The following is a 70,963-nucleotide window of genomic DNA, read 5'->3' as shown; positions in this document are numbered from 1 at the left end:
TTCAGCTTGAAAATATCGAAACAAAATATAATGATTTTTCCAAATAATTTTCTTCCCTTTTCTCACTCCTGCTCTTTTCTGAATTTAAGTTGTTTCAATTCTTGGGAAAGGAGACAGTACAGGCAGATTTGCTGTTTACAATTATTTGTTCAATCTCTGTCATTTGTCTGAGGTCTCTATAACAGTTCAGTTGAAATATGTAAATCGATGCATCTTGTCTACTTCCTTCTCACTGATTTTTTGCTATTCCTGGAACTGGGCTAATTAAAAGTCCAATCTCCCAGCACATTTAGGCACTGGGGAACACTGAAGTTTTGCACTTGGCTATGTAGTGGCTGACCTTGCCATGCAAGAGCTGAGAGTTTTCAATCTTTGGAAATCTGCAGGACAAACTTCAAACACCACAGCTCAAGCCTTTTGTCTCTTCACTGTTTATGCTTTAATATAATTTTTTGGGCATTCAAATGCATGTGCTCTGTGACCAGCTCCAAAAAGCAATGTTTGGATTTCATTGACTGCTTTCCCACATGTCTGAAACCTGCTTGTTTTTCCCCCAAGAGTGACTTGTTTTGTTTGCTGATCTTTTTTACAGCAATATGCACTCTGTGCTAAGTTTAATGTTACTTATATCCTATAAGACTGACCCACACTTAATGCCAACACTAAATTAATAAAGAGATGCCAGAAAAAGACATAGAATTAGATTTTTTCCCCCCCTTCTCTGGTTAACTTTGTCATCAAAATTACAGCATTATTTTTTCTTTACCAAAGCAGAGGTTCTCCTATAGGAGCATGTAAGGGCAGTGGGAGAAGAAAAGGGGTTATTCAGTGAGTAAGAGGCCTCTTCTCTCCTTCCCGCACTATTATTAACAAAATCTTCAGTGTATGCAAGTGCATCTGTTTGCACATGAAAAACCACCACATGCAATAGTTCAATAGTGCTCTTGCTAATTAATGTGAACACTTACACATGCAAATAACATTAACTATCAGTTTGTGCATGCAATTACTTGATTTATGCATGCAAATGTCCATTTGAGGCCAGATCTTAACCTATTGTAATCTGGCATAGCTCCACTGACTCCAGTCAAGCCATGCTGATTTATATTTGCTACAGAATTATCCCATGGTATTTTTGCTGACAATTTTACATTATTGGCAGTATTATAGATGCAGTTTCAGGCTTGCTTTAAAAAGCTGACCTTTTGCATTCCTAACAAAGGCAGTATCTGACTCTAGTTGTAGCCTGGATTTTACATTTTCTTCAAGTCCTATATGCTGAACTACCTCTTTCTATCTATGAGCTCTGCTTGCTCTATAAATCTTATCATGCCCTACAACCTGCAGCCTGAAAGGAAAGAAGGTCAGCAATTAGCCTTTTCAAAATAATGGCATGTTAGTTGTAGAGTTTTTGGGTGGTCCTATATATCAGATTGACTTTTAGTTACTGATCAATTGAAGATCATTTGTAAGATACAATGAGAAACTAGATAGCCTGTTGCTCTGGGCAAGGTTTATTTCAGGGCTGGAGTGGAGGGAAGGTAACTGCAAAATAAAGGTGTGGAAAAAGTTACATTATTCAATTATTTCTCCAGCCAACAGTGAGCAGACTGCTTTAATGCAGGTGTTGATTTCAGCTGAGTGCTTTCTTGGTGTCATGACAGCAATTATACACTTTTTCAGGGAATTCAAAATGGTCTTGAAAATGCTCCAGGCAAATCTAAAAGGCTTCTTACTGGCTTAAAGAAAGAATTTCAAAGCCATAAAAAATATTTAAACATATGTATTGCAAAGATCATGAAATACAGAATTTCTCAACTCTGGAAAGATTGATATGACCCTAAAGAACACAGAGATGCTCCATTACCTTCACCAGATACAGGAACTGGCCTCTTAAACAGAAGTTAGTTATAAAGTAATAAGAAGAACAGTTTAGCTCTACTTATAGATCAGATGCAGAATCTCATCTGGCTATGGCAAACACTGCTGGGCAGTAGTTGCACAGGAATAATTCTTCTGCAACTTCAGTCTTTCACTTTTTTTTTTTTTTTTTTTTTTTTTTTTTTTAATCTACAGCCTATCTTGGTACCTTGACCATTGCAAGAACAGCCATTCCCACTCTGGGAAATACATGCCACTAGTGCACTGTGAGCACCCTGAAATAGCCTGCTAGACCTGGTGCAAGGGATGGATAAAACTGAGCTTCCAAAATAATCATGAGTTATGGGATAGAAGACAAAGAGATATATAGGTGATTGTGGAATAAAATGGTTGCTTTCAGCTAGAACTTCTTCCTTTTTTTTAGCTGATGGATCTGGCAGCAGCAGATGCGAAGATGCAAGGAGCAGCATGAAAAGCAGGCAGTGGCAGGAAGCCCAGAGGGATGAGGAAGACAAAGCTCAGGACGTGGGTGTGGAAGAACCACCGTGTTTCTCATGCAAGGTCCTGCTTCAAAGAAATGTGTGGCTTTGACACTGAAGAATTCTGAGAAGTGGAAATCTATGCAAGATGCAGTGGAATTTTCTTTCAGGAGCATCATGCAGACAAGGTCTGGGGGATAATCAGCTTGACCTTCTAAAAGATCTGATGGGAAAGCAATTTTAGCATCCAGAGGAGACTAAATATATCTTTCTGCTTCCTGGCAAATGAAACAGCTATTTTGTCCATGAGCTCTGCTTCTTAAAATTACTACTTGATTTACAGCTGTTAAGTCATTTTAAGGATCTGATTAATCATTTGCTCTTGGCAGGTTGAGTTATGCCTGCTAAAAATAAGAAACAATGTATTGTGTCTTAATCAGAGATACGGGGGAAGATGGACAAACAGAAGGGATTCTTGCAAACTTTCTGTGCACTTATGCGTACAATGTGTGTTGGAGATAAACATACAAACACTGACCACAATCTGCTTGGTTAGAAGAGCTGATTATTGAAAGGAAGCTGTATTTCCATTGTATTTTAGTGCCATGATTGGTCATGGAAATTTTGTGAGAAGATAATGCTTAATTGAGAGTGCACTCAGCAAAGCGCTGCTCTGAAATAGGTGCTCCAAAAGCAGGTAATTAGCAACTATTTCAAATATTCATTCTTATCTTGTTACCGTTGAAGCAGATGCATTAAAAGAAGAGGAAAACATGAATCGAGCTATTTCCTATAATGATGCATGTTTGTGTACCTAATACCAACCATACAATCATAGAATGGCCCGGGTTGGAAGGGACCAAGAATCATGAATCTCCAACCCCCCTGCCACATGCAGGGCCACCAACCTCCCCATTTAGTACTAGACCATGTTGCCCAGGGCCCCATCCAACCTGGCCTTTAGACACTATGTGTCTTAACATTTTCCTTTGAATTTCTCACAATTTTTTGCAAATAAATTCCTGAAAGATAATATCTGTCCACAGCCTGTATTTCCCTTTTACACTATTAAGTACTCAATGCTATTCTTACCTGGTATACATAGTTTATCGCAGCAGCTTGTAAGAATAAGTATAAAAACAACCAAATCAAAACTGTTCCATGGCAAACACTCCCACACCTCCCATATATGATTCCTTGGCTACAAATACTAAATCCATCACAGTTTAAACAATCAGTGAAGACTGTTTCTTCAACAATTTACTCTGCTGAGCACAAGAGCTACCAGTAAGATTTAAGCAATTAGCAAAACATGGTTAATGTAATGGAAAAGACACTGGATTCCCTGTTTCATTTCCTACAGTTCTTAGTCACAGTCTTGTTAATGGAATATAGAAAGGTGGAAGCATATGGATGAGTACTTCTAGACTGAGAATGAAGGCTACGTGTAGAATTTTCTGAAACAGTTGTGTTATAAACTGTAGAAGTCCTTGGGATTTAATGTGCATTCTGAAAGAACACCATTAGTGTGTCAATATGGATTCTGTTTGTTCTAACTGCAACAGAAGAAATAAATTTGTGTTGAAGACACAATCTAACCTTGCTGTAACAAATCATCAGCACGCTAGGATAAATATTCATGATATCAGACTGTTCACTGTAATAGGGTTTGACTGCTACATAAGAAAAATGGAGAAACTTGCAATTTGAATTAAACATTTACATATAGTGCTTTCACGAAAATTGTTTCCCGCAGATAAACATTAAGGTGATACCTTAAATAAGAAGCAAAAAATAAATTAGAGCAAAAACGGAAAGGATTGCACATACAACACATACTAGGGAAGACTATGAATTTTAAGATTATTCTAGGATTAACTCGTCATTTTTTAAATCATTCTAACAGACTAATGTAAAATAAATTAACTCGCTGATAGGAATATTAAAGTAGGATATTATTGTGAAGTTAGAAGAATGATTTTGAAAATAGACTATGTTTACATAGAATATCTCCATAGAAAAAAATAACAGGAAAAAGGAATTTTACACAACCTTTGCTTAGATCTGACAGACTGAAGTCTAACCTATGCTTGTCTACATGAAGTACATGTATTTAATACACATCTAGATACATATATACACATATTTCAGCATCACACTGAAAAACTGTATGTACATATGTTCTTGGAATATGCTTGTATGGTTTCTTGACCACGGTGTTGATCATCCAATGCAGGACAGTCTCGCTGCCAGTTTTTGACTTCTGGCTGCTGGCTCAGTCTTTCTTATTGCATAAGTGCTGTTCTACTCATGTTTGAAGATTCTGGTGGACAACATGGTGAACATGAAGAGCAGTCTGCCATTGCAGCAAAGAATAACAAAAGCACAGGAGGCTGTTAGTGTAAGAATGTAGGTAGAAGGTGGAAGGAAATGATAGTTCTCTGTTTGGAAACTGAGATGGTGTCAGGAAGACTGTGTCTAAATCTCATTTTTCTGCTATAAAAATACATTGGCATACTGACATGAGTCCAACAGAAGGCTACAGAGAGAAACAGCTGTGTAAAAGAAGTTATTGTGTTACTGAAATAAGTGGGTTTGTTCAGTTTGTAGAAAAGAAATGTAGAAACAGCTGTCTTTAGCTAGCTAATGGTAAGATAGGGAGAAAATGGAGACAGATTCTTCTCTGAGATACACAGCAAAAGAATGAAGTGCTACAGATACAAAGAAAATTCTGACTGAACAATTAGGAACATACTGTTTACAGTGGGGTGGTCAAACATGGACGCAGGCTGCTCAGCTCACAGGCTGTGGGATCTCCATCCCTGGAGACAACCAGGGCTTGCCAAGATGAGACCCTCACCTAGCTTCAAAGCTAGCCCTTCTGGCCCAATAAATGATTATTAATACTTGCTTATTACAGTGTCTTCAAGGAAATACATTTGGGACAGAGATTTCTATAAAGCAGAAATAAGAAATTCAAATAAATATTTTCTTTTAGCTTTTGTTACTCTAGTCTTCTGTTTTGGATTTATTCATAAGATCAAATGAGCAAGATTTCTCAAAGCTATTGCTGGATGAAACTATAAACACGTCCTTCAGAGGGAAAACTTCATCCAGGTATAAAAGAGAAAAAGCAAGGTGAGAGGGGATGAAGTTGTTTCAAGCTTAAGAAAACTCTGCTTGCTTTCTTTCAGAAAGGCTAATTTTGTGCAATTTTGAAAGATTCCTGCAAGCATTGACTACAATGACAGATGTAATTACTCAGCATCTCTTCAAATAGTAAAGTATGCAAGTAAACAGTATATTTCCACATACACTGACAACTTTCAATTCCATTGTTTTGAATGCTTTGGCAAACTCTTAAGGAAATATCTTTTGTGTACATTTCTGTCAGTATCTGCAGTTTATCAAAGCTTCTAGCAAGGTCAACTAGGGTAAGATATCAAGATTTTTCTTTAGTTTCTTTGTGAGTCCTTCTAGTTCTGGCCACCTCCTCCCCATACAGAAACCCAAGGTAGCTAATTCTAGGTAACGTATCAGAAGGAATTTCTGCCCTAGTGCACTTCCAGCCATGTTAGAACCACATCTATTCAATGGTTCATATGACATTCCTGAATAGGCCAGATAAGTATAAGTTTTAAAGACATTTTACAGAACATAGATTTCAAATTGTGCTTTAGTAACCTCTGGAAATCCAGTCACACTACTTTTACTAAAAACTTTAACTTGTTATGCTGTAACACATTGTAGGTGAACTGACAATGTACTTGGTCAAGATTTTGTCTACTCTGTTATGCTGCCAGCACTTTTCTGTTTGCCAGAGTTGAAAATATCTTAGCCCTCATTAGATGACATAGTGCAGAACCCGTTTACATCCAGCCTCACTCTGTCTTTCCAATGCTACTTCTCATTTTGCTGATGGATGTAGAGAAGCTTGGGAAAAATGGTCCAAGCTGTTCATATGTCTGTACAAAAAAAGGTAGATACCTAGAAGACTGCACCATTTTTGTATCCCTAGTGCAGGCAGTATAGGGGATTTTTCTGTCTTCCCATTGATTTGGTTTTTATTTGGCTCCAACCCAGAAAGTTCCCAGTTACAGTCTAAGCTACTGCACTTGTCTTTAGAGCTCACTTTGAACAATGAAACCTCACCTACACACCTACCTGAGATTATTATAGGCACTGCTGTGTCAGGCAGATTGCAGAGGAGCTGAATTTTGAGAAAAGTGAAGCCTAATTTGGAGATGGCAGTCTGTCAGCACTGACAGTACAGCACAGAAGAGATTTCCCACTGGAAATGAGTCTTGAACCAGTTTGTCTTTTAAAGGTCATCTGAGATGTTCACAAATAAGCAAGGTCACAATGCAGCAGAAAATAATCCAGCATTGTAAAACTGCTGAGCAACAGATGCATCTACGCGTGGTTGTATTTCCATGTCTCACAACTAAAACTGTGCTCAATAGAGACTCAGTCTGTGGTATATCATCCCGTATGCTTTGATTATACAAATAATGCTAGTAATAATAACAAATGTACCTGTGAGGTTGGAAGTGAATAATCTGGCTCCTTTTTCCCCCATCAGCTCTGTGTGTGTTCCCATTTCCACCACTGTGCCATCCACAATGCCCACGATTACACTGCAATCTGAGTGGGAGAAAGCCGATGAGCAGTAATAATAGTAGTTTGACCTCTCCTGGCCTGTAAACAAAATACCCAACTGTAATCCATGTCCCCTGTTGCTTGATGGTTTAGAGTAATTCCTCTAATTTATCATATTGATACGGCTGTTACATCCCATTGATCTCATTTGCTGAACACCAGTACAATCCATAGTTCTTTTACAACTGACTTACAGTACAACCTGTTTCCTCTCCTGACAGGCTGGAGTCGAAACCTGCCTTCTGTTTTGGCTTATTTTCTTGCTTCTGCTTTCATCGGAGTATCTTTTGTTGTTTAAAATTCTATGGGACAAAAAAAGCTAGGAATATTTCCATGGATGCTGGCTTATTGGCAGAGGGCACAACTGTGTTTTACTCCCTTGGGTCCAACAGTGGCACACTCACTGTTTACCACTAGAGAACATTACCCAACATTCCCTCACCAAATTGTTCGCTCTTAATAGGTAGATTTGGGCCTCCACTGCCCCTTAAGACACAGGTTTTATAATCTAATAATTTGTGGAGGAAAGCTATTGACCTCACGCAAGTGCAGAGGCCTTGCAAACTGGTTGGTACCTGAAGCCTATCTGAGTTAACTGTTCTGAGTTAAATATTCAAACAGATAAATTGTTTGAAGTGTTACAGTGAAGGCTCATCCCCTCAGACGGCTGCTGTGTGGTAACAGCCCCCAGCTGGATAAGCCAAGTGGAAGTCATTGTTTCAGTGGTGGTGAGGTGGAAGATACAAGAATATTGCCAGAGAACAGCAGGCAGCCTTTTCTTGCAGCGAATGGGGAAATTACCCATGCAATTTCTACAGATCTGTCACAGACAATGATAACTGTCACTTGTATCCTTTCCCTGAGTTTAAGTTAAATGTATGATTCGGGAAAAGAGAAATAAGGGTTATATCAATGACAAAATACTTTTCCCAGTCCAGTGTGAGCTTGTATCTTGTTTTCTGTGCCTGGAGCAGATGCAGTGTCATCAAATAGGAGTATTTTAGGACTGTACACCACAGCTCAATCAATAGCCATTCCTCATTTCTGACCCCTCCAATTTCTGCTGATTTCCTCTTTCAACAACAGTGGTAACATTTTTCTAAAAGAAGAATACAAGCTCTATCATTTTTGCACTGTGAACAATTACTTTTTAATAGGATATGACCTAAGTGCAGATAAATGGAAAGGTCCCCCTTGATTTCTATGCTTAGTTCAAGCTACAAAAAAAAAAAAAAAAAAAAAGGGAACTAAAAGTAATGTTTTCCTTTCACATAACATTTCCTCCTCCTAGAAACTGAATATCAGTGCAAACTCACTCTCTAATTCAGAGCACTTGCCCACTGACAATATGTGAATGGATCCACTGGCAATAGTAGTGATACATGCTAGCCCCAAGTGACTGTTGTATCTTGGTGTGGCAAGGCAGTGTGTTTACATTATGAGAGCTGCAATTTCCATTTTCTACACAAGGTGGCTGCCGAAAATCACTGTTGGCTTATGCTGTTGCTTTTTTTTTTTTTTTTTTTTTTTTTTTAAATCCCAGAGGGGCAGATGTCACCTTCCTGAGACCAGCATATAAAACTTTCCCAGGTCAAGGTGTCATAGATGTCATTCTGATTTTTAAAAGGCATTTTAATGGTTCACTCAGCCACCTTGCAATTCTGGAATTTGTTCTTCAAACCTTTTACTTTCTACTCCATCTCTCAATTCTTAGTCATTTCTGCATCCCTTACTTATTATTTTAGAGAGATTAGTTATGTTTTATAAATAAGGCCACAAAAGTCCACCACATACATGAAAAAAAAAAAAAAAAAAACCACAACAGCCAGTTTCTATTCAATACCAAACTTTCTGTCAATCTTTTCCTAGAAAGAAATATGTTTGCATATTGTAACTGTAAAATCCAGAATGTTATCATACACATTTTGTTAGACTGTTGCAGATATAAATTCTTAATCATTTTCTTTGTCTTGTCTTACACCAGTTATAGTTATCCTAAAGAGAATAGCTACTTGGCTGACCATGTTGATGAACTGAGCAAAGCATCTTAATTAACATAAACATAACTCCAAATGTAGTTGTCTTCCAGTTTTTCATTCATTCTGTCTGGAGATATCCTTATCTTCTCTTCATTGATCATAAAGGGATCCTTGATGATTAGCTTAGGCTAAAAATCTAACTTCTAGATGCTGATGAGGGAGGAGTGGCCGACACACCAGAATGCTGTGCTGCCATTCAGCAAGATATGGGCAGGCTCAAGAGTCGGGCAAAGAGGGGTCTTATGAGATTCAGTAGAGTAGAGTAAGTTGCATGGGGAGGAATAATTACATGCATCAGTACAGGTTATAGGTTGACCTGGTGGAAAGGAGCTCTGCAGAGAAGAATCTGGCTGTCCTGATGGACAACACAGTGATCATGAGACATCAGCATGCTTGTGAGGCCAAGAATACTAATGGTATCCTGTGGTGTATTAAAAAGAGTGTGGCCAGCAGGTCAAGGGAGGTGATCCTCCCCTTCGACTTGCCTTGGTAAGGCCACATTTAGGATACTGTGTCCAGTTTTGAACTCCTCAGTTCAAGAAAAATGGAACTTCTGGAGAGAATCCAGTGGAGGGCCACCAAGATCATTAAGGGTCTGGAGCATTCCCTTTCTGAGGGGAGACTGAAAGCTCTGGCACTATTCAGCCAGGAGAAGAAAAAACTGAGAGATGGTGGAGACTTCTCAGGGGATATTCAAAACCTCCCTGGATGCTTTCCTGTGCAACCTACTGTAGGGAACCTGCTTTAGCAGGGAGTTGGACTGGATGATTTCCAGAAGTCCCTTCCAACATCTACAATTATATGATTCTGTAAAAAACAGGTAGGAAAATGTTGATTTGAAACATAAGGATGATTAAGGTTAAATTTGAGAAGTTTTATAGGCAGAACTTAAGAAACAGGTGAACACGTTTCCAATATTGCCTGCCTCCTTCAGAGAAACAGAGACTGTCACAGAAACAACAACATCATTCTCAAACATTCTTTAGGTTAACATAAATACTTATTATTAGATCAAACTTTACAGAAAAAGAGCAGGCTCCTGTCACCTGCACAGGGAGAACTTCTTAGCTGGCCCCATTGTAATCATCAGAGTTTTTCACCTATAATACGACGGAGAGAGCAAATCTAGCTTCAGATACCGCTGGGCATTCAGTGCTCAGCTCTACCCAGCAGGATGCTGTTGAAGGAAAGAGCAGCCTGACCTTTTGTTAGGCATTAGCAATCACATAGTGTTTAGATTAGTATTTGGTGAGAAATACTCTTCTCTTCTGCTAGAGATGTCCACATATAGCTTATGATGTTCTCTATATAGGAGTTTGAAATCAGAAATTAAACATTCCATGATGTCACATAATGTGTGCTCGTGTTCACCAGTTAGTTAAATAAATAGTATTATTTTTGGCTTTAACAGGTCTAGAAAATGATTTTCACGGTCACCTCTCACAGTTGAAACTATTTCAATTATCTTAGCAAATATTTACACCAGGCAGAAAAAAACATGTTCTAATATGACCAAGACTGCTTTTCTTTCCTGTCATGCTTCATTTCTGCTAGGCAGCAGCTAGTGGAGATGAAGGGGATAACTTAAGACTATTTGTGAAAAACAAAAAGTGGATGGAACAGACAAAAAGCGTTTGGCTGCTGCATAAACAATGCATTGATTTTGCACAGAAACTTCATACCTGTTACATTACACTAAAAGTACTAAAGTAAAAAGTTCTTTCTCATGTCTATGTACCTGTCTTGACAGACCACAATGAGAGTAAATACTTTATTTTCTCAAGGCAAGATTTTAAAGAACAAAATTACTTTTGCAGGAAATAAAAGCATTTTTACAATCCCTAAGTGATTAATTTCTTTTTTGCCCTTACATTTAATACAGCAAACTTTTAAATCTAACCATGAATCTAGGTTTTAGGTTGATACTTACATGAATGTGTTTCACCTACTGAAAGACCAGTCTCAGCAGCACAATCAAGTCAGGACACCTCTCTGTATAACAAAGCCCCTAACATTTGTTTATAAATAGCTTCCCAGAGCCAAGAAACTCCAAATACTCTTGCTACCAATACTGATTAGGAGATAGTTTTCAGCTGTCATGCCTGTGCTGTTAGAGCCTTACTGGGTACTCTGATATCCACCTGCAGACAAGAGGAAAAAAAGAGAACTTCAAAAAAGGAACAAACAAAACAAACAACATAGTACAATTTTGTACAGGCTTCCTATGTCACTGCTGTTTGCCATAGTGGCAGAAACATCTGATTTATGCTCTCCAGTCTCCTGGTCCTTTACTACCAGGCTGCTCTGGTGCATTAAGGTAGTCTTTTACTGAATGCCGTGAGGTTTCTGGTAGCCCCTTTCATCCAGCTTGCTGTTACCCCTCTGGGTGGTAGCCTCAGTCCTATTCATTTGCCCAGGTTTGGTATCATCTGTGAACTTGTTGAGGACACTGTCTTTTTCACAGTCCAGGTCATCAATAAAGATATCAAATAACAGCAACCCTGGAGAATCACCACTTGCAACTGGCTACTGGCTGTGCTTTGAACCAGGGACTACTCTTGGAGCATTTTACAACCAGGTTTTCACCAGTTTTGTAGTCCATCCACTCGGTCAATATTTCCTTATTTTGAATGTTTCCATATCTACTACAAAAGAAATATAAAATCATAGAGCCACTCAAGTTGGAAAAGTCCTTAAAGATCATTGAGTCCAACCATGACTTAACCATTCTACTCTAACTAACAAACCTCCGCTAAATCATGTCCCTGAGCACCACATCCAAACAGTTTTTAAACATCCAGGGATGGTGACTCAACCACCTCCCTGGGGAGCCTATTCTGTAAAGAAGTGTTTCCTAATATCCAACCTAAACTTACGCTGGCACAACTTGAATGTTATTTTCTGTTCACTCAGAATTATTTCAAAATTTCTTTCTGCTTTATGGTACGGTAATTATTGTCCAAATTAATGGAAACTTACCATATATGATTGCAGAATCCCTATTCCAGCTACACTTGGAGTAAAAGGAACAATTGCTGAAAACAAGAGATGGGAAAATCTACCATATAAAGAAAGATGAAAAAGGACTGGAACTATTTCACCAAGAAGAGAATGGAAAGGACATAATTTGTATATATGGTACACAGAAAAAGAAACTGGAAAATTCTTCGTTCTCCCTGTGCAAGAGCAACAGCATAATTTTAATATCCAAGAACAATAGAACTGTTAGTCTGGAACCCAGCAGGAACACTATACCCATTTCCAAATTTTTTTTTTTCTAGCTGTATGTCTAATATATTAATCCAGGCTGGATGTGGCTCTGGGCAGCCTGGTCTAGTGGTTGGTGACCCTGCCTGTGGCAGGGAGGTTGAAACTAAGTGATCATTACGGTCCTTTTCAACCCAAGCCATTTTATGATTCTATGATTCTATGATATTAGCCTAGACTATACTGTACTTTATGTGCCCTTTTTGTGTGATTTTGCCTTACAAACTCGGTTGCAAGTTCACTATTTATGTATGTACTTTCATTATTCTTCATTAAGAAAAGGCAAATATTATAAATGAGAAATCTGATACAAGACAAATATTTATTGGATACCAAAGAGCTGCAAACATGAGAAATCATGCTACTTCTTCATATACAGAACACAGCTTCAGAGGGCTGCACCAAGGCATTCAGACTTGCCTGAGAGTGTGCAGAAGCTGTGTAACAAATAGCAGATACAGGTCATTTCAAGAGAAATGTTAGTTCAACTGCAACCAATTTTCTGCCCTTTCCCATGGGAGATTGTTTTTCATGAGCCTATTTTTAACTTGGATTATTATTCCTTACTATGTTGTAATAGCCACAGGAGTATTGTTTTCAGTTTATCAAAGTAAATGTTTACTGGGAAAAAAAGAACTTATTCAGATGGTATGTAAAATGCAAAAAAGCCAACAACAACAAAAAACAAAAACGACAACAAAGAAACTCTAAACCACTGAACTCCTTTATTTTAGAAGCAAAAAATCATAACAAAAGTATACTGAAAGCACTGATCCAAAACGTTTTGAAATGAAGATCTCAGGGTTTAGTAAGGAAAACGTGGAGAAAGATCATTTTCCAAGCAAAGTGTAGCTTGTTGCAGTTGAGGTGTTCCACCTCAGGAACTTGCAACTTAAAGCAAAATCTCTCAGCCCACCCATTGACTTTGCCCTGGTGAACAAAAGGGCATGCACATGGATTGCTTCCATGGTCCTGAGCCTTTGCTGCTGATAGTGGTTGAGTGTGTCCTGTAACATTTTAAGTTGGAGCACTGAAGACTTCTCTGAGAGCAGCCTCCTGAGGCCTCACATCTGCTTTTTTATTTTATTTTATTTTATTTTATTTTATTTTATTTTATTTTAATTTAATTTTTTTAATTTATTTATTTATTTATTTATTTATTTATTTTTACCTTTGTTCAACTCTAGAAGCAAATAAGAACATAACACAGCTATGCACTAGATCCGTCCAAATCATGCTGGAATTTAAAGTCTTCCCATTCCACACCAGTTGATACACCTGTTTGAATATCATTAGAAACCACAGATTTCACAAAGAGCTTTCCAGGTTCTGGTGAGAACAATGAGAGGTATGGTAGAGCAAAAGGATGGCAGTATAAAAAATAGCAAGGCATACTTGTTTGTCTGAGATATTCTAGATACAATAGAGACACACTGTATGCTTGTATGTTTCACTTGGCAGAAAGTAGATGTTATAAGTATTTTTGGATATGAAAAAAAACTAATTAGAAATCATAAGTGATTCCACCACATTCTGTGCTTGTGTAAACACTTTACGTGATCTTATTTTTTTTTTTTTTAAATTAATAATATATATAAGGGGAAGAAGGGGAAAGTGTAATTCGTATTCAAGTTTATCATCAGTGGTCTAATCTAACAAACTCTTCCCACATCAGCAAGAGTTGAATTTTAAATTGCCAGATTAAATATTTAGTACCTTTCAATACAAAACTAAGGATTTGTTTAAAGTTCCTGGTTCAAATTTGATCTGTTATTCAAGGGACAAATTTGACCTAAAAATTCAGAAAAGAAATACAATAATTGGTACAATACAAGGCAACATTATGACCTCCATCAGCATATTCCTTTTAGAAGACATGTCAGAATGCAATCTTCCTCTCCTTTAGATTCAGATAGTGCATCATAGTGTATGAAATTCTCGTTTAAGACTGGTGATTTGTTCTATGTACTGCATGTAAAGCAGAAGCTCAGACAAGAAATGGTTATTTTACTGTTCCCTTTATATGGTATTAAGCTCATCTGGGACTGCTGATTTATAAATTACACACATAAAAATACATCATTGCAAATAACACAACACACATGAGCTATACAGTCCACAGCTGCAGCTGAAAATATTAAGCTCTGGTTAGAAATCTGCTTTTATGAAAAATGCTCCTATCTGAAAAGTATATTTCCCTTTCCTTTCCTTTGTACTCATACTCAGTGTATTTGGTAGAATGTCTAGGATTTGTAAGTTCCTCTCTAAACTGTATAGCTTTTGCAATACTTTCTTTGGGCTCTTCCATTCGAGTTACTGCTGTCTCTTATTTCAACCAGCAGTGATGCAAGTTGGCTTTGTGCTGCTCTCTGTATTCATAGAGGAATGATACAGATGTCCCAGCAGCAAACAAAAGAGGGAGGGAATGGCTGTGCAACCCACAAACTCTGAACCATTCACAGCAGTAAAAGACAATAAATGCATTTTTAAATGTCAGCTCTTTCCTCTGCAAAGGATAAAGATTCTGTTGCAAAAAAAAAAAAATAATCATGTAGAACTTCATTTCAGATGAAAGATTCTCTAAACATGCTAACTATATTCAACTCAAAACTGATGTATACCAATTTTATAGTGACTAGTGTTTCCTCAGGGAGAACTCTGACATTCACAAATTCAACAAAATTTCATAATAATAATTATTATTTTATTTAATTTGCACAATTTTAAATATTTGTAATAATAGTATTGCAAATAATAGATTTATATGTGATATATAAAATTTTATATATATATATAATTGTATCATATGTAATAAGATGCACACATTAAATGTGTTGTTGCTCACAACATATTTATACACTGTGCATATCTTACAACATTCTTATTTTCTTTCTGCTGGACATATACATATATATGTTGTTCTGAAAGAGTGATTACAGAAATTTGGGTTAGTTTATGGTATTTTCTTCCTGCATTAATTGATTGATTTTACAACATAATTTATTTTTTAGAAAGAGCTGTGATCAGTTTTACCATGTTGAGTAATTGCATGCTTATAGGCAGAGACACAGTTTAAATTTATGAACGTTATTGTCTTTTTGTATTTTTCTATTAGAATTATAACAAGCTTTATTTTCTTTTCCATACTGATTGAAATCTGACCTTCCCAATCCCTAAGTGCAATGTTCTTGACTCAGACAGTATTTGAAAATTCTGGTAATTCTCCAAATGATACATTTAAAGAATATTTTTATTAGCATCTGATTTGTGTTTGTTGGTGACATGGCTGGCCCTTACACAACCAATAGCTTGCCAAAACATAAGTTCTGTAGGATAGCTTCAGTTTTATACTGAGGCTTTTCTGGATTCACACAATTTTCTTTTCTTTTTTTTTTTTTTAAGAATTTCTACGGCCTAGCGAATTAACAACACAATTCTGATAGAAATAAACATTCCCTACTGTCAAAAGCGAATACAAAACTTACAGCTATAGACCACAAACATCAACTTCTTCCTTGATCAGAAACCTCTAGATGATGGGAAAAAGTATGAAGACAATATGAAGCTTGGATTAGGAAAATGTTCTTCTGAAACAATAAGACCATTTATTTTTAAATGACAAGTCATTTCTCTGTGAAAGTTGCTGTGTTTGGATTATGGAAAGACAAGCTGCATTTTGGAATGGGCTTCTTATTTAGAACATTTTCTTTTCAATTTTCTTTAACTTCAGAAAACTCATAGATGATCACTAACAGAGATAGGCCTTGTGTTTCTGTCTTACCAAAGCATTTTCTTTGCACATATTGCATATTTCTAATATGTAGAACATATTGGCAAAGGCTAAGGAATTTAGAAAAAAAAATACACATCTACCTCCCTAGGCGATACTGTTGCATACCTTTAAGCCATTGTTATCCACACCACCTCTCCAAATTCACCCAAGTATCAGTGTCCATCAAGGCTTCATTTTAGGAACAAAGCCACAGATAGGATTGCTTCCCAAGTCCAAGCTCAAACTAGGTTTTAATAGTGGAGGAATAGACACCAGCCTGAGTTTAAAGCAAAGTAGAAAAGCTGTTGGTCTACTCTTACATTGCATCTTTTCTTATACTTGTTTTAACAACTCTTTCAGTGACTGGTCCCCTTAAGATGCAGGCTGATGAAAGGAGGTTTTAGCAAGGTGGAAGTTGGCCTCTTCTCTCATGTAACAGTGACAGGATGAGAGGTAATGGCCCTAAGCTGCGACAGGGGAGGATCAGGTTGGATATTAGGAAAAATGTCTTCTCTGAAAGAGTGGTGATGCATTGGAGCAGGCTGCCCAGGGAGGTGGTGGAGTCACCATCCATGGAGATTTTCAAGAAGGTTGATGTGGTGCTGAGGGACATGGTCCATGGGCATGGTGAGAATGGGTTGGATGATCTTAGAGGTCTTTCCCAACCTTCATGATTCTGCGATTCTATGAGGAGAGGTTTTGGTGGCTCTCCATGCAATGCTGTGCTAGCCAGCTTCATCATGACAGGACGTATGCAAGACACGGAAGGAGATTTAAGCGTTTTTATAGACCACAACAAACTGTCTCTATGGTCAAATACTTGCAGAAACTTCAAAAATACAAAATTACCTGCAGATTGATTAATATTACAATATTGCTGTAGGCAGGGCTGCTGCCCACTGGATCAGGCTGCTCAGGGCCCTATCCCCAGCCTGGTCTTGAACACCTTGAACATCCACAGTTTCTCTGGGAAGCCCATGCCAGTGCCTCACCAACCTCTGAGTAAAAATGTTCTTCCTAACATCTTCCTTCTTTTAACTTAAAGACATTCCTCTTTCCCCTACCACTATCACATTGTGCAAAAAGTCTCTCTTGACTGATTACAAGCTCCTTTTAAGTACTAGAAGGTCTTAATGAGGTTTCTCCAGAGTCTTATCTTCTCAATTTGAATGACACTTTAAATGTACATCATTCGTAATGTACACTTCTGACACTTGTGCTTCTCCTCTTTGCTTCATGGTTGTTGTTCATCTAAGTACTATGTAACGTTTTAGCTCCTAAAACAGTGACTGATTTCATAATCAAGATCAAGAGAATTCACTTTGAATATATCTTTTGAACTTGTATGTCTGGGTTCGCAAATACAGCCAATGTAATGAGCTGAAGAAAGCACACAGATAAAAGTGATGTTCTGAGAACAGAAAAGGAAGAAGGAAATGAAGCTCAGTGAAAACATCTGTGAATTTGCTTCCCCTTATCTTCAGTCCTGGCTTCAGGGACTCCTTAGTAAGAACAACACCCAGCAGGATGATTGCACAAGAAAAGCTGTGTAATCCAGGAGGCATTATCATGTAGTACATGCATAAGGTTGTTCACCTGGAATAGCAGCAATGCCACAAGTTTCTTGATAGGGAATTTAAACGATGAAAGTCATTAATTGGCTGATTTTTTCTCCTGCATGTGAAAACAAATCACGGTTGAGTGATTTACTTCTGTTTTTAATCAAACATTATCTCTCAGGAGGAGACCTGACTGCTCACTGGGAATTTTCTTGCACTGCTATGCAGAAAAGCTATTCTCTTCTTCTAGAGACAGAATTTGTCTCTGCTTGAGCTCTATTAGTCACTAGCAGTGAATGCATCAGCCACCACTTCTCAGTAGGCAATAAAAATGACTGTGACCACAGTGGAAATCCAGGCTCTTTACAGTCTCTTCCTCCTCTGCTTTTGTTACACAAGATTTCATATTATTCATGATGGGTGATCTTATTTAGCTTGGGTTTCTTTACATGACTGATTTAGATGATATAAAGTAAAAAAATATTAATAAAACCTGACTAGACACCACCTTATTACAAAAGCATTGGTAAACAGCATAAATCAAAATACATTTTAAAATCAAACAGGATATATTTTTTTTCCCAGATCTCTCTGATGTGACCAGGAAAGCAAACCAATATCTTTCAGGTGATGGAGGTAGTCTTTTAAGCTTTTCCCTACACCTCTTTAGAGCCACATGGTGCTTTGTAAATTACTTGCAACTAAAATAATCAGGAATAGCTTCACTGAAAGGCAGGTTAAATGGACTGTCTAGGACTAACATAATTGGAGATTAACTTGACTTAACAATGCCCCTGAAATACTTGAGTACACAGTATTCCAGGGACTCAGTTTATCCTCTTGCATTGAACTGCACAGTTTCAGGTACAATTATGGAAATAGGAAGAGATCACAGGAAGTTAATAACAGCTATTGAACCAAATACTCAGCTAGAATAATTATTTTGGCCCTGCTTTAAGCAGGCAGCTTTAGTTAGAAGCAAACCACCGAACACTGAGAACATGCCACCCAAATCAGAAAAGAGGAGAGAGCAATGTAAAGGGAAATAAAAGAGGGAATAAAATCATTTATTGTTTGCATTCTGGCAACAAGAAACAGATAAGGTCTCTAATGCCCACATTAGAAGGAGCTAGATGACATTTGTCTGCATTTTCACTTGTAAGTGAGCTCTTACTGGGAGAATAATCACAGAAAAATGCCTACTATGCCCTTTCATCAGCCAATCCACTCAGTCCACTGCACACCAACACTGCTGCTCTTCTAGACAAAAGCCAAGAAATTCAGATTCATCCTGACCACTTATAAGAACTCACCCTCAAGACCCTTCCTGAAAGTTCCTCCAACACAGAGTGATTCTCTATGGCACTAGAGACAGAACAACTTGCAGAACCCTGCCCTTCCTCAGAGCACAGCTTTTAACTGTTTCCTTGAGAGCATCTCACTTCTGTCAAAGCACAGAATTACTGAAAAAGAAATGCAGCAGGGGAGCTAACTGATATTTCAGGGGCTTAGATGAAAATCAGTTATGAGCCTCAGGAAACTTTGTCCTGTGGTTTAAACATTGTCTAATTGAGAGAGACAGGTCTGGCAAATAGAGAGGTTTAAAATCACCATGGAGTGGCCTAACCTAAAGCTCTCAAAACTCACTACTCTGAAACAGTTTAATGGGCCAGGAAACCTGGCACTTTTGTCTAGGTTTTCTTTGCATTCTCTGCTAAGAGAAGATCATGAAAGAAAATGTCTTTGACTACTAAAACATCTGTTTTGGGAGTGGTTCTAGAAAGGAGACATGGAGAAAACACGTTTTTTTTTTCATATATGAGACATCCATGTAATATTATGCATTACCTTGCTCATTAGCAGAAATAAATAAATAAAATTACACACAATCTTGATAGCTATGACCTCTGTTAAAAAAAGCTGATCCTGCCCTCTTGTGAGATGGAAAGCAGGGAGGGAGGCTTGCACATGAGCGCTGATATTCTGTAGGGAGGAAAAGTGTTTAAATAGAAAACTAAAAGCAGATCTGATGCTTTTAGTTATCTGACATTATTTTAGGGGTTATCTGTACAAAACAAAAACAAAAACAAAAACAAAACAACAGACTAATTAAAAATATACAACTGCATTCAGGGGTGGACTTTACGACAGGCCCATAATGACCCCAGTCCAATGCAAGAGCCTGCAGGTGCAAGGTAAGGACCTGCAGGTGAAAGAGAGGAGGATTAAAATGGTTCAGGAGTGGCTGACAGCAGTTGGGGCTCTGTGAGAGACTCTGTTAGACCTGTAAGGGAGTGTGTGCTGGCCATAGTCTCTGTGTTGTGGGATAGGACAGTATATGGAAGGAATATGTCTGCACTTACATCCATCCCTTTGAGAAGAGAGAGAGAAGTGGTAAGTACTATACTGGTTGTTGTAGGTTTGCTTGTGATGTTTTGTTTTTTACGTTTGATCATGTCCCGTTCAGTTATCTCATTGACAAACTTGGTGCAATGTGGCCTATTTGTCAGATTTTTATTTTCAAGGGTTGTCAAGTTGAGAATTACTATGAATTGTTTCTGACCTTTTCCACTTGTCATCTCTGTTAAAAAATCAAAGAGCATCTGAGGAAGCCCCGTGTACTGCTGATGCCTACAGCATCTGTAACATGTGCCTCATCTACACACTAGTAACTCCTTCTTAGATGTGTTTTTTTTTTTTTTTTTTTTTGTCTTAGCTTTCTCTGCCCTTACTACTTATCTTCCCTCTTCCTAACCTTGTGTGACAAGCCAGGCTGCTTGGCAATAAACCTGCCCCAGAAGGTGCCTATAGTTTCCTGAAGCTACACTTAACACAGAGCTTCAAGAACTCTGCAGCCAAATATGAAAAACAGTTTTACTAGCTGTCTTTATTCTAATGGTTTTTCTCTGGGACAATCACTGGATTATGAGGGAAAAAATTTTTGCAGTGGGTTCTGTTCTCCTCCCGGACTAACTTCAAGGTTCTACAAGGTTCATGTTTTTGGACATAGGCACATCTTAGGAAGGAAAAAATAAAAGAAAGTTTGTGCGAGTTCACTATGAATGAAGATTTCATGAACAGCAGTTTTGGCTGTGTGGAGAGAGCAGTGTGTTCAGAGTCAAGACTAAATATCTCTGCTCAGGGGCAAGTTATTCAAGAAGAAATTTGCCTTGCAGCCCTGCCAGCTGCTGTGCCCAAGCACGGCAGTGCTATCGCAGTAGCACGTGATGTGCGCTCGCGTCACTAAAAATGTTGTGGTAGAGCACACAGGCAGTGATGGGAGAGGTCTGTGCCGATAGATGTCACTGTTGCATATGTTATGTGGTTCTGTACTTCTGGCAAGCGCTGCTGGATGTAGCTGTGCGAGGAAAAGACTGGGTACGTGTGCTGTGTGCTTTGTAATACACACGCCTGTCCATACGACAGGAAGTAAGTGAACTGGGGCTTCTCCTGGCTAGTGCTTCATTAGTCAGACTGCTAAAAATGTTTAATTTGTCACTTAATGATAAAAGCAGACCTTCACCATAGGTCTGTTTCAATATGCAGACCTGGCAATTAGCAATGCCATCTGCAACACGGTGATAAATAGACATTCCAGAGATAGGAGAAGTGAAGCAGAGAAAGCATGGAGCAGCACAAAGCAGTGCCCAGCCCTTCCAGCCCTGAGACAGCATCTCTTTGGGCACCATGCTGCTTCAGGCACACGTGATAGAGAGGGGCTGTCAGAGCTCCTGGCAGCCTCTGAGGCTGACTCACACCTGGGAAAGTCACCAGAAGGCCTTGCTGCAACACTGGGCAGTGCATCTTGTCTCACCCACATCTCAGCTGAGATGTTGCCAGGAGACACTTTTTGGGGAGGTTTTCTCTCACCAGGAGTTTGCTTTCCCTCCCTTGTTGGCCCATTCATCCTGGCCTCGTTTCATGCCACAGCCCTCTCATGCTCCTGCATCTCTGGCTGCATAACAGGGAAATCACAGAAAATGTTACTATAATTAACATGCCACTTCAGGATCTCGTTCCTGGCTCATGAGTCATCCCCTCTGTTCCTTCCCCCTTATGGCAGTTCACGTGCATCTGTGCCTTTGCCTCAAATGGCAATGTTTTCACTATGTGGCCCTTTGCTCAGTGATGCCAGGTAAAGCAGGCAGTTTTGATCCTACCGACATAACCGGAAAATCTGAAGAGGCTTTTTGGCCTCCTGAGTTTCCTGCATCTCATTAGGCTGCCTGGTGCACATCTGTAACAGCTCACAAGCGGGCCTGTCAGCACATGGCTCATTAAAGAACTGTGGTTGCCAGCTTCTTTTGGCCTAACTCCTTCCCTTCCCGGCCTAGCACAAGTGCTGCTCTGTGCTCCGATACCTCTGTGGGAGCCTGAGGGAGACCAAAGCAGTCTTGTGAGCATCATGCTTTTCTGTGGGCGTCAGTGCAATCTAATGTGCAATTGCCATCATGCTCCCTGAGTGTGGTGAAGTGGAAAATCCCCATGGATTCGTCTCTGACCTGAGGGACTTGCCTTGCCAACTACAGAGAAAAGTCCAGTTGGTTGAGAAGTTTTGGACTCTTGCAAGTCCTTTTGTAACTTCTCTCTTTCCCTGATCATATTGTATTTATGTATGTATTAAAAAAAAAAAAAAGAAGAAAAAAAATTAAGTCAAGGGTATTTTTTATCATTATCTATTTTAAATAAAAAAAAATATTTCTAGTTAATCATCAGAATTTATTTCTTGACCCATATACATATACTATTACAGTAATATATCCATATAATAATACCCAAAGTGCCTCAAGCTTAAGCTTCCACAAAATCTTTGTTGTCCCAGCAGAAAAATCTGGTGGTACAAAGTGAGCATCATCACCTTGCCCTGCTAATGCTGCTCTTTCTCAGGAATCTCAGACATTTCCTGGATTGAGGATCCAGAGAATTTCTCACAAAAACATTACTCAAGGACTATTTTGGCTAAATCCATCTTTATTTATGGCACCTTAAAAATACTTTCAGCTGTCTGTTGAAGCACTAAAAAACACACAGATTTGTATGAGCTTGTACTAAGGAAGAAGGAAGAGGAGCTTTTTATTTAATACTAGCAAAGTGTTGTTTTTTTTAATTAGTAAAAGTATTTAAATCAGGTAATCAAACCAAATGTGAGTGAAATCATGGGTGGCACCTTTCCTTTCTCCAGACTCAATTTGTACCATGATCTCAAAAAGACAAAGCCTGCCTGTTAGGTCCAAACTGGGCTGCCAGCAGCCCCATGCTCTAGTCATCTGCTGTTGGGGAAGAGCAGTGGCAGGGTGTCCCTCCTGGGATATCCCTGCTGAACTGGTGCAGATAGGGGCCATGATGAGTAGGTGTGGAGCAGCTATCCTCATTGTGCTCACTGTGCCAACCCTACAATTTCCTGAGAAGAATTTGTAGCGAGGTAGGGGTTGGTTTCTTCTCCACGGTAACAGTGATAAAACGAGAGGTAATGACCTTCAATTGTACTGGAGAGGTTCAAGTCAGATAATGGGAAAAATTTATTCTCGGAGTGATATTGTATTAGAATGGGCTGCCCGGGAAGGTGGTGGAGTTACCATCGCTGGAGGTGTTCAAGAAACATGTAGATGTGGTGGTGATGGGTGGAAGGTTGGACTAGATGGTCTTAGAAGCCTTTTCCAACTTTAATGATTCTGTGATTCTACAAAACAACTGTTTGTGCTGTGAATGCTCAAAGATGCCTAATGGGGATGGGTGGCAGCTGTGGCTTCCTGTCATTGTCCTGTATTTCCTCTTCGCACATCTGTCTCACCCCAGGCTTCATTTTCTGTAACTCTTTCTGGTCAGCAAGCTGGTGAATACATGCAAGTTGCCTGAGTCCCATTTGAATGAAAAGAACTTTGCAAGGTGCAAGAGTTCTTCCTACTCCTTCCTACTCCACCTTATTCATCTGTTGCTCCTCAGTCACCTTTCCCAACAGTTTCTCCTTGTTGCAGGAGTCACCTGCTGTGGTTGCACCTCCAGCCTAATAGCACCAGGACCAGCTGATTAGCTCTGGATGCACAGTGTATTCAGAAAAAAGGTCAGCACAGGTTAGTTAAAACTATTTGCAGATAAATGTGGAAAATAGTTCTGGTCATGGAAAACTGCTGATAAAGGTGAAGCTATTCATCTCAGCATTTCTAAAACAAAAAATAAAAATTTTTACTTGCAGAAATTATTTCTGATGAAGAATTTTATAAGCAAAAGCAATACTTTCTGCTTTTTTTTTTTTTTTTCCCCTTCAATAAAACGTTCAAAATTGTTGGTTTAGCCAAAATAATTTTTTAGCAGATAGATTTTCATTCTGGCTTCCCCAGCCCAATCTGAGGGAGAACATCTTTGCAGTGGTTTTGCAATTATGATTTGCTAGGGCAGAACATGCCATAGTAGAATTAGCAGGCAGGTAAGGCCTCCGTCCTTTAAAACTTGTACTTTGGTGAACGGATTTTTCCATCCAACAATGGCAGAGAAAAGCAAATGCACTGGCTTTGATCTGAACATAATGAGGCTTCTTAAAAAAAAAAAATAATAAAAAAAAAATGACCTTTTGAAATCCTCCTGCTAATCACCCAGAGAGCTACAATACACAACAGAAATCCTCTTTCTTTGTTAGTTTCCTGTAGCATCATTACTCATCACTTCTGGAGTTTGCTTACTCTTTCTGTGGAACTCTTTGTTTGAGATACTTTATTATTGTGTTCCAAAGTATTCAGGCAGGACCGAAGCGGAGCCATACTGGTCATTTTATAAACAACTCTGGGGAAATACCTCCTCCTCTTCTGACAGGTTTGCCATTTAATCTGAAGCAAGATAGGACAAGTGAATGTTATGAGCTGAAAGAGTGAAGGCCACTTGAAAGATGTATGGCTAATGTTCTTGCAGCACATCATTTACCCCTTGAGTGTCATGAATTATTTCCAGAAAGCACATGCATCTGACTGTGATTTAATTCAGCCTTTAATAGTTGCCAAGATTTTTGGTAGGTTAAAATAGTGCAGAGTCCTGAAGGAAGATTTGGAAATAGTTCTGCTTGCATGTATTCATATAACTATGAACTAAAAGAAGTTGGGGTTTGGTATTATTATTTTTTTTCCTGAATTGTTCTCATTTAAGAATAACTTCAAAAATAGCTGGCAAAATGTTCTAGAAGCAATAGTCTAAATAATAAATATGGTAACAATTATAGCAAAGCCCCTTCTGACTTTGACATATCATCAAACTGGGGCTACATGGAGCATCTGCCTCAGCACTAGAAATTTCCAGATGTCCATTTGATATGGCCATTTTTCTTTTTTCTTCAAGTAAATGAAATGTAGCAAGACTATATTCAAATCTTCAGTGTACCTCTGCTTGAAGGGAAGCATTATTCTGAGCTGTATGGTCCCACAAAGTGAATCCTTGCTAGTCTTATTGAAAGACTGAGCTACCAGTGTACGTTAGGCTCTTAGGCTCTTCTTCCAGGGCAGTGGTTGCAGTTGAGACATTGAGTAACATGTGGGACAATCTGAGAGGAAATGAGCGGGTGAAGGAAATTCCTGTAGATTTTTTGGGGGGGGAAAAAGTAGAAGTATAGATGTGAAAAAAATGTTATTTAGTAGAAATGCAATTTTTAACAGTTATTTACAAATCACATATGATTTGTAAACCCTGTATATGCAAAATTAAAAATCATTTATCGATGCCTTTTTTTTTTATTTTTTTTGCTTGCACTATTTATTTGTTTAAATCTAAAACTCTGTTAGAATGTGACTTGTGTTAATACAGGTTTATTATAAACACATGAGAATACTTATGTGAAAGTGCCAGTCCTGGTGGCATTATGATTGAGAATCCTTAGAGGAAAGAGGATAAAATATGTTTTTAGATATACTGTACTTCTCATAAAGATGAAAACGAGCTGAAGAAGTCATAACAAAAGCTGAACTTGAATAAAATGTATGTTAAATATTACCCATATAGTACAGCTCTTTACTGATTCTTGGCAATAACAATGTAACTATGGCTAGGGTGGTGTGAGCCATGCTCCTGTTTGTTTGAAAAACTTTTTAAGGATGCTCAGTATGGGGGGTTTGGGCCCACACCATAGCACTTCTATGCTGCTTCTGTGCTTATCCACTGAAGGTGCTTGTTCAGAGAAGCACCAGTCACTGCTGGCCCTGTAGTTTTCTGAGAAATAAAAACATGAAGCCTAGATGAAAGCTATACTACTTTTCTGGAAAATAAGCAACCCTCTGGGAAAGCAGTGAGATAAGAGAAGGTTTAATTTTGCATTAAGAAGCTTTTTGTCAGACAAGCTGAGTTTTGTAGCTTTTCACAATGCCATCCTTCTTGAAAGCCAGGGGACAGCTTTGGGGATCCTGAGAGATTTGCTTGTGCTTTCATAAAGTGAGCAGTGTGGGTTTTTCAAGCATATGATGCTTAATTGCTTTCCCAGGAGGTACAGCTAAAAGGCCTAGACATAAAAGCTAACAGAGGTTTATCTACTGAAAAATGGAATAAATCTGCATGTGTAACTAACATTATGTGCACAAAACCAGTATGTGAGTTGAGCGATGACTTGTGTCTGACTAAGAGGAATTAAGAAATTTCATCATCCATTGATGACTGTCCCCCCAAAAAAGCTAGTTTTCGAATCTGAAAGGTTGAACTGAAATGCTGAAACAAATGGAATTTTCCCATGATTCATTTGACAACATAATTTTGATTGCTTCAATGCAAGAAGTATAGGAATAATCTCTAATGCACTTAAACAAATGCAAATGTGTATTTTAGAAATATAAAATTACCACACTGCAACTGATTATATGAGTGTAAAAGAACAATGGCAAAGAATTAAGATCTAAAGAAAAAGGAGAAGAAACAAAGAGAAAGAAAACGTAATTTTGGAGAAGTCCCAGAAAGATTGGCATATATTCATGGAAAAAATTGCTCCAAATCTCAAAGTATGTGTGAAATAAGAAATTGAAGAAACAATCATGTGAGTACTTGTTAGGAAACCTGTTTATCCCAACAAAAAATACTTTACTGGATATTAGAAAGTAAATCATATTACAGATGCCTCTTCATATTGCTCTAGCATCATAAAAGTGACCCATTAAAATTTCATCTTCGTATTCTGCATTGCTCCTATACACTTCATTTACAGTAAATAAAACACATGTAGCAGTTTTATAACTGAGGCTATTAGTGCTGTATAAAGTGATAGCTGTTTGGTTGTTTCCTCTGAAGCAAAACACACACATCACTGCCAGGTGCATGATCATATGGATAGCAGATGTGAAAATGAGTACTCCACTTATCATTTTTAGCATGGTTTCATTAAAAAAATGGACAAAGGATTGGATTGTCAGAAAGACTATTTATTTTGAACCCTGAAAATGTTAACTCTGTTTAAAATTCGCCACATGCTGTTCAAGAGAGAAAAGAAATCCCAACTCTGCTAATTTGCTCATTACTACAAGCCATTTGAATTCTGCAAACTGTAAACTTATTTTCTGCTTATATATTCAGGATAATTAACTCCTGTTTTCTGAACATTCGTCCTTCACTTCAACATTCTTGCACTGCTAATATCCAGGTGAAGAAACTTTCCCTTCCTGTGCTCCAGAAGTCCTTTCTCACCCTCAAAGCTCACATCTGCAAGAGCAGCCTTTGTGGTCAGGGCCTCCTAATGTTATTTGCAGGACTGATAAGCTAACATAACTTCTATGAGAAAGATCAGACACTTAGAGTGGTACTCCCTTTACCTAATGTAAGCATATAACCTGAATGGAAATCCATATTCCCCATTTACCTTTATGGTAAGAAATAGGGACATCTGTTGTGTAGTTCACTGCATTCTAAGACATCTGGAAACAGATGAGTCAAATCCTACGGATGTTTTGAAGATAGTCTAGTTTATTTCTTCAGCCATACATGTCTGAAGCAGAGTGATAAGTGTCCCATTGCACTGTCTCTTTCCCTTCATTTCTTCCTTTGTAGAATATCATGTGCCTCCTCCAGGAGTATGCTAGATCAAATACTGAGGAACCAGGAATCAACAATTATTTGTAGGAGAATAATTATATTCAGGTCATCTTTTAGAATCCAGAAGACTGCAACAAAAGGAATTATTCTACTGGGGATTAATGAAAGGTGATTTTGCTTTGTAATATGTATGATAAGGCAATAATCACAGATGATGCTTGGAGAAATTAAGAAGGAGTGGGATGGTAAGGTGTTACTCTGATGGAAACAGAGGAACTGAAAACACAACAAATAACACAAACATATCCAAAGTCCTACTTTTTGGAGCTAACATGATTTCAAAATATCTTTCTGTGAAAGCATTCAATAAAACAAAAACTGGCAATTTGTGAGAATTACAGGAAGGCTTGGTGAGTTTTCTTTGGAGCATGAGATACTGATGTTGTTGGACTGGCTGGGAATAACCAGAGAGGATGTGTGAGTTTCCCTAAGGGCACAATAGATTATTATTTCCAGACAGAAAGACATACTTCATAAAATAGTTTCTTAATATAACTGCTGATGAACCAGGTAGGCAATAAAAACTCAAGATGATTGCTAGGGTCTCAGGTAGGTAAGAGTTGCTTGCAGGCTATTTGGCGGAGCACACCACAGAGGCAGATGGAAACAATCCACTGGAAATGATTCACTTACTGAGAGCAATGACAGTCTTCTGCTGAGAAATATTCTTGAATTTAGAAAGTAATCCTTTTGCATCTCTATTGCTTTTGGCACTTCCCCTTTGTCTCTGTCTGTCCTTTCACACTGTATCACAGTATAGCATCTGCTGTGCATGCTAGGGCAGGTGGTTGAGGAGAAAAAGCAGCCCAGGTAGCTGGAAGAGCCAGGCAGAGTTGTAACCATGGAAAATGTTGAAGCGATGGGCAGTTTGTGATAAGGCTTATAGGGCAGCTGGAACTTGGTAGAGAATAGCAGTGCATGGGGATTCTTCTAACTTTGAATAGAAAACTCAGTCCTCTGCATGTACCTAGGAATCCAGACTTAACAAATAAATCCCCCAAGTACATTTTAAAAGAAGGAACACATCTGTGCTGCTGATGGCCTTGTTACCTTGCTATTTATCTTCGTTCCTAATAGTCTGGAAGAATTTAGGTGCACCTCAATATCTCAGACCTTATATAAACTATGTTTTTACAGAAGTTTGTCTTGGAGAAGCATGGGCGCACAAAAAGAAGGCAAGTAACATACTGACTTTCACTTACCAGTTCATGTACAACATAGCTACAGCTGTAGTGATTACAAACTCATGTTTCTCTCATACAATCAGAAAAGCTTAGAAAAACAGCCACTTCATTTTCTGTTTTTGGACAGGCACAACCATGACTCCAAGGCCTGTGGGAACTCTTCTGCTTTTGATTGTATTTATCTCTGTATAAAAATGAGCGGGTGAGCCCTATATTGAGAGAGAACTGTAGCACTGCTGTGAAATGCTTTCTCATGGAAGGGAGGGTTGCACAAGCCATCCTGAAAAGCTGTTTAATCTTCAAACAGAAAGCCAAATTCTTTGCATTGGATGTCTGGAAACAAGTTCACTGAAGGTAATGAAATGAGGTTATCAGCTGTGCTATGCATATCTATATGGTGGGATTTAGCAGGTCAAGATCTGGCTCTTTATTACCTTTGTTACAAGGGTAGCAATTTTTCTAGAGCTGACTCAGTCCAGGAAAGCAGTTTCACTTAACACCCTCCAGCAATGTCAAGTGAACAAACCTTAATTATCCTGCATGGTTTCTTAATGTTTCCCTTATTAATTAGTGAAATCACCTGCCATTAACTTTGAAAAAGGCCTGCTCCCAGGTGTGACAGGAATTTTTCTAGTGCTTACTGTGAGCTGTGTCCTGTGAGCTCTCCTTCTGCCTGACACTATCACGCCTGCAAACTTGTAAGTAAAAAGTCATAGGTACAACGTCTATTGATTATAGCAAGGGAAGGACAGGCTAGTTATCACCTGCCACAGTTTAATGGAACTGTGCAAACTCTGTGTTTTGATTAAGCTCATAAAACTAATCCTAGTAAAAAATAGATAAAAGACACATTGGTTTAGTATTTCAACTCATCCCAAAAGAAAAGGGTTGAGAATTGCAATTTTCATGAAAGTGTTCTTTTTTGTTATGCAATCAGGATTATAAAATAACGTCATTATGAGGCTATGCATTTCTTTACAGGTTTTAGATGCCTTTAAATTGAAATCTTATAGGTTGCAGAAGAAAGTAAACATTTGGGGAAAAAAAGCCCTGCCATGAGCTGGTAAACCTTACATTCATTTACTATTTTGCAAACAGCATTATTCTTCAATTGCTGACAGATACTTCAAACTGAAATAGAGCACCCAGAACTGGAAAATGTCCATGCCAACTGGGATCAGTGAGCTCCAATGCCTGTATGAGAACAAATGATTCTTTGAAGCCATAAGGGTTGTCAGTTCCTGTACCCTTTAGTTCACACCTTCTTGTCAACTCCATATCCCATCTCAGGGGCTTCAGTTTGTTTGTTAATAATTAATTTTTTAACTATACAGTCAATTTAAGTCACCATTAATTCATTCTCCAAAATTCCTTATGAATGCCTTCTCTGAAGTCTCAACTCTCATATTTGGAGCACGGTAAGATATTAATTCTCTAGCAGGCATAAAGCAAGTACATGGGCTGAATGCTTCTTATCTATTCATGAACAAGGCCTTCGGTATTTCTTGAGCTGATGTTCTTCCTTCATCACTATACTCATGACACTCATCTTAGGGGCGATGTCCCCAGTGGCATCACCAGCACCTTACTTGAGGCATGTAGCCCCTACTTGTATAGGGGTAAGGCAAATGTAACTCCAGCATCTGGGGTAGATGGCAACATAGTGAGGGGGATCTTAAAATGTATGTTCATAGGCCTTTTTTTTTCCCCATCAGTGCTAATTCTTTTGGTCTTTCTACCAGCCTTCTAGTGCTGAAAAGGTGCTTTTAACATGTATTTGTCTCTGACTCTATATCTACTTTTAATTGGCACACAGACAGCCTGTCAGCTGCATGGGCATAACCAGCTGTGGAAGGTGACATGAACAGTCTGAAATAAACCATCCGAGTACAAAGCTTGTTAGTAATGCCTACAGGCTGAATGTGCTAATCTATTTATAGATCCATTGAATCAGTAAAGTCACCCAGCTTGGTCTGCATTTTTGCAGGCATTCAGTAGTGTGCTATTCTGTCATTCTTACAGACAGCTGGAATTTTGCTCTGCTTCTTGCCCACCACTGTCTCTTTCCTGGTGAGTAGGGCTTGGTTTTGTCTGGTGGTTTTCTCACATCTGCAGATAACTTTTTAAAGAGGGCTATGACATTAGCAATTTTTAATATCCTTGTACTGAGTCAAATCTGTAAAATACATTTGTACATTAAAAAACAATTCACTTAGCATAAATAAATTAATGCTATTTACTTAAGTCATGTTCTCTATTCTCCCTTTTAATCTTCTAAGAGCAGAGGACACTCGAGGAACCTCTGTTAGGCACAGCTCTTTCACTCAGATCCCATGGCCCAGAGCAGCTCCCTCTGTCATGGCAGGAGCACCCATTCCTTTTGGCCCTAGCCAAAAGGCAAGCTCATCTTTCCACGTGGTGCTGCCAAGCATCTCACTTCAAGACCTTTCTTTGTTTATCCCTAAAATACATAGATGGTTTTGAGACTGTCCAGCTACTACAGCATGAGAACGCTCTACATGAACAGCGGTGAGGAACATGCTGAAAGTGATACAAGAGAAATAACTTTTCTTTCCATTGTGGGTAATATTTACCCTTAGAGAGGTCAACAAGGGGAAGCAACAAGCCCCATTAGGGACAGAACTTATTTTTCTAGGCTGACCCTGGTGAAACTGTTATAGCCCCTTCCAGGTCAAATACTGAATATTTCCTTACTCTGTTTGCCCCCATTTTACTAAATAATTCCAAGCTGGAGGTAGGAAGCACATTTTGGATTTTTCTGTTATCTGTGTGGATGCAAATGCAGTATTTTCCACAAAGATGTTCCATTAACCAGTCACAGATGTTAGATGATTCAGCTTAATAGCTGCTATTTCTATTTATATAGAGAAAATAATTTCCTGTTTTTTACTTAATTTTACTTGTTATTTTAGTACTATAATGAATAAGTTTCTGTAGTGCTGCAATTTATTACAACTGTAATGAAAAAACACATACGCATCCAACCCAAAGCAACAATCACCCTTTTCTTCCCCGAGAATGTTAGTAGATTAAGCAATAACATATTTTTTCCCCTAAATTAAGAATTCACTGCTTAATTCCACTGCAGAAATAAAGAAAAAGGGAATGTAACAGTGACTCCACTCCAAAGCAGCCATCCTAGCCCTGTCCTACAAAACTTTTGAAGTGACCCAAATGACTGCAGTTGAAAAGTACAACAGACACTATATAAACTATATAATATATACGACTCTATGGAAGCTTTCCACTATTACAATTATCATTTGAAATACAGCATTGAATCCTCAAAATATGTATGAAGGAGAATAATATCAGAAATATGGCAAGAAGTGTAAAAAACAACCACTTATCTCTAAATGAGATAGAAATGCTTTTATTTCAAATATTATCTGTGAGAATCAACAGCTCTTAAACCATAAAGAAAACTTCGCAGCTGCATCTTGTTGGTGGAAAAAAAAAAACAACAAAAAAAACAGAAGCAAGCACAAGCAGCCTTCTGCTTATCCGTGACAGTTAGCCATTGCCACACTCATGAACAACCCTTGATCTAGGTCAATTCATGTGGGCCAGAGTTTCAGGGGACAAAGATCTGGGTTCTCCCACCTGAACTGGTGGACTGGATGAGACTGCTTCAGGTCTGGCTCCCTCCAGATCACACTATCCCTCCAAATGCCCAGCCCCTGGGCTGCCACATGTACCTATCGCCCATGGGCATACACTGTTTATTCCTCTCTGGGTACATAGGTCAATGACAACACCAGGTAGAGCAACCAGGCTACACACTGCATGGCCACTGTTCCATCAGCAGAGATACAACCAACATTACTTCTCTGTCAGCTTTTCACATCTTCCCAGGAAAAACAAACAAAAATTCTACTAACAGCACTAATTAGAGACGTGTGCATTTACAAGGGCATAGTAGTGTCCTTCCTTTGCCAGTAGCTGGCTGTGGGTACCCTGCTCCACCACCCTGCCATTCTGGATCACCGCGATGATGTCTGCATTCTGTATGGTTGTCAGGCGGTGTGCAATTACAATGCAGGTTCGACCTTGCCGGGCATTATCCAGAGCTTTCTGAACAATCTGCACACAGATGTGAAAATGCTGTTAGCACTTGTAGAGCCTCAGACGTAGGAAACACATTTGATATCTTACTCTTATTATCACCTGAATATATCTCCTATAAACTAAGTACATGAGACATCCTTACTCAACAGGGTTTCTCTCAGTGAGAGAAGTCAGTGACAGTTGGATTCTCAGACATCAAGGTTGTGTCAGAACACAAATTCAGCATTTACTAGCGAATACAACTAACAGAAAAAAACACAGAGTATAATCTGAGCTGGTTTTCTTTTTTTTGTGAAGCTTTTTTTAAATGAAAAAAAATCTACTGCTTAACTTACACACAACTTCCTAACATTTTTAAATTCACAGCCTAAAATGGAAATGTTACTGTGATACACCTGCTTGTTTCTATTTTTCCCCATAGCTGAGCAACTGCATCACATTATGCTGATTTTCTTAAAGTTTTATTCTAGAGAAAAGCAACTTACTATGTATATAGCCATTAATAATTCACATGATGATCATTACTCACCTTTTCACTTTCTGTGTCAAGTGCAGAAGTAGCTTCGTCTAGAAGCAGAACAGCAGGATTACGAACCAGAGCTCGGGCAATTGCTATCCTTTGTTTTTGACCTCCAGAAAGTTGTGTTCCTTTCTCACCCACCCGAGTATTATATTTCTGAATGTTTGAAGGGGAGGAGAAAAAAAAAAAGGCTTGAGAATACTCATAGAGAAAAGTAAAGTTTCACATGTAGCTATAAAAATGTTTAGGTTAGATTCATGAAAGAACAGTACAAATGGTTTTAATAAAGCTAAAGTGTTATAAACACCTCCAGCATGAATGGTTGTATAATAAGCCACCTTTTTATACCTTTACTTCCCCAAATTTACTTCCCCAAAGACTAGAGCAGCTCTTGAATTGTACTGCCAGTGATACAGTGTTAGGTGTCCAGGTGACAACCATCACTGTATGACCATGAGAGTAACCATATATTTAGTGTTTCCTGACACATACATCAAGGACTCGATCCTGTGTTACTCGTAAATAACTGAAGAATCTCAAACATTATTAGTAGCAACAAAACTATAGTATTTTTCAGCATCATGACACCATTTTCAGTTATGAAGAACTACAGTGAAAACAAGCCATCAAAGCGTTTTTCCTTGTTGGAACCAAATTCTTTGCAGGCATGAAGGTTAAATGTCACGCAATTCACTTTTGATTTATTAACGCATAGTATTTTAAGAGACACTCCCTGCACATGCCCATCCAACTAGATATAAAACATTTAGTTTTGTTGAAGTATCGTAGAAAAATTAATCTTAAAGTAATTTGAGAATTTTCAGCTACAGAAGCAAAAATAATATTAAAAAATGAGCATATGAGAAAATGCTTGTACAGTGTCCTTATTTTTCCCCACTCTGCTTTGTCTACCACTACATTCATTGGAGCATTGGCTTACTTGAGCAATTCAGCAGGCATTTTAAGCAACACGTTTTGATGTTTTAAAATATCAGTTATCTTTAAAATACATTGCTCATATAAAGGAAATCATAACTATATGTTTTCATCTTTATTTTTCTATTGCCTAGATCTCTCCATGTCACTCCAAGCATTTAAACTGCACTGTGAAGAGCAGACTGCTGTTTCTCACCTCTGGCAGTTTGTCAATGAAGGCATGAATATTTGCTGCTTTAGCTGCTTCTTCAATTTCCTCCTGACTAACAAGCCTATTGTTGTCTCCGTATTGAATATTTTCAGCGATGCTGCAGTCAAACAAAATAGGTTCCTGTGACACTAGACCCAGCCTAGACCTCAGCCATTGTAAGTGCAAAGACTTGGTATCAAATCCATCTGCTAACTAGAAACAGAAAAAAATGATGTGAAATTGACTACAGAGCTCATCCACAGATACATAACGTAAAGAGGAAACAAGCTGTATCAGGAAACCTGTTAAATGTTAGATTCCTATCTGAAGTCAAGTAAATTTTGCATGCAAGTGGATATTTATTTTCATTATTTTTTAATTTCAAGTGTTTTTCTTTTGTTTTCCAGCAGATAGAAGCATGGAGCACATATCAGAGGCTGTTCCTGCAGTCCTTCTAGCCCTGCAAAAACCAAGCAGAACTGGGATCCTTGTGGGAAAGCTCATCCTTAAGAAGCTGAATTAACAATACGTATTCTCAACTGTTGAGTGAAAAGTCCATCTTAAAACCATCAGGAAGGTTTCATCACATTTTTGATAACACATTAACAGTGAATGCATCAAAAATCTTGTTACATCCTTCTTGCAGCGACACATTGTCATGCTGTGGGATTAGGTTTGTATTGTGTGTATTGTGTCTTTGTCTCTAATGTGTGAATTCATATTCTCAGATGATCTGCACACAGTCAAACAGATGACATGAGTGCTCTGGCCCAGAGTGATCAGGCACTTAGAAGCTTTGAGGAGGCAGTGTAGCCTGAAACCATCACTCTTGGTGGTATATCAGTGCCGTGAGCCAGTGTACTGTGTCAATCCCGTGCATTAGCCACAAATGCTAGTGCTGGGGCAGGCAGCAACAGTAGTCTGGAGATTGTCCACAGCTGCAGCCTCAGTAACCCACAACTCATTTATGAGGCACCTCTCCAGAGCTATAGCCAGGATCATTTAAGACCCCTGAATCCCTAGAAGATGAAAAGGTCTGTAGATTCAACAATTATGAATAGCCACATAAGTCTACTTTACCACTTGTCCTTCCACAGGATCATAAAATCTCTCCAAGAGCTGAATGGACGTGCTTTTGCCACAGCCACTGCTTCCTACTAATGCCAGAGTCTGTCCTTTGTTAACCTTCACATTAAGTCCTTGCAAAACTTGAACTTCTGGTCTTGTTGGATATACAAAATTGATGTTTCTGAATTCAATGTTGCCCTCAAAATTACTCTGAAAAGTAACAGAAAGTTCGTATGATTATATTAGCATTTATTAGCTTTAACTAAAATAAACAGCCAAGACTTAAAAGTATTGAATAAGAAAACTGACACAGAAGTTTGGGACAGTGATTTTGAAATAGTTTTTGTTGTTCTTTGCAATTACATATTAGATCAAGTTTAGTATTGTTATTTATAGGATGATCTCTAGTTGCAAATCACTAGATTTGTTTTGGAGTAACAGTCCTACGCATTTCTCTCCTGTATTTATATTTACTTCAGTTTTCAAAAGGAATATCTTTACACAAACAATATTTTAATATTTTTCATTTGCTACACACCTAATTGAGGCTCTTTTCCTGGTATGATCTATCACATTTGCTCTCCTGATCTCACATTGCAGGTAGCATGACTTGAATGAATACATCACAATGTTAAGATTAAATATTAAAGTAAGAGAGGTAAATTCTTTAGTAGGTAAAATAAAAGCACGTATGACAAGCTGGTATTTTGAAAAGCAACAGCGATCATTAATCAGCCATTCTAGACAGGCAGATCTCTAAGACCAAATGAAAGAATGGGGCAGGCATTCAGACCTTGCCTAATTGCCTGCTTCCTCTTGGTAGGAGCCAGTCCCACATAAAAACTAGCAACGTTCTAGGAATGCAAGCACAACAGCCAATTTAAGGGGCTTGCTCAAGACATGTGCACTGGTTTTTGAGTCCAGTCTAGATTATACATATTTCTATTCAAGTTTTATTTTGCCATAGACTTTCTACCAAATTTTTCCAAGTCTGTGCCTGAGAGCACTGTATCAAAAAGATACACAAAGACCATAATTAAAAAGGTTGAAAATCCTGTGTACGAACTTAACGTTATGGAACGTGGATTACAGTTTCCTGAGCAGGGGCTACTGTCTAACACCTACAAGTGAGATAATTTTTATTTGTATGTGTAAACGTAATCCTTCCACATCATGTCAAGTTTCTGCACAAAATGCTTCCAGTTTATTTGCCAAGATCAGCTTCCTTAATGACAATGTTGGTTTAAAGACGAGACATTTTAAACCTCTGGAGTAAAACATATTATTCATTAGGTTAGTTTTGCCATCCCAAGAACACATTTTCTCCTATAAGAGTTTCCACAGTTGTAAGGGGTGGATTTTCACAAAACTGATCTTTCTCTGACAGGACTACTCTCCTGTTTATCTGCAGAAACAGTAGTAAACCGCACTGGTATTTTATTTCTCCTGTAAACCTTTACACAAAGGCAATGAATTGTGAACTGACATTATCAATGTTTTCCTGAAACCATTTAAAATGTAGGGCAGTTGAATGAAAAATCATTTTAGACTCATTGAGAGCAAACCACATTTAAGGTGACAGACAGAAGGTCCATTAAAAAAAAAAAAAAAAAACTAGCAAGGCGGTAACACTATTTTATACAGTGTCTGTCTTTAGTGATGCTCTACAAAACATGAGGCAGTGCAAATGCAGTTGGAGACAATAAAGCATTACTAATAATGTCATTCAAGGTTTTTCTGAAGAAACTCACCAATTTTTCACCTTCTTCACTGTAACTATCAATTTGAGGTTTTCTATCCAAAAGATGAAAGATTCTTTGAGCTGAAACTTTAGCTTTGCCATAATCTGGTGCCAGGGAAGCAGACTGACCAACATTCATTGCTGCAAATATGACAGAAGAGAAGACTCTAAAAACAAAAGATAAAGAATCACTTGTTTCTGGTGGAACATGCTGCTTTCTTCACATGTAAAATAAACCTTCAAAAATAAAGTTCTTAGTCTCTTTAGATATGTCATTAATTACTATTTTATAGATCAGTAGTAGAGTCACAGTAAAACCCTCTGCTTGGAAGAAACATGAAACAGTAAAGACTCCTCCAGAGATGATGCACTGCGTGTAGACACAAGTGTGTATGTGGGCAGTGGAGCCTATCTTCAAAACAACTCTTTTGCCCAAACTGCTCCCAACTGGACTGCAAATTCGGCAATCTCCACATCCCATTACCTCTGTAAATAGATTAAATAAGCACACACTGAAATCATTATCCCATATATACCCATTTTACCTTCACAAAAAATACTCACATAAATACATTTTCAAAGTTAGTCAAACAACGAGCAATGAGCCATGCCCCAAATCTGAAGACTGCTGCATTAACGAAGTAGTTTGCAGACTGAGCTATTCCATAGGTAAATCCATACAAAGGGGCTTTTTTTAGAGAATCTCTGTGAAAGGAAGACATTTTCCATAAATAATTTGTAAAATAGAAACAACAGACAGTAGCTGGGAGATGACCAGATTTCTGGGTTAAAGTTTTCAAGCAACACACTCTGATCCTGAAAGCATCTTACACTGTGACATAGAGTTGTCCATAGGACATAAAATTGGAGTAATGAGATCCTCAGTTATGCTATCTTGAATTGAGACCTTTGCTTTCCTATAGCAGGGCAGATCACTGGAGCAGATTAAAAAAAGCCCGCATTTTAATAAGCTGGATCATCCAGTTATTGAGAAATGGGCAGGCTTCAGCCCAGCCAAGGGCTGCCTGTAGACTGCAGCCAGCTCTTCCCATCCATGCAGAGACCTCTTATCCCAGTTTGGAACAGGGACATATTGCTGACTTTTCCCACAAGGATTCAGACTAAGCCTCTCTCAATTTGTCTTTCTAGAGACGTTTCATTTGGTGTAGCTAATTCAGTGCACACTGCATCAGCCAGGAGGATGCTGCCCTCATGGTCTAGAATGATCACTAAGGAAATGGAGATCTTCTTTTCAGTCTGAGCAGTAAATCAGAGACCTCTGACAGTCCAGGCAAGCATATTACTTACATACTGGGCAATGCTAGTTTGCCAGATATTGAATTTTAGCACTGTTTTGGATGATGGCAGTTTATGCAGTGCATAATTTTCAATTCCATCTCTTATATTTTTACCTCAAAGAAGGAAAAACAAATCAGATCTTGTTTTGTTTTTAAATAAAATGGAATTAGAAAAATCTGACATCCCTTGCGATTTGAATGTCTTTCAGCAAAGAGATGTCAGTGGCACACGGGCTCAAACAAAGGAAATATATGAAGTTCATTTGAAGTTTCAAAGGCACACAAATAAAATAAAATTGGTTTGTGTTATAATGAGCACGATATGCGAATTGACTGTCCATTCCTTAGTTGATACCAATTAATCCAGTGTACTGAAACTGACTGTCTTACATTCTATATACACACAAAATGATACTGTGTAAAGCATCAGGAAAATGCATTTTATAAAGTATTCAAATAATGAAAGGACAAGTCTTGCATATGTTTTTCTCCACACTGCATCTAAGAAAGCATATTAAATTGTAAGTAGTGAAAAAATTTCACACATATGGAAAAGAATACCCTTCCCAATCTTGTGGGTATCAGATGGTTTGCAAGAAGTGTATTTAAAACAAAGTAAAAGGTTTAAAATGTTTAATGAACAGAATTAAAGAAAAAAGATCCCACCTATATGGACCATTCAAACTGTTTATGTACTTCTCATAGAATGCTTCTTCCCTGGTCAGTGAAGCAACAGTTCTTATATTTTCAACTGATTCGGTTGAAACCTAAATTGGGAGATTAAAAAAGAAATAAATACATAAAATAAAAAAGGTAATTTCTTACAACCATCTATGACATATCTCCCAAATATCTGATCTTCTCTGACATTCATTAGTTTAGATCAGAAAGTATTTACTTTAGGAAAAGAGCTTGAGGTCTGTTACAGCAATGAAGTTACTCACCCCCAGGTCAGTACAAGACAAGGGGAGACTGAAGACGACAAAGTACTTCAGTTTTGAGCCTTTGGGTCAGGACACAGAAAGTGTCAGCAGCCCTTGCCCTGTCCCATAAGTCACAATCCCAGCAGATAAACCCTATGTAATAAGAATAAATCCCAATCATCTAGACAATGTGCATTTTTTCATAGAGCAATTCTGCCTCCTGGAAAAGCACTATCAGGTAAATGAAGGCAGTACCCTAGACTTCATATGTACATAAATAGTTTGCATTTTATGATGGAATTGGAAAAAAAAAAAAAGTTGTGTTGGTGCTTGGCGGCTGAGCCCTGCGACACTTCTAGCTACAGCACAGGCCCAAAACATAGCAGTACTGGGGCTGCTGCTGTTACAGCTGTGGAGGCATTCAAATGCACTTTTATTTACAGATGTTTTATGTTATCTATGTTTTGTTTTCCTCGGGGATATATAAACATTCCCTTCATCCCCCATCCTGCCCTCTCTTCTCTCCACTTCATTTATCTTAGATAATTGAGTCAGCTGTAATATAGCAACAATGTTGTCCTTAAAAGTGATCTCACACCATAACCCTGTAGTTAAAATTGGAGAACTTACTCTTCCAGCCTCCTCCAAAGCTTTTTGATCTTTTGCTGCATGACCAGACACAGAGCTAACATTTGCAGCATTTGCAGCAATAACGAAAGGAATGCAGGCCAGGATAAGCAAAGTCAGCTGCCAGCCGTACACAAAAGCAATAATGACGGCAGTCAGAAGGGTAAAGACAGTCATAGTCATCAGTCCAAGTCGGCTTCCAGTTGCCTAAGAAAATCCCAGAAACCCCAAGATATCCATCATTAGATTTTCTTAGTTATATCACCACTCGAAATTACTATTTACTCAAGGCCAGCAGTTCAGCTGGAAAACTAGATCATGGGTGGTAACATGCACTGACATTGTGCATCTACTTATGTAACAGTTCCTCAACATTCCTCTTATCTGCCAGCATTCAGGCACCTTCAAGTGAGGTTAAGGATGTCTGAAGAGTTGCTCATGCCAAATGTCTAATGAAACACACATACTGTCGTACACAGACCTCTTTCACTAACCCAGGCTCAGGAGACTGCAGCACTGTTGCAGGGAAGCAGGCTGGAGGCCCAGTTTTAGGTTAGCAGAGTTTTGTTCCATTGATAGCCATCCATTAAACCATCCCACCAGCAGCAGTGGAAACCACTCATCCTCAGGTCCTTATGCTGCTCTTTTTCTGGGAACCCAAACCCAATTTGGCCACACTGCAGTGCTTCACCTCAGCAGGTGATGAGTGGAAAAAATACTAACTCATACTGAAGAATTCCTATCTTCTCCCAGCCTGTATAACCCTCTCATCTAGGTACTTCAAAAAGAGACATGATTTGCAGCCAGCATCAGGATGGCTTCTGACATGCAGAAGAAAAAAGGTTTGAAAACAGCCCTGTGGATACAGTTCATCTTCCACAATTTGGCTTGATGGAAAAAACAAAAATCCTTGGGCAGGAAACAACATTCTTTTCCTTTGCCAAAGACTTTCCTGCCCTAAAAAGACTTTTCTTGTTCAACACAATTTAAAATAGTAATAATTAAACCAATGCCAAGGTGAATTGCTGCCATATGTTCCAAGGGCTGCACATAAAGATGGATTTGGAAACTTCAGCCAGCACAGCATGAAGCACGCACTTACTGACATACTGAGTGCTCCAGAGAACACACTAGCCTTGGAGAAAAATTCATGCCCTTGGTTGGCTTTTATAGTCACATGACCCTGCGTACCTATTTTTTCTATTTCTGCCCTGCATGGTGATGTAGTTCCAATTTACTTCAGTGGCATTGAACTTTAAATGACACAATAAGTTTTGTCAAAGCCTGTTAATAATATTAGCCCATAAGGAAAGAGGACAGAAAACAAACAAAAATCTACTGACAATGAAAAATGCAAGGATTAAAAAGTTTTTGATTTACAGGTTTGAAAGAAACAAAGTCATCTTAAAAATAACAAATGTCTCTCTTGCAAGTCCTGTAGGACAAGGAATGCTGATGAAATGAGCAGTAGGTGCTGGAACTGTGCAGGATTTGCCACATTCTCCTGCCCATGTCCAGAGTCCTCCTGTTCAAAATTAGTACCTTGAGTCATCTCCTCTCTTGGGTATTTCCTTCTCTAGTGTTCTTTATTAATGCTATGCCATTTCTTCCCATTTGGCCTCCTTGTGTGTGAAGCATGTTTGGTAAGGGACAGGAAGAATTGTCTTCATTAAGGTCAGTAAGAGTCTGCAGCATCTGCAGCTGTGGCCTTCAAGGCACCCCGATGATACACAGTATATGATACTAAAACCTGGAGTCCACCAATTCTGGTCCTCAGCACACACACAGATTTCACTTGCATAGTGAAATGGTCTACAGCTGTATGTTTAGTTTAAAAGTATGCAAAGGGACAATGAAAAGTCATGAATATCTGCTGCATTTTTAATAGATTTCAAATTATCAATCAGAAATCATTCCTACAGTGTCAACAACATGATTTTTAAATGTACCTGACGGCCTATGGGGGTAGATTTATTACCCTGCATTCTGAAATAATCTCAGCGTCCCTTGCCAATGGCAATTAATATTGGTAAAGAAAAAATACTAAAAAAAAAAAATACAAACATGAAAGAATCAACGTACCCCTTTGACTTGGGAAGCATCTGTAGCAAGTCGAGTTAACAGAACTCCAACAGCATTCTTCTGATCATCATACCATCCAATCTCCTACAAAATAGTTACAAATTTTTGTTTTACAAAGCCACATGTTCTTATAATGTTTCAGATAATCAGGATTACTGTAAAATGACTAAATGTTTCCAGATAATGTAGCATAAATGGAAATGGAAGTACAAATCAGTGATGGATAGCTACTACTACTACTAACCTTCCAAGTAAAGGAAAAAACTTAAGAGTGTGATAAATTAGATATTTCCAGTAGAATAACAATAAAGGTAATGTAAAATTCCTCCAAATGTCAGGCAAGTTTTATTATAATCCCTTTGTACCCAGTCATCCTTTGACTGAAGATGTTAATATATTCTCTTTTTATAGGTTGCAAATTTGCATATTTGTAGATTTGGGTTTTATTTCCTCTTTGTCTTTCCAATGGCAATGGGCGATATTTTTAATCACTTGAATTTTCCCTCACCTACTCCCTTTCAGATGATTCTGTGAACAACCAGGCTCTTGCTGAACGTCTCCAGCAGGTGCATGGTGCATTAAGTTGTGCATTCTCAAAACTACTATGAAGCAACATGAAGTTGCATGAATTGATTAACAGGAAGGCTTTAATACAAGTAACTTCACTCTTCTCAATTAATTCTTGATTCAATAGGGAAAATTGAATTTCTGCATTGAAAATTAACTAGACTGCTTATTTGCTATAGATTGCAATACGTACATTTAAACCTACAGAGTTAAGTCCACATGTTATATACTTGCATCATAACCTTCAAGCAAATGGAGATTAAATTTTTGGTTGTCCTTACAGGAATCTGGCTAAACACAAACAGCTGCAAACCATGTGTACATTAGCATGTGAGAAATGTGCACGTTTGCAGTGACAGTATTTCAAAATTGGACTATTTGCAACAGAGCTGAGTTGTACGTGGAATAGAAGACTCAGGAAAGTTGCATTTTTTCTAAGCTAGTGGCAGAAGAGACTTTTTTTTCCTCTTCAGACTGCACAATTGTAAGCAAACAAGTATAAGTACCTTGCAAGCCCTGCAAAAGCCATCTGGCTCCCATGACACCCCTGCTGCATAATTCATACCTGCTGAAGTAATGCTTTGAAGGACAAAGAACGCAGTCTCATTGTTAGTATTTCTCCAGACTTTCCAAACATGAATCCCTGCAGGGAAAAAACAGTCACAGTTTCTCATCTGATGTTTCATCTCTGTTTACAAAGCCACACAGTAAAAGCAATTACATCAAAAAGTCTCCTACAATCCTCTGCGCATGTGTAAGTCTTGGGAAGAGTGCCATTCGCATTCCTGGAACCTGAAACTGTTTTTCCTCAGAAAGGGAGCAACATGACAAAGAAGGCAGGATCTTTATTGTAATGCTTTCTCCATATTCCTCAGCAGTATCACAAGATAAATCAGCTTATCTAATTGTTGGCCTCTGTTCCAACCACTGCCAGGGCATCCACTTGCCTTGTACCAGTGCACTTTATTATACAGACATCAATATGCAGTATTTCCTGCAAGCTATGAAAGAGTAGTAAGAGGACAGCAAATTATGTGTTTCTTTGTTGGTATGAAAAATGCTTTCTGCAAGGATAAGAGCCTATTTTGTATTTACTTTGCAAGAGTCTGCAAATTGTCAATTAGAAATGTCAGACTTTGACTTCTGTGGCCTGGCCCAAAACCTTTTCAGTCATTCTGAATCCACACTGCCTTCAGTGGAGCTGTGTTTATTTAAACCAACAGAAAACATAGCCATATATTTAAGCAAGTACATAAATACAAATCATGCATCTCAGGAACAGCCCTGGCATTTATGCATGTTTTCATAAGCCCTGCTTGATGCTTCTCAAAGTGCACTGATATGAGTTATACCTGCAGTCTACTGGAGAGTTGAAACCTTCTAACATTTCAGCACAGTGACACTTACTTGGATTATGTATGTTGCTAAGGTAATCACTCCAAGTAAAAGAAACATTAGAGAAAGTACCAAAGTGTTTTTATTCCTCCTTTCTGGATCTTTTTCTTGAAAAGCCTGTACAGGAGAAAAAAAAAAAAAACCAACAACTCAATGAATACATATGCAGTGGCTGCCAGCTACATAAACCAACCTTCATCTCAAGAAACTTGTCCGCTTTAATTTCTCATAGCATATATTCTGGATCTTGAAATGAGACTGCACTCAATTTTCTGTTGAAGGCCAGAAGACATTTCAGCTTTCCGTTTAGCTTACATCTAAGTAAGTCAGTCCACCGGCTCCAGATATTCTTCCTTTCTTCTGTCAGCCAAGTGCAGTCACACTGCACCCCACCTCTAGAGGATCACTTCCAATGAAAAATAATAGTTGATTTGTCTGTTGGAGCAACAGAATCCATCAGCCATCAAGCTGCCTAGAAATCCTACAATTTTCCGTCAGGTTCTCCTCCCAGTCTTCTCCAAGATGGTCACTGTACCTGCACTGGTAAGTTTCAAAGTTCGAGGTAGGAAATGCACAGGAGACTCCCATCCCCTCATAATGAGAAGCAGCAATTTGTTTCCAAAGTCCGTTATCAGTATCTTTCAGAATTATCTGAGCTATCTTCTAAGAATTTAAGTAAAAACCAAAAATAATATCAAAAGCTTTAGGGGCAAGCTTAAGCAAAAGGTGTGAACACCACTGAAACAAACCTGATGAATTTACAAGACCAGCTTGAGGCCTAAGGAGAATGGAAAATAGACAAAACATTTCAATTAGAGAGAATGTATGTAGGTTGCACTGGAAGTAATGCCTCCTATTTATTTCCATGGAAACTCCAACAGATGCAAAGAGCACAATAACATCATTTGATAGAGCAAATTCTCAGCTACAAAACACTAATTTTTCAACAGAGTCACCATCATTAGCTGTGCATTTTTACCAGCAATGAACAAGAGCCTTGTAAAGGACCAGCAATAAACACTGACTTTCTGGGGTGTGCTTGGTGTGCCTCAAAGACTTGTAGTGCAAGGCTACCACCATGATAACCAGTTGAAGGCTGATATCAGTGAGTATGAGATCCTGTTCTCTCACGTGATAGTCTTGCTTTGCAGAAAAAACAACCTACCTTTCCTGCAAGAAAGTTTTTGATTCAAACTTATGATTGACAAACTTGGTATTGCAAACTTGTTTACAGCCTTGGGACAGTGCACCTGAAAACCCAGCAGGCATAAAAGGATGCCTGAGAGGCAGACCATGTCATCATTGTCTTCTTCATGGTCATTGTTGCTGTTTGTTAGTTCCAGACTATGACCTCCAGATGAACGTGCTCAGCCTCCATATGCTCCATGGTCTTCTAAACGGCACGGGGCCTGGCAAGAGAAAGATTATCTTCTCTGGCCTGATCCTGGCAATTGGAGCCTTCATCTTAGTCAGTGTTGCAACGTAGCTGTCAGAGTCAGTGGTCTGTCTAGGCTCCAGGAAATCCAGAATGACTGCTCCTTTCCTATCCCAAAAAACCACAAGAATCACTTTACCCACTGAGGGCTGCATCTTGAACTTCTTTGATGGATAATTCACATGTTGCCAGTCCACAGACTGCCATTTTGACTCTGGCTCGTGGTGGTGACAGCACATCTTGTCACTAGAAATAACGCGATCCAGGAAACTGCTGCCTTCAGTTTCGTATTTGTTCAACAGGTTCTCACAAACTTGAATATGGGGTTCTTTCTGTTGCTGTGTGAACATTCGTGAGATCCATTTGGAGTAAACTGTGCTGCCACAATCATTTCCAACTCACTGAAAATGACACTTAGCTCCGTACACAGTTCCCTGGTGCTAATCGACAATGAACTGACCAAGATGCTCTTCGTTTTATGGTATGACAGCCTTCTACAGCTATCCAGAATGTCTTCCATATTGCTGTTCCCATTCCAGAAATGCATCACCTATCACTTCATTGCTCTAACATCCACCATTTGATCTCCATAAACATTTAACGAGCATTAATAAATGTCAATGGGTGCCACTTTTTCTGCATAGGGGAATACAAATTTGTATCTTTGCATCATACTCACTTTGATGTCAGACACCAGTCTGTCAGACTGCCCCTCTGCTGCCATCTGTCACACATCAACAAAACAGCATGGAATATTGGCAGGAAGGTTCAATGTCTACTGCCATACTACTGACATCCTTCTCTGACATTATGGACAAAAATAATAAAATAGGAGATATTACTATTTTGGAGCAGCATTAGTAATTTCTGTTTTCTAAACAGACATCCAACACCTTTCTACATGCTCCTGGATACCTCAGGTACCTTTAGGAGAGACAAGGGACCTACATTTACACAAATGAGTCTCATCCAACCTTGCATACTGGCAGAGCATGATTGAAGTTAAGACTGCAGCCCATTTGCAAAAACTTACCCCAATGATTTTTCCAAATATAACGGCAAATGCAGGATGGACCCCCCCTGAGACAGCAGCAGCAATCACTCCCAGTAGTACATATAGCCACTCAGGTTTATTCAGAGCCAGGATTCTTGAGTAAGGCACAGCAGGGAGATTTTCTTCCTACAAGAAAGAGAAGACTGCAAGTTTTCCTTGGAAAGTTGCAGAACATGAAAATCCCCAGGCAGCAGGAGTTCATTAGGTTTTGAGTAGTGAACTGTCTTCATAAAGAAAGACTACTGAAAGCCCTCTCTTTGCACTCCAAGTGAACAAGCATGCTGGAGATCTGTAGCTTTGCTTCTCTGTATTCCAGAACTTCAACAGCACAGTAAAAGTTTGAAGACAAAAATGTAACAAACAGCTAAGTTATGAGGAGAGAATGACGGCCAGTACAGTTCATTGCAAGTCAGGATTGGTTGGCATGAATGGCAACTTTAACACTTGCATCATTATAAAGAACTAAAAGTCTTGCTGTTTAGAGCCAAGAAAAAAACCCTCCAGTTCAGCTGAATGCTAGCGGGTTTGCAGTAATACAACTGAGTATAGATGTCATCTATGCATCATCACCAAGAGCATGAAAGAGGCATGTACAACAGTGAGTTAACCTATATCTCCTTTGAAAGTATAAAAATGCCCTGTTCTGCTTTACTTATTTATTCAAGTGCCTGTGCCTTCACAGGAGCAGTTTTGGAAAAGCAAAAACTGAAAATATTGGAAATGGGACAAAATGTAAGGCAGAGTTATGGTAAACTACTGGTTTCCTGGTTATTTTATGCAGTGCTTCAGACGCCAAATTAGGGTGGCTAAAGCCTCAGCCATGAAAGCGGACTGATTTTTTTTTAATAATTAATTACAACAGCTCAACATTTGATTTCTTAAATTTGTGAAAGTGATGAATAATTCATAAGCATGAATGTCCACAACATTCTGAAATGAAGTCTTAAACTATAGTAAATAAAGAGTCTTCTTTTCTGAAGATACGTATCTTCTTGCGATAACAGGAATCAATCAGTTCCTTCATATTGTTTGAAGTATGTGTTAGCCAGAATTCATACTCAAAGGAGAATGAATATAGATACAAAGTAAACAAAGGTTTATAAAAGTAGATTAAATAATCAGATGTTGCTGGAATCCAGATGAAATCTAAAATTTCATGGATTTCCAAGAATTCAAGATTTTTGCTTCAGAATTTCTTCAATTTGAGGGTACTGAAGTTAAAAACAAACAAACAAAAACGAAAAACAAACAAAAACCCCAATTAATAATTAAAAAAAAAAAAATAACACACAACTCCTCTCCACTTTTTCAGTGCATTTTACGTGAAAAAATACTGCAATCCAAGCAGTCAAAATAGGAAAGTTAAGCTTTTTTTGACCTGCCTACCTTTAGTCTAACCCAGAGATCACTAAAACTCTTCTATGAACTGTAGTCAGCAAGCTTTACTCAACTTTGACAAATCAAGGTTTGCTTTTAAAATTTCATGAATTTATACTTATTTGATATTGGTCAATTAAAGTGTACTATTTGAATGAAAATCTCCAAACTGAATTTTGAGAGCGTATACTAAGTCAGACATTGAGAGGCTGCAGGAAAGCAGAGCTGGGGGAGATAGAGTTGTTTTATTAACAATTCAAAATTTTACAGTCTTAATATATTTTTTTCTTTTTGAAACACATGCACTATGATATTCAAAAGTGCATTAAAGCTTAGCATGCACATCCCATAGATTATATTATCCACTAATATTTGCAGTGGTGAGTACTACGAGGTAAAGAAGAATCTTGCAACTGAAATCTCACATTTTAATTGGATAGAATTAAAATTTCATTGACCCTGAAATAATGTTCCTAGTTATAAGAAGTTTGACAAATCAACAACAAAACTTTCCCCAACTTTACATTTATCTCACTACATTCATAATGTTGAAGTGAAGTTTTGGTAAGATGTACATGATTACCTCATATTCCTGGGGCAAATACTCAACCTGGTGAGTACAGCCTGTGGTAGGATCAGAGGAAAGGTTACATGACTGTCAGCTATCTAAAAATAATTAAAATTACATGCTTTATGATTATGCTTACATACAATCACTAAAATCTAAGTGAAAGTTTTAATACCAACCTCCAGTTCTTTTTTTTTCTTCTTTTTAGAGGACTTTTTCTTGGAAGAAGATCTTTTACTCTTGTATCTGCTGGACCTTCTACGAATGCTGCCTCTACCAGTTGTCACTGGTTCTTCAAATTGATCTTTAAGGTTCAGTTTCTCCACAGAACTACTTTTGTCATTTTCCTCATATTCCTCGGCTTCAGTTTCTTCATCTTCTTCTGATGTACCATCATCTTGAACGTTATTGCTACCGCTCTAGTGAGAATTCAGGATATATGATCAAAAGACATTTTGAGCAGGAAGAAATAAGAGTGAAAATCATTTCTCATGACTGCTGCTGCTTCAAGCAAATGGCCATTGTTATTTATGGGCCAAATGTTTGGGTGTGTAATGGCACAACAATAGGCTAGCATCCAGAAGAAATGACACAGCTTGATGAAATGGATAAAAATGGTAAATGATTTGCCCTTACTTGCTGCATGACAAGAGAATAGTAGACTCCCTTCTGCAACATGAGTTCACTGTGAGTTCCTTGTTCAACCACAATGCCTTTCTCAAATGCAGCAATAGTGTCAGCAGTCCTGATGGTAGACAATCTATGTGCAATCACAATAGTGGTACGTCCAGTCCGAGCCTTGCAGAAAAACAACAGCACGTTACATTAAAATGTGCATGACTAAAACTGAAATAAATCAAACTTATTTTAGGTATTTGTAATTAAAAAAAAAATCTAAACTTAAAAAACAATTTGTACAAGTATAATTTTAGGAAGTGTAACATTTGCATGATTTCTGAAAAGACTTTACAGAAAACTGCAGAGTAGCGGAACACACTTGGAGTCAGAAAGGTGTTTTAGTCACTCCCCAAAACCCTCTTCCAGTCCTTTGAAATAAGTTACTTCTCAAATGGTCAACTAATACAGTCTCAATTTTGCAGCTAGAGTGTCAAAAGATAGGTCTGCAGATTAGATGCTCCAACGCCCTGCAGCTCCCACATGCAGCCAAGTTGTAGGCACATCTCTCACACAGTGACTGTGCACATGCCAGCCTGCAGCTGCCAGAGAAATTTCTTCCCTCCTTGCTGACACCTGGAGCAGGCAGAGATTTGGAGGAAGGAGAAACCAAAAGGTAGTTGTGCAACAAGTATGCTGTGTGGCCATGGAAACTGCCAAAAGTTACTTGCTACTCAAGTACAGTGCACTAGCACTGTAAAGGTGTGAAAGGTGTGGAGAAGATGACAGCTTCATAGAAGAACTACTCCAAGTAGATTTGGATTCTTGGGGCTCAGTGATTCGATGTGAGTCACTACAAGCCTGTGCAAGAGATCAGTTCTGGGTGGTTTCCACGCTATGCCCTAATACGTAGAAGTACAAAGTCTTCAATCACTCCAGCTGAGACTTGTGATCAGAACAAGCAAAAAGATGAAAGGTTATCCAAAAAGCATCTTACTATATGCATCTGCATACAACTGCTCAGAAGTGGTGTGCATTTGTGAGGTTAATAGCTCCTCAGTTGTGGAAATGACTAATGTTAGCACCACTTCTTTTTCCATTAAGAGAATGTGAGAAGAAATTCATAAATCCCCTTCAGAGACTACATTGATGGACATCAAACAGCTCTGCAAAGATGAGTAAGTTATGATTCAGGGTTCATTTTGATGTGTTTTGGGAAGATAGAACATATAGAACAATTGCCTTACTTTGACAATCTCTGTTATCCACTAAATCAAACAATAAGCTTCTGGAAGAAGTGAGTACGTACTCAGAATTAAAGAATATGCAATAGCAAGACTAGACTATAGTTGAAGCAGAGACATTATAGTGCTTGTCTTCACAGTAATAGTATCACCCACGCAAGTCAGATTAGATGAATGTTACTTTGGCATCTTCTTACTATCTCAGATTTAATAACATCAGTACAGTGACATGAATATAACAGCTACATATTACCTCAGGTTTAAACTGACTGGTGATGAAGGTGGTAAGTTCTGTATTTCCCTTGAGCCATACTTGTAACTCATATCTCTGTTCATAACTACTGAAATGAAAGGCAGGATTTTTCACTTAGGTTTTTAAAACATTAATTATTTGATACATGAAACAATACTCCAGTCCAGCTATGCAGGGTTTTTTTTTTTTTAATTAATTTTAGAAAAGTGTCTGTCTTTCACTGTATCCTGAAAGTGTTGATGTAATAGGGTTGTGAGGAAAGGACTGTGAGCTGGAGGGTCTAAGGTACAGGTATGACCTAGCAGCTCTGCTCTGCAGTACTGTCTGCCCTAGAGCAGTGGGCTGATTAAAAAAAAAAAAAAAAAAAAAAAAAAAAGGAGCAACAGATTATAGTAACTGGCTCTGCTTTATGCTCTGTGTAGGGGTCTGAGGTGCACTCAGTTTCTGTAAAGAAAGAAAATGGCTCAATTCCAAGAACTTTCTGAAAATTATGAAACAACTGTACAACAAAGAACCAGTATGAAGAACACTATACTACACATTGCTATTATTCAATCTGAAAAAGGCCATTCAATCCTCATGCCTTGCCTTCATAACATGCTAACCATATTTCACCAACAAATGAACAACTGACTTGAAAAGGAAGCAAAGGTTCTAGCTACATGAGTATAAATGTTTTCTTTTTAATGTTATTGCTAATTACTATAGACAACTGAAATGATTCCTAATTAGAATTGTTTTAAATTCCATTTTAACCCTAAGACTGGGGTTAAATCTAAATTTTGTTTTCCGGTTTTCATGATTCCAATGGAAAGCTGCTCTGAAAACTGTATGTTAGTTTTTAATTGCTACTGCACATTTTTATGGTCACTGACAGCTTCAATAACACGACCCTTACCTTATCAAGAGCTGCTTGAACTACATATTCACTTTGAGTATCTAGAGCGGATGTAGCTTCATCCAGAAGAAGAATCTTTGGATTTCTTGCCAGGGCACGAGCAATAGCTATTCGTTGCTTCTGTCCTCCACTCAGCTGAGCCCCTCTCTCCCCTACCATGGTGTTAAATTTCTGAGAAAAAGGTTAAAAAAAGAAGTTGGGACACCTCTAGAAACAAATCTTCACTTCTCTGCACTACTATAAGCACCCAGTTTCTAGACAAGAGATATGTTTATCTGGCTGACTTAAACATAATCAGAGCAAACACACAACTATACCCATATGCCTAGGCCTTAGCTAAGCCCTCCTACTCCCATTACACAGCTGACATGTCAACATTTGAACTTATGTTTCTTTAAAGTCCCGATCTTTACTGTTTGCCTAAGAACGGTCCAAATCCTGGATTTTTCCCATGACAAGCCCATAAAAGTCATCTCTGCATTTGCCAAGGACTGTATATATATATATATATATATACACACACACACACATACATACACACACATACACACACACACACATAAATACACATATTTATATATGCACACATCTAATAGGTGTAGAGCATCTAAGGGAGCTCAAAGGTGTGTATATCAACTTAGGGAAAGCTAAAGCACTCAGCTGCTAAAACCAGCCTTAGTTCAGGTCACACTTTTTCACTTTCCTATTTTCTACTGAATGCAGAGGCTACTTCTGACAAAGTACTAGATCTCTACATCTTCTCTTTCAAAGCCCAACTGCTCCCAGGCTATGTGAGAACAGCATGTGGGGTAACATAGCTTCCTTTTTCCTCAGTTAATGCATTGATATTTTTTCCAGACTTAGGCACAAATCCTTCGAGGGGAATCAAACAAAGGCAGAGTGTCCCTGAGCTGAAAGTTGCTGAAGGCTCGTAAGAGTATTTTGGGCAGTTATACCACAACTTAAATTCTCATGCTCTCTCTGCCAGAAACAAGACACCAGCCTAAATGGATCTTTCATTATTCTACTCCAAAAAAAAGTTCATGAACTCACATCAGGCAGTCGAGATATAAAGTCAAAAGCATTGGCTTCCTTGGCTGCTTGTTCAATTTCAGCATCAGAAATGTCTTCTCTGCCGTAGCGAATGTTCTCAGCTATTGTTGTTGCAAACAAAACAGGCTCCTGGCTCACAATACCAATATTTTCTCTTAGCCACTTTACATTAAGTGTCCGAATATCCCGACCATCTAAGGTGACCTGAGATTAAAAAAGTATGTCAGAAGCTGAGGAAATGCATTCTTGTTTATACAAAGTCAAATAATTGTTATTAAATACAAGGACAAAAATGGTGAAGCAGCAACAACAGAAGTTTTTGCATCCGCTGTAAAACATATAAAATGGTGAGGAGCAGCATAACCAGAGAAGACGTTAGGTTTCTATTCAGTAACTATTCAGTCTGAGAACAAAATTGGCTTAAGAGTTTCCCAGCTTTCCTATAGGCTTTTTACCATGTTTACATGCCTCCATGCCACAGTTTATTGTCTTATGGTCTTTCCAGCTGTAGCTATGCAATTGCTTCTGTGGCTGTGCTTTACCCCACAAAGAAACAATCCAATTCAACTTAAAATAAATGGAAGGTCCTTTTCCTTTTCCTAGATCATTTGCAATGTTATCCTAAAAATATTTGGAAAATCAGCACAGGAGATGAACAGTAAATTGAAACAGGTAGGAATGAACAACCACAGAAATATCAAGTTTAAGAAGCTATTGTGCTGATAATTGATAACTATCTTGAATGCAGTGATAGTTCAGTATTTAAAAGCACTCAACTGGTAGTATTATTTTTCTCCATTTTGTCTCCCTCTTGGAAGTTTCTGAGAAGCATTTACCATTCCAATTGCATGGAGCAATGACGGAATGATGAGAAATGGTGGAAAGTTTTGCTGTAGTATAGCAGATAGAGAAAAATAAGACAGGAAAAAGACTACTTAAGTAGGAAAAGTCTCTCCACTTTATGACCAATGAAAAAAAAAGAAGCAAAACACAATAAAGTTTTGTTGGATAATAGTTTGCTTTAAAAAAAAAAAAATACAGTATCTTAAAAAAAATGTTAATGAAAATAAATTTGAATAGATACAAGTTTATAGACTTATGGTATTTACTACTTTTGGTATCACAAAGAAGGGGAAGAATAATAATAAGAAATCAGGCCTCCAGAAAAAGATAGTTCATTTGAAGTTTAAATCATGGAAATACATACATACGAAGAGAAATGCTCAGATTTGATCAACAGTCAAAGATTCAGTCAACATGGAAAACTCACGCGTACCTTACTAGTGTGTTGTGTTGCTCCCCAACCCTTCCCCCTCCAAATCCCTTAAACTACATGACACTTAAGAGCACTCACTTCTCCTTGGTCAGGATCATAGAATCTTTGCAGGAGCTGAACAGTGGTGCTTTTCCCACAGCCACTAGCACCAACTAAAGCAATGGTCTTCCCAGTTTGAACTTTCAAGTTTAGACCTTTGAGGATCTAGAAAAAAAATAATTATATCTCGATTTCACAAATTTGATTAGAAAACAGCCTATCAAGGTAATTGTAGCAATAATCAAGGCAGTGGGAAAGGGGCATAGTTTAAGTGCTGAGCATTATCAGTAAATTAAGCATATCTGGGAATATTCTGGGGGAACTGATAGAAAAAGAGTCTTCATTTGTGCTTGTGTAGTGTTTTAGTTTTTGAAATAGGATGGCTACATACAACCTGTCTTTTGGGAATGGTTTCTCTTCTCTAGCTCTTCTAGCTACCAAAACCAAGCCTGAGAATTATTTGAGAAGATTGATAACTGGAACAGACCAAATTCATGCCAAGAAGCATTTTAAGAGTTCCCTCCAGCACGGACAATTGCATTTCAGTGCCTGGGAAAATTCCCAAGAACACACATACCTACTAATAGAGACACAGCCCTGGTATTCTAAACTTGATTGCTGTTTCTGTGATTGGTGAGATCTGGCAGCAGATTTGGGGACTTATGTTCTCCTGATTCTGTATTTTCCAATGTTTAGTTATGAATCTCGATATAAAATGTTTAGCACCTTTGAAATATTATTGCTGAGAAACAAGTTTGCTTTCCTCTATTTTTTGAATGTAAATGGCTGTTTTGACAAGGTAATAGTTGGAAAGTCCTTAATAAATCTCCATCCTTATTGCTAACAGCCTCAGAGAACTATGAACAAAATACAAATGAATGGTACCTTTGTTGCCATTTTCACATTTGGGAATATTTTACCTCAAAAGATGTCAATTTTATATATGAGTAATGCTGTGTTATTGCCAAAATATTTGGCTGCCATGGGAACTCTTTTTGTTTATACCAGGCTGATTTATAATTTTGCCTACACATTTTTGTAATGAGAGATCAAAATGATTGCAATATTCCCCTCCCTTCCCTGTGTCACAACCAGTGAGGTCTGTGTCTTCCAGAAGCTGATATCATGATACCTACATTACCAAGCTAGAGCTACATTCTGAATACCAGGCACAAATAGTTATAATCACCCAATAGTCTATTTCTAACTCTCCTATCAGGTATGGTGTTATCAAAATTAACTGGCAATTGCTGGACTCTTAAAATTCTGATCTAGTTTAGTCTACAAAGGGGAGATTACACCATGTTACATCAATTGCCTAGGAGACTACATAACTTCTAAACATCTTTGCTGTTTCTTTTTGACTCTATTAAATAACTAATACTATTAGCAGGGAAAGTTGTTGACTCAGTAGACTTGGGAAGGATGACAAAACATTCCTTATTTTCCTCCCCTCTAGCTTGCAGGCTCAATACACAGCTTATCTGCCTGGAGAGTATTTCTAGGAAGAACAACTAATGGTCTGATGAAGGCTGCCCTGTCACCTCTGGTTTCTGAGCCAAGAGTAAAATAAAATGCCTTCAGTTAGGCAGAGAGCCCAGATCTGGATCCATCCTTTGCTGCTCTTTGTTCTGGAAAAGGATTTGATGTGTGATGGGACAGACTCCAGATAACTGAAGTGAAAAGACACATCCGAAGAAACAGCCATAGTGAAACAAACTTCCCTATCCTCGTCTGTCAGTTGGCATGCTCAGACCTCAATTGTTGACACTTGAAATCTTTATTTCTACAGGTTTCTTAATCATCAAAGAACTGTGGCAAATCATTCTTTCACCATTACAAATGTCTTCAAAGGATTACAAACTGTTGGTTTATCTCTACCATACTCAACAATACACAACTGTATCACCACAGGATTAGATCACCATGACAACGAAATAACACTGCACGATACAGTTACTGAGGAAGTTCAGCTGGCAGAGGATATGAACATTTACTTATTGAAGAGCAATTTTAACACTTGTCCAGAATAACATTTGATTTCCTAACGAATGTTTGGAGAGGCAAGATTGGATTCATCTGGAGGCACATTGTTATAAATCCTAACTATCTCACAGGTCACTTCCTCATGCAGCAAATCACACCAATTCAGAACAACCAGGAGACTGCAAAGAGCAACTCCAAGGCTTAACTGTAAGGTGTGGGAGTTTTAGTGACAAGTACTGGGGGGGTGGGAACAACAACAACAACAAAGAAAACCCTTATTTCATTTATCATCAATCTTGTTCACAGAATTTCAGAGTAGGAGCAACACATAACCTTTTCTTAGCTTTGTCCTGCACAGAAGAATAGTGCACGGGTGGTGCCAGTGGTAGTAGGTAAACAGCTTTATCTTTTGACATTATGTTTTCTTTTCTTATTAGCTCACAACCTCCCAAGATAGGAATGCATTTAGCATACAAGAAAAGCAACAAAAGGATTAGAGAAAAAATCATGGACAATGGCTGCAAGATTAAAGTACAGCAGGTACATCTGAAATTTACACTTACTGTAATATCAGGCCTGGATGGGTAACTGAAATGGATGTTCCTGAATTCAATTTCTCCTTTGAGCTTATCTGGTTTGTAGCCTTCCTTAGAACTGCTATCTATAAGCCGTTTCTGGAAAGAAGTTTTGAACAGATAGTGCTCATTACTTAACTTTGGAACTATTTCTGCTGGATACATTGTTCAGTACATAGCTGCTGGCTTACAATGCATCACACCATTGCAAAGCAGTTACAGATTATTTGCAGGATGCTGAATGCAGGAGAGCCAAATTTTAATTCTACATTTATGGTGCATTTTCAAATGCAAACAAACAAGAATTGTAACTGAATAACTTATTATCTTGCAGACAAAACACAGTGCTCAGTAGGAGTTTTACACACATTTAGAGAGGAACGATGTAGCTATTACTGTAGAAATTCCAGAGTTCTACTTGTTTTAATTATTTTATATATACAGATATCCAACTGCTGCACAACAGCAGGTTGAGATTAATATAGCTTCATTAGCAGTATTTAATTCCAAACAAACCTACAATCAAAGACCAAAACACCACCTCAGTCAAAACTGTGCATATATGCATTTAAGAAAATAAACAAAAACGAGCAGTGCCATAACTGCTTTCCCAATGGAGCAATAAACATAATATTAGAGAAAACTTAATGCACATATCAGATCACCCACCACTCATTGTAAAAATAACGAGGCAGTTTTCTTCATACGAATAGCAATATTAATTTAAGTGCTGGGCATCTATAGAGCTCATGATCTGTTTTTTTGTTTGTTTGTTTGTTTGTTTTTGGTGGGAGGGGAGGTGGCTTTTTTTTTCTTTTTTTTAAGGACAAGGTGAAACATTTAAGTCTGGTTGAAATGCTTTTCTCTTTAGATTCTTACCTTATTGATAATTTGATATACTTCATAGGCAGCCCCACGCGCATTAGCCACACTCTCCAAGTTGGGAGCTGCTTGTCCTAGGGAAAAAGCTCCAATAAGCACAGAGAAGAACACCTGCAAGAGAGAGAGAAAAGCCTTGACGTTAATAGTGATTACAGACTCACCAAGCTGTCAAATACCCAGAACAGCTCTGTGCACCCTTTCTACGGAAACTAAATGTTCAAGTGAAAGGTGTATTTCAGTCACTCCTGTCCAATCCCACTTTTTTCTGCAATGATTGGTAACTTTTTTCACATGTGCTTTTTTGGCATGAAGTATTTTCTTTTTCTGCTTCTACTCTTCTTTTTTTTTTTTTTTAATCATCATCTATAAACAGAACTCATCTTTCTCTTTTACTCTCCAGATATCATCAGAATTAAGAGACCCTCAACATTTCAAAATTTAGTCACGAGTTTCCTACTTGAAGTCCATAAATGGTGTTAATTTAATGGACATTTCAGATAAAAGAGGGATCACAAACACTTCTTACACGTGAACGGAACTCTCTTGATTCTGCAGAATTTTTTTTTTTTTTTTTTTAAGTTGCACTCTTGTACTTACAATTAACACACGACCAATGTCATAATTTTCTTGCTCCTCAGCAGTGAGCTTTGTTCCATACCAAAATGCAAGTGCATAGGATCCAAAAATAAGAAATTGGGAAACACCCAGAGATGTGTTGGTAGTAATGGATTTTTTCACTCCAACACGTCTAGCAGCTTCTAGATTAGTATCATATCTGAAAATAGATAAGGAAACCATAATTTGACATGCCATCAGATGGGTGTATCCTATGCTCTTTTCTGGTTAAGAGGTTTCTCCATCACAAAAGCAATTAAATTCTCACATAGCATACACAGTATTTTTGACAAAGGACTAACAGATATAGAATTCCTTCAAATGATTTTGTTTTGACACATGCTGAGATCATCTAATCTTGTCATTCACATTTTTAGATGACAGCACTACAGAAGGCATACTTTGAAAACATTTACGTAGCATGACTTCATCATCATGACAAAAGGAAGAAACGTGGGTCATCCAGCCCAGGTCTTCTGCTTTGCCTTTTCCAGCTGGATGATACTGGTGACATACTGTATGTACATAGTGAATATTATCATTTATTTTGCAGATGTATCTAGTAACAAGTGTTACATTTGTGATTAGCCACATTTCGCTTGTAAAAGGTAAGTTGCTAGATTCACGTGACGAGGACCAACACTGCATTATGCCAACAGATGTTATTTGCAAATCATTACAGTAATAAAAGGTAATGATGCGATTCTACTTAAGACCAGTAACCAGTGAGGCTTAAATGTTAGCCATTAATCAAAGATCAGAACAGTAGTGCATGTTCTAAAAAGTCATCTATTAACCACATGCTTGGCTATATTTGACACTAGGTAAAGACAACCTTCCCACCACTTTCATTTCTAAATTAGACTCCAGATCTCACCCAGAAGAGAATTTTGTGTCTATGCTACAGTGATAACACCAAACAGCCTCTACTGACTGTGACTAGTTATGTTTATCTTCAGGTGAGCTATACACTTACAGAAGAATAAATGGTCACCAATGAGAATCTCACTGCCTTGCCTCTCAAAAAACAAACAAAAAAACCTCAACCAAAATAAAATGAAACCCACAGTCTCACACACGTTCCATATTTTAAATACAAGTATTAGTTCAAAAAGCTTACTTTGCTAATGCCTTCTGCTGTCCATTGAAAGCCACAACAGTCCTGATTGCAGTCAAAACCTCTTCTGCCACAGCTCCTGCTTTGGCATAAGCAGATAGCTCTTTAGCTGTAAGGGATGCCAGAAGCTGGAAGTTGAAAACTGTATGTTACTGCAGCATACTGAAGTGATATGCACACTGTATTGGTGAATAAGAGCGATCAACAGCCAAGGGAAAGGACAGAATTTAGGAAAGAAAGATCATCTCCTCTGGGCCCTGAATTACTCTCAACTCCAGCTTTTCTCATTGTGTCCCTACTGCAGTTAAAGACTGCATCACATCAGCTGATGACTTAAGATGTTCTTCCTGGGCTAAGGACAGTCTACAAACTACACTGCTATGTGTATGGGATCAAGGAGGCGAGCTGTAGCTGGTTGGGCCCCCATGAAGAAGTCTGGGAACTCTATTTCATAAGGAAGAATTTAATGGACTGTAGCAATAGCACTGTTCTCTAAATAATGCGAATAAAGAGCATTTTTTCAGAATGGTTCTCAGAGCATATTAAAAAAAAATAAATCACAAACAGAGGTGTTCGGAATCTAAAACAGCAGTGAATATTAAATTATGTATGCTAATCACACTACGCTCCCAATAGTCTTCCTATCTTCTCTGAAATACTTGAAGAGGGAGTAAAAAAAAAACTATGTAAGTAACAACTTGGAAGTGCAAGCAGTAGCCATAAATGTGGCTACAGTACATGACAGGGGAAAAACTTCTCCCTGTCTGAAAGGGAAAACTATATGTACTCCATAGATGCAAATCTTAGCAGCATGAAGACTGGTAAATCATCTGCAAGAAATGTGTCTTCAGGTAGTGTTCTCCACAACAAAAATACTATGCAAGGAAGATGCTGATGCAGATCCTCCTTCTGCCACATGACGTGGAGACAGACTAGATGGATGGGAGGAATGGCATGCAAGTAAGTGCTTGGGAACCCACAGAACAACTACAGAAGCAGAAATTATATAGGAAGTGTGGAACAAACCTCCCAGCTTAGAAACAACTCTAGGTTTATCCCATTATGACCCTCCTCTCTGTATATGAAAAGAACTGTTTTTGTTTGTTAACCCCAAAAACACTTACAGTTGACCAGACTGCAGCTGATGCAGCAAGCAGCGGACTGACTGACAAAATCACCAGTGTTAGCTTCCACCCATGGACAAATCCTATAATAATCCCTGTCAGAAATGTGGAAAAAAACTGTACAAATATACAGATCTTATCTCCAATGCCTTCATGGATGGTGTTGATATCACTGCAAATAACAATAGTAAAAAAAAAAAAATAATAATTGTTAGCTTTCAATAATTCTACCTCTCCCCTATTTCATCCTGTGTGGCCATTTCCTAACTGGCATACTAAAACCTCTAACCGCAGCTACTGAGCAGTACCACTAGTCTCTCTGTTGCCAAAGCACAGCAGGCACCTATTTTTTAGGACTAGTTTTCTGTACTTTCTACCATTTCCTGCTGTTTCTGTGCCCAGTTACTAGGTCACTTGTGACCTAGTTTCCTTACCCAGCATCCGAATGGAGTAACACAAGTAAGCAGCCAAACTGCTTCCTCACCTCCTGTGACCCTCTCCAAACCACTCTTTCCTCTGTGCTCTCCAATACATTTCACATTCCTAATTTAGGTTACAGCCTCAGAGAAAGCGTTATCTCCATTCTATCTGAAAACCATTATTTGGAAGAACCTCTGTTTTTCCATGCATACTTCCTTTCCCATTTTCTCTTCAGTGAGTACAGACACTAGAGCTGAGAGGAATTTCATTTTGGGTTCTCTTGCACTTTTTAGGACATAGCTCTGATCAAAGCTGTCTTAAGACCCAGAAAAGTCTGAACTCGTACATATAGTCCTATTGCACCCTGGATCATAGTCCTAAAATCTAAATCCACTGAGGGATATGGAAAAGTACCAAGGACTAAGAGACATTGGACTGAGTCCAGCCTGAGGTCTGACTTGATAAAAGCATGAGTTCGTTTCCATTCAATAAAGTGTCAGAGCTTTTCAGTATTTGTAAATAGCTGAAAACAGCAGATCTGTTTGTTTAGTACTGTCTGCCACATACTTCATAAATGCTACAAAGCCCACGTCAGACAAGTAGAATACTTCATTTCACATCATAACCCTTTCAAATGCATATATCACAGAAATGAAACAAATGAAGCGGGCAAATAATAATGAGTTTCTCCCTCAGAAATATCTTAATTTCACTGTGACTGAAAAGGCTTCAGTGGTTTTGTTCATTTATTTTTTTAAAATAAAATCTCTGTAGAAAATCTTGTAAGCATTTAAACAAAAACTGTCATTTATCTTCATGCTCAGGAGGTCAAAAGCAAACAAACAAAACCAAAAAAAATATAGAGTCCTTACTCAGTAAGTCTAGTGTTCAGTGTTCCTATCTGGGTACTATCAAACCAAGCCATCTCCTGATGGAGCACTGCAAAAAAGAACTTCCGCCGAATCCTTGATGTTTGCCTTGTAGCAGCTATCAAAAATGTCCATACTTGGACGGTGCTCAGGATCAACACAGCAAAGCCAATTCCCACATAGTAGTAAGCAAACCTGTGATAAGGGAACAAAAGACCACATAACCTACTGCTTCTTGTGGGAGAGATTACACAAAAAGCAACAATAATTATGTACCCCACCAAAGTAAATACGGAAATCTGCAGCGCATTACAGTGAAGCCCTTCTGAGCAGGTAAAAATTTGGATTTCACTCAAAGGGATCACACGCATACAAATTCCCCAAATGTTCTGTAAATGGAATGACTATGACAACTCTTACTTTGTCATTTCAGCTTCTATATCTACACCTGTAGCTGGTTGGCAACTGGAATTATTTACTGAAGGACCTGTGGGGAAAAGAGTACTTATGAATGTATCATACATAAAAGATAAATTATGACAATATAGGGTTACCACTTTCAAAGTGTTCTGTATTTTCCAATTAGGGCAAGACATGTGGCAGATACACATTTATTTTTCTCTGAGTTTCTAATAGCAAGTAGCTGACAAATGATGATACAAAAGGTTGTTCGTTCTCCTCACCATCCCACACAAGATGAAACTTATTCATAAGGCACATGCTTTTTATTTGGTTCAAGTCATGACAATTGAATATGATCAAGTAATTTGCAAAAAGTTGAATTTTGTTCATCATGCACTCATTCTGACATGTACCAGTCTTAGCTCCGGTAGCAAAACATAATGGTATGTGGAGAAGTCTAATTCTAAATTTACCTTCTGACATACTTGAGTTCACACCACTTAGAACAAAGGCATTTGTCATATCTCCAAAGATAATGATCATGAGTGGTAATCCAGTACCATTAGCAGCAGCTGCGATCAAACCAACTACCATCAAAAGTATATCCACCCAATCAGCATAGCGGAACTACATGAACATTAAAGAAAAAGAGTAAAGTTATGCCTGGCAGTTCGCATATTAAATACAGTACAGCAGACATACCAAACACATTTCTATCTACGTATTCTAAAAAGCAGCAAGACTACAACTAAAAGAAAAATCAGAACACAAGAAGAATTTCGTAGTAGGTCCTGCATATATACAGTATATTGGAATTTAAACAAGAGTGAGTTATTGATCAGCACCTGGCTTGGATCTACTGGAAGACAAGATCTCTAACTGCAATTGCACCTTAAGGCTTGCTTATCCTTAAATATTTCCTCACCTTGGAAAAATAAAAAAGAAAAAGAAAAACAACAACAACAACAACAACAAAAAAAAAACAACAAAAAAAGTGAATATGAACTTCAATAGCTGTTCCTGGATGTGATTCATCTGAAATGAGAACATTTTATTCTTGACTGTGCTAAACACACTTCCAAAGTGTAAACAGACATGGAATAAACCACAGAACAATAGGAGTTCTCTTATTTTAGAAAAAGCAAGTCTGTGTGTAGAGTTACTTAGGAAGAGCTGTTGGGTAGAAAAAATGGGCACAAAAACATAACCCTGGCCCTCTCAAACAGCAAGTCCTTCAGATATCAAACACAGGACAAACCCTTTTTAAACAGAGCCCAGGCAAGGGTGTGCACAGTACATATAGCCTAGATCAGCTTCAGCACAGGTAAGCCTCATATTCCAAAATCAATTCCTTGTTAGTGCTCTAAGTGCTTCCAATACACTAAGGTGAGGACTTAATGTAACAGCACCAATGATAATACTTCATAGGTCTCAGGGTTTTGGGGTGTTTTTCTTTTTTCAATTTATGAATTGCAATTAATAGGCAATCAATCAACAATGACAATGACAAAAGAAGTAAGCCACCAATCCAGGCACTAACCAGTTCAAAGATGCCAACCACCTTTTTCTCTGTCTTATCTTTTTTCCTAGAAGACACAGAATACAATTAACATAAGCTTTTTCTAGCAAAATCATATTAAAAATATAGCCCAGCACCCAATATACCCATGGCCAATCTCCTGAATTCAAGAAGTCCTACTTTTTTTTCTTGGCCTTCAACTGGTCACTTTCTTCAAGATTTTCCTCATGTTGGAAAGAAGGGTCATCATATTCTGTGCTTGTGGGATCTGCAGAATAAAAAGCAGATTTTCTTAACATAACATTACACTTTTTTTCTAGTAGTCTGTTACAGCTTTTCCTGATAATTCTTTTGCATTTCAAGCTTAAAGACTAATATTTCCTTATATTCTTGGACAGACCAGTCTCTTCTTTTTGAAGTTTCCTTTCTCTTCGATTTATCTGCTTCTCTCCTGAAGAAGCTTCCAGCTAGATTTCTGAGATAAAAACAATTAAAAATATATTTACACAGACAAGCTATCAAAGACTAAATCAACTGAGCAATGATTCAATGCTTACAAAAGTGACTGCAAAAAAGTTAAGTCCTAAAGAAATAAGCAGAATTACTTATAGTGAAAGTTATAATTGGTGTAGGTAACATTGAATACAGGTGAGTTCACTCAGGAATCATGCGTTTGCCTGTAAAAATCATCACTATTACTTGCACTGCAGTAGTTGTCACACGTTCACCTCCTTTGTGCTACACAAGAGGACTTCTACCCCAGAAAGCTTAAAACCATAAAAGCGATAGGATGGGATATAATAAATGGATAAAGAAACAAATGAGAAAAGGGCTCAATACACCAACAGTTTCCCATCCAGACTATGCTTGACTGCCGAGTAGAATTTTCTGTATACAGTTTTTCATATTCTCTCATCAGTCAGTTGGAAAAGACTGACTTAGACAACCATATAAGGACTTCTACCTTAACAAGCCTGTCTAAAGAACATTTTCCAGCCCAGACTAGGACGCACCTAAATAGTTTTATGCAGGTAAATGAATGCTGTTGAAGTCAGTGGAATGATTCATGCATTAATGTCTTCTAGGTGGTGGCTTTAAGTTACTGAATGCTCAACAGAAACCAAGTGGGCTGAAATCAGTAGGAGAAAAAATCAGGTATGTCCAGCAAATTTTCAGCAAGTGTACAGACTCAGATACTGTTCATATGCTGTCTCTATGGCAGTGAGGAAGGATTTATGACGCACTTTCAGATACACTTATGGAATATACTCTGTAAGTGCACATGCTGTTTGCGTGCCTGCTACTTACCAGTTTCAGAAATGTCCTTTTCCGTGAAATTTAAACTTTGATTCACTGTCATTCTTTCTTGTATATTCTGAGATAAAGAGAAAGATTAAACAAAACGTATGCAGAAAAAAAAGAAAAAAAAAGTGAAATTCCCCCCTTTCCCCCCCAAAAAAAAGAAAAACAAACAAACAAAAACCCAAACAACTCACCTATCTAACACCCCACAAAGCCAACCACCGAAAGTTCCACATCAAAACATTTGGAAATAGTAGCTATTTAAAGTGTTCACATTATATCTGCATTTCTTCACATGTCACTTTATTTAAGTAGCACAATTATCTGACTGAAATATATGATAAAGAAGCACGTAATAGTGTGATTAAAGACTGCCTTTGAGGAAATCTTACTAATAGAACCTGTTGCTCTAACTTGCACCATCTCAGCAGCCTGTTTTAATAGTCTCTAGATGATCCACATTTGGATTAGTGTGGATGATCCATTACAGGATGGAAGGTTTCCATCATTAGCTTGAACTAAACTTAGTGGACAGATGTAATACAATCATGATTATCATGCTAAGGACCAACGATGCGCTCATGTATTTTGCCATGTGCCTGCTAAGAAACGTTTAGAGGTAGTCAGCAACTGAGGTGCCAGCCGTGCCCAGGCTTTACTTTATGCAGCTTAACACATACATGCAGAAACACACATGAATTTGATGAAGGCTAAAATGATAACAAAACACATAATCAACCCAACATTAAAAATACATATCTAGCTTAAGCATCCTCAATTAAGGCTCCTGGTTGTGCCTTTCTTCGTATTATTTCAGCTTACCTTTACACCTCGTGCTGTGCCCTTTCTTTCTGGTGACCACGAGGACCAGTCCCATAGAATCCTTACCTGCCGCTGCCCGAACCCCACGCTACCGTGACTGCCAGCCCGGCCATGCCCTGTAGCTGCCTCCCGGGCGGGACCGCCCGCACCCCGCCACGGGCGGGACCGCCCTTTTGCCCGCCCGTCTCTCGGCTGGCAGGTGGAGGTGGAATTGCAGCCTGGAGGGAGAGTTCGGGCGGGGGGTTGGGCTGGCAGCAGGCACCCACAGCGAGCTGCTCGGTACGCCTGCCCGAACAGCGCTTTCTGACTTGGTTCTCACCGTTACTAACGCTGGAAGAATTTTAGTTTGAAAAAGTTGTCGCAGGGACCACTTCTTCAGAGGAGTTTCCCTCATCCCCTATTTTCAGGCACATGGAGGTGATTAGATATTGAAGAAAAGTCACTCGCCCAGGGGGAAGAAAAAATAAAATTGTAAAATCAGGCTTGTGAGAGCACATCTGATTTGGGGAATTGCTTCACTGCATTCAGTGAATTTCAACTAGGAATAAAGATACTGATGACCTTTGACTGGACCACTGAAAGTGTTTTCACTTCCCACTTCTAAGCAACATCAGGATCAAAGCTAGCTAATTTTGTTGCTGTTCTCACAGGAACTAATACACAAAAGCATTGTGTTTTGCTCATGTAATTCTTTTCCGAGAATTTGTGTTGGGTTTCATTCTAGCAAAACTAAAGCTGTTCTTTGCTTTGGGTTAACTCAATGGGCTTTCCCCCATCCCCTTAGAAGAAAACAGGTACATAAAACAGATTTTCTGTGCAGTCCTAAAATAGGGGTTCTTCCACACCCTTCCCCATCTATACCAAAGTCTGCATCATTTACTAACAGTAATGACTTTAATGTTTTGAAAAATAAACTCTGCTTTTTTCCCTATCCACTCAAATACCACTGTCCCAAAGCTGAGTCTCAGTTAAGCTAGTCAGTGAGATAACTGAAGTAGTTCTTGAATCATGTTTTCAGGGCTAAACCTTATTTAGTTTCCCTCTTTAGCCTTCCCCATGGGGTTCAGGTTACATTTTACATATTGGTTGTGGTGCCCTAAAAGTACCACAGAAGCAAAGGCATTTTTAGTCTTCATTGGCTTCCACCCACTGGGACCCTCTGTATTTGCTTGGTTTCCAAATTACTGTGTGTCAGGCTTGTTACTTTTTAGTACTTTCTTATTTCATCAGCATTACCCAGGGCTTATGTTGCAGACTCAGAGTTAGGCCTGAATAACACACATCAGCAGCTGCTTATGAAAAGCTTCTGCAGTCATGAAGAATTTGCATTTACAGAATTCAACTGAAGGGAAAGAGTGGTAAACTGAAATGTTGTGCTGCCCCAGCCCCAAGGTTCCCAGCTACATGCACTATTTTCTTCAAAGGAAACAGGTTTGTTTCCTTGTTTGCCTGAGAGGGAGCAAGAACGACTTACTGTATCTGGGCTTTTTTTAAAATAGGAGATTAGCTGTTAGTTTCATAAGTGACCTACCACCAAACTTAAAACAACTGATCAGTTTTAGCAACATCCCAGATAGAAAGCAAATGCCTGATGTGGATTTTATGATAGGTGTGGGGCTGCAGAGCACATAGATAGTATAATAAAAGTAGAAACTCTCTTGGCCCAGTTTTCAGAGCTGCTGCACAACTTATTTAAAAGAAGTGACAGTTGGTGAAGGTTTGGTGCCTTTGAAACACAAGCACTACACTACAAGAAGTGTAGAATATCCAGAGTTGGAAAGGAACCATAAGGATCACTGAGTCCAACTCTTGGCTCCACACACGACCACTCAAATTGAAACCACATTTCCAAAAGTATTGTCCAAATGCTTCTTCATCTGTGGCTTGATGCCATGACCACTGCCCTGGGCAGCCTGTTCCACTCCCACTGACCTCTGGTGAACAACCTTTTCTGAACACCCAACTTGCCACTCCCCTGGCACAGCTCCATGCCATTCTCTCGGGTCCAACTGCTGTCACCAGAAAGCAGAGCTCAGCACTGCTCTCCGCTCCCTGTGAGAGCTGCAGCTGCCATGAGGCCTCCCGCTCAGCTCCTCTGCTCTGGGCTGAACAAATCAAGGCGTCTCAGCCACTCCTCATACATCTTGCTTTCTAGACCCTTTGCCATTTTTCATGGCCCTCCTTTGGACACACAGTCATAATTTTATGTCCTTATACTGTGGTGCCCCAAACTGCACACAATCCTTCAGATGAGATCAGAAGCCTTACCAGTGCAGAGGGCTCACTTTTCAAAACCTCATCAACAGTTGTTAATACACATAGCAGCACCAAAGTGACAGTTGCCATTCACATCCACTCCTCTGTGCACTGCACACAAGGTAAGAGAAAGCCTAAGACCTGCCCAGCTTAGAAAATTGAGTCCAAAAAGGGTGTAATGTGAACTCTCTCCTTAAAGAAGTGGTTGATGCCCCATCCCTGGAGACTTCCCAGGTGAAGCTGGATAAGGTCCTGGGCAACCTAATCTAGCTATGTTGTCCCTGTTCAATGCAGGGGAGTTGGTCTAGATGGCCTTCAGAGATTCCTTCCAACTCTAAGGATTCTATGATTCTAAGTGTAATTACAATTAACTGCTCCATACTTCAGTGAAAAATAAGATAACATAATCTGATGTTTTTGCAGACACAGAAATTCTGGACTAAAGGAGAAGGAGAAGAGACTCCCATCCATAGAGAAAGGAACAGAAGTAACACAAGTAATGAATAAATTGTAGTTAGAAATAATGCCCTGGTAACATCTTGGGGTCAAGTATAATAAAGTACAGTTTGGAAGGGAAATGTTATTTTGCGTTTTATCCAAAATGTGTTTTAACTTTAGAAAATACTGCATCTGAAAAGTATCCTTACAATCAAACCAGAGAGTACGATTCCATGCATTTTTTTTTTATTTGTCCAGAAGCTGTTAGCAATAGGAAAGAAATGAAATTAAATACAATCATGTAATATTAATTAACACCACCCATACTGACTGAACTAGAAGAGATACCTACTCTGAAGGACAGTTATTCATAATACAGCATAATTAAAAACTAGCAAACAATCCCAAAAAGTCCTTAAAAGCACAAACTAGAAATAAGAACTCATTTCTCTAGTAAAGCAGTAGAATTCAGAGAACATAATGCATGGTATGTTAAAGTAGAAGACATCTGACTTTAATGGACTATCTCATCAAAATAGTAATCAAATGCAAAGAGGGAGTTTTATATCATACAAGCTTTGTTGCTACTTACTGATATGCAGAAGAACCAGCACTTCTGTTTGTGGTTTATTGATCCTGAAGAAAATACATGGAAGTCAGTAAATATTTGTCAATTTAATAGAGAACTAATATTACTGGAGCTGGCTGGCCAGTAGAGTGTTCGCGCTAACCCTTAGTGCCATGTCATATATATAACAACAGGAGACAATAAAGCATTGCGTGCCAAAATGAGCAAGGTCATTCAAATAAACCAAAGATATTTTTTACAGCTTCATAGTAGTTTTTCGTAAACATGTTTCTTCTGGGTACGTGCAGAAGTTCAGACCGAGGCACTCTGTTTTTGTTCCCAAGTTACACAAGCCCTTTCCCAAGTTCTAGATCAAGCCATGATCTGTATTTTTCCACACAATCTACCCCTTTATGGATTGAACTGAAACATAACTTTTTTGAAGATAGCTGATGTGCACTGCTTCCAAATCGCACATAAACAATAGTCTGTGCAGCAACTTATAAGGCAAATAAGAAAATCCAATAATAGTGTACAACCATTCCTCCACCATGAATGAAAGGAGGCTCGCCAGGTAGAGACAGAATCATATTTTAGTTGTTCTATTTATTTGGATCTTCTTCTGAGGCATTATGTGAGTTACATTTTTGAAAACATCAAGAATACATACACTACACAATCAGTGTTAATAATTGTAAGGAACCCCTTTGAACAGCAGTCAGTGTGTCCAATGTGGTTCTCTAATACAATTTTTTGTGTTCTAATTCCTGGTTGATCAGTCCAATAGCTTGTTGGGTTACATTTAGTGCTGCTGCAGTATGATTAGCTAATGCAGGTACCTGCCATTCAGTAGAGATAACTTCAGCTTGTGGTGAGAAGATAGCCATAGCATAGAAACACCAAGCAGTCCATTTATATTGATGTCTGGTGAGAAAGGTTGGGCAATTCGTTTGTGGTTACTTGGAATGTATTGCACTGGGTACATAAAGCCAACCCCAAGTACATCATCCAGTCTAGTTAGATGATAGGTATGGCCAGCAAACCCACAAAGAACCTCATAGTATCATATGCTTAAAAGACTTATGAGGACTCTTATTCAACGGTTTAGGTAAGGTAATATTCTTACAGCAGAGTTGGGTAAAGCCCCCAAATACACATCAGTTCAATCAGAAGAGTTTCATTCAACACAACATAGCATCTAGAGTCATACCCACAGCATTAAAGATGAGAGCCAGCCTACATCATCCTGTATACTGTGGGATCCATAGGGTGATGAGGTTGCGTGTGGTTCCACAATCAGACTTCATTCATTACTTTGGAAACTGTTTCACTGAAGGACACCCACCCATTTCTGCTTAAAGTTCTATTCTACTGAAGAGCTTGGTTCCACTGTGTCTCATTCAGGCTAATGTACCAAGATAACCCTTAGCTTGCATCTGTGGGTAAAATCGTATAGACCCAACCATCAGTCTCGTGAACAACATGAGTTATACGAGTTGCCCAGTCAGTAAGTACTTTAGCCATGGACCTTAAATGGAATAGTAGCAAAAAATCCATCTTCCAAGCTAATATACAGTCAACATTGCAATCTTGTGTCAATACTTCTGCTTGAAAAGGGTTATGACCAGATTGGTTTTATCAGACTCTTTGTCCTGATACTGGAGGCTGTACAGATGTAACTGGTGACATAGGAGGCACCTGAATCTATCATAATGATATAATCAATATTCCTTGTACAATAAAAATTGGTGTGTTGACAAGCATTTTGGTGTGTCAGATACAGAGCACCTGATGGGTTACATAATTTCTCTTTTCCAATAACATAGGAGCAAGGAGGTTGCATGATTTTGGCCTTCCTTGAACCTCCCATGGTCATTGTACTACGTGGTTAACAAGGTCAAGGTCAACAGGGGCAGAGAGCAGTAGGTTGTTC

General features: G+C 38.4%; 1 protein-coding gene across 7 annotated transcripts; it reads right to left on the bottom strand.

Moving 5' to 3' along the window:
* Window positions 1-32,265: 32,265 nt before the first annotated feature.
* Window positions 32,266-70,683, bottom strand: ABCB5 (ATP binding cassette subfamily B member 5). Of its 7 annotated transcripts, none has more exons than XM_085226164.1 (30): window positions 69,055-70,669; window positions 64,953-65,019; window positions 63,825-63,912; window positions 63,666-63,711; window positions 62,599-62,752; window positions 62,144-62,210; window positions 61,727-61,918; window positions 60,435-60,606; window positions 59,314-59,438; window positions 58,176-58,353; window positions 57,576-57,689; window positions 56,685-56,795; window positions 54,175-54,300; window positions 52,821-53,024; window positions 51,768-51,938; window positions 49,394-49,555; window positions 48,937-49,176; window positions 46,792-46,938; window positions 46,438-46,482; window positions 44,336-44,440; window positions 43,494-43,571; window positions 42,362-42,445; window positions 40,283-40,486; window positions 39,396-39,496; window positions 37,996-38,136; window positions 37,442-37,598; window positions 35,703-35,900; window positions 34,629-34,835; window positions 33,506-33,652; window positions 32,266-32,991 (listed from the first exon to the last, which is right to left on the bottom strand). In XM_085226164.1, exons 2-30 carry the CDS (start codon window positions 65,002-65,004, stop codon window positions 32,794-32,796), a joined length of 4,014 nt encoding a protein of 1,337 aa, XP_085082290.1. In that variant the 5' UTR covers window positions 65,005-65,019; window positions 69,055-70,669; the 3' UTR covers window positions 32,266-32,793. The 7 variants fall into 7 exon arrangements, with proteins under 7 accessions (XP_085082290.1, XP_085082294.1, XP_085082293.1 ...); XM_085226168.1 differs by lacking the exon at window positions 69,055-70,669 and adding an exon at window positions 65,769-65,989; XM_085226167.1 differs by lacking the exon at window positions 34,629-34,835 and having other exon boundaries at window positions 69,055-70,683.
* Window positions 70,684-70,963: the final 280 nt, after the last annotated feature.

The sequence above is a fragment of the Meleagris gallopavo genome, chromosome 6 (assembly GCF_905368555.1).
Source record: "Meleagris gallopavo chromosome 6, MGAL_WU_HG_1.1, whole genome shotgun sequence".
Lineage (NCBI taxonomy): Eukaryota > Metazoa > Chordata > Aves > Galliformes > Phasianidae > Meleagris > Meleagris gallopavo.
This window is presented reverse-complemented; position numbering and strand designations above follow the sequence as displayed.

Excerpts from the sequence above, each read along its gene's own strand:
- ABCB5 (XM_085226164.1), bottom strand. The coding sequence starts at position 65,004 with ATGACAGTGAATCAAAGTTTAAATTTCACGGAAAAGGACATTTCTGAA. Across the intron at positions 51,939-52,820 it reads TTATATCTCGACTGCCTGAT|AAATTTAACACCATGGTAGG; the intron begins GTGAGTTCATGA and ends CCTTTTTCTCAG. Across the intron at positions 37,599-37,995 it reads AACTTTGAAAATGTATTTAT|AGTCTTCTCTTCTGTCATAT; the intron begins GTGAGTATTTTT and ends TTTTGTTTTTAG.